The sequence below is a fragment of the Lutjanus erythropterus genome, chromosome 2 (assembly GCF_056507025.1).
Source record: "Lutjanus erythropterus isolate fLutEry1 chromosome 2, fLutEry1.hap2, whole genome shotgun sequence".
Taxonomy (NCBI): domain Eukaryota; kingdom Metazoa; phylum Chordata; class Actinopteri; order Lutjaniformes; family Lutjanidae; genus Lutjanus; species Lutjanus erythropterus.
Window position 1 is genome coordinate 34,181,169 of NC_139318.1, and position 72,089 is coordinate 34,253,257.

Consider the following 72,089-nt stretch of genomic DNA (forward strand, 5'->3'; position numbering starts at 1 on the left):
AAAATGTTTGACCAGTTACCATGTCTGTGTTTTGGAAAAAAAACACGTGTTAAGCAGGTGCATTGTGGAGTGATTAAAAACATGATAATATTCTGGTAGGATAAATATCACAGGTATGTGTGTTTTTTTTTTTTTTTTTTTTTTAACTGATTCCTCATAAAAAATATCCTCATAAAAGGACTTTTTCAGATTTAGATACTCGCCTAACAAGCTCTAGCTCAGCACACTTGCTCAGACAGGATCTCCTCTGCTGACAATAAAGGTGAAGAAAGTGAACGGGACATGTGTGTGTTTAATAGCTGACGGCTGCCAAAACAAAGACTCTGCGATGTGACACGCTGACAGGGCGACAACATGAAAGAGAGTCGCAAGGGAGACAGGGGACAGGGTGAATAACCTCCAATCAAAGCCTCAGACACGGGGAGGTGTTGCCTCCACCGTGTTCAACCGGTCATCAAAGACACTCGAAATCCACCTCCTCTTTCTCCCTCCACCAGTCTTCACCAGCACAGGAGGTACCTCCTCCTCCTCCTCCTCCTCCTCCCATTATCTACTCTCTCAGGGCCAAGCGCACAAGCTAACTGAAAGCAGTTAAAGTCAACCGCTGCAGTGAGCCACCAGGTTGACAGGTCTGGTTAAACAGGTTCTGAGGGGAGAGGCTGATACTTGTTTAACTGCTAGGTATGGCACACCGCTGCTGCTACTGCTGCTTCTCTCAACGTGTATCCTGAAACACTTACTGACCTCAATTCAGTTCAGTTTGATACAACTTGATATGTCGACCAAGTAGGCCATTTGTGTTACAGCATGTGTAAAAGCACATATAAGACATTAAAAACATACAATATAACAGGGGAACACATACCAGTTTATATAAACACATGCACAGGATGGCCACCTGTGCACAGTGAGTCATTCAAGCTCCTCTGGAACAGGCTGGGAACTGCCCACTGTAACTCCACAGGGCCTGTACTGGCATAATGAACACTAAATATTGTTAACATTACCTTGGAAAATAGCCATTATCGATGTAATATACATCACCATCAACAGGACATGAAGTTAACTGACCCTTCCGAAGTCCTGACCCTGTATGCTCTGTGCTCCAGTGACACTGGGGCATGCTCAGTACCTCGGTGAAACTCTTGGTGCGTACCATTTACATCGGAGGTCGGATGTCAGAGCTAGGAATGTCATGACTTCCTCCAACTTTCCAAGTCATTTCAGGGGGCATTCCAGTTGGAGTTTCCCACTGGGAACTTGGAAATTCCTGCTTCCCAGTTCACATGGAGCGCATCATTTCTCCTGTGCCATTACCTGCACTTAGATATGCTTGTTGTGACGTCACTATATATCACCAGGTTGTCATAAGCAACATCCTAAAACAGGGTCACTGCAGTAACATTGCTACGTCATCAATAAACGAACATCACAATCACAATGTTGCAGCAAACATACTGCGTTTGTAGGGTGGAAACATTCTGGAATGGCGAACGGCCGTTGCTTTTTAAAGCATCTGCTTGTTGAATATGTGATTTAAACTTCTTAACTGTACCAGTCGTTTCTAGAAAGGAACCCATGACGCACGAGAGTGATCATTTCAACCCAAACCACGATCCCTAATCCTAACCGAGTGCTTTCTGTCCTTAAACCTAAGCAGATTCTAAACACAGTGTTTCTCACGTTATAAGATATAATTAGTTTGCACAGTGTGCTCCATGAAGAATCAACACATACAAATCTTGTGAGAGATTCACAAATCAAGGATTCCCTTCTAGACACAACCACTGTACCCTCACCATCTTAGTGGCCACCTTTACACTGTGAGCAGGGACATTTGTCTCTTTAGCACCAAGGTTCTCATACCAGCAAATAATAGAAAATGTGATGACAGACTGTAGATCAGTGTCAGCAGTGTGGTATAAGGCTAATGCAGAACAGAGGAGAAACTTTGTTGCAATATATTATTGCAGATTACAAATAAATTCATAAATCCAGCTATGCAGCCAATGTAAATGCATTGGTGTGGCGTTACTGTGGCACAGACAAGCTCCTGAGACACATAAACAGACAGAGCACATGAATCAGCAAGGACTGGCTAGGCAAGTGATGATTAAGCAACCTTGTGCCACATGCAAATCCAATTTTGCACCACTTCTGTTTCTCACAGACATCAAAGGAAATGTCATCCGCAGCGTGAAACCTGCAGCACCACATTTCCACAGGTGAACTATGAAACTTAAAGCAGATCAACACTTCGCATGGGAGCACACCTGCTCTAAGCTGAAAAGAAGGAGGGAATATCAGCGAGCAGGAGACTCTAAAGCGAGCTAAAGCGAGAGGTTGTTAAGGGATGGGCTCTTGGGACAATCTATTCAGTATGTGTCAATAGTGTAAACATAAACAAGCCATTTGTCCGCTCTCAGCTGTGCATCTTCGGTCATCACATGATGTACTTTTGAGGTCTGTGCCTTCACTGAGCCACACAGCCTATTTGTGAAGCTAAGTGAGAGCAGATAATGATGGCTACTGTTCCCATTAGTTTGGGGACTTTTCTTTGCTGTTTATTAATAGGAAAATCTTCCAACACATGACTTAACCATCATCTGTGAAATACTGCTGAAAAAGAGGCTACGGAACAATAGTGCACAAAAACTGTGTGTGCATGTCTGAGCTTGTTTTACTATATTTGTGGGGTCCAAAAACAGCTTTGACAGCGTTTTGAGGACCAAAATGCTAGACTCTTCAAGTTTAAAGGGCTTTTTGGGACTTGGTTTTAAGATAAGGGTTAGAATTAGGCTTAGGTTAAGGTTAGGGTTAGGGTTAGGCACTTGGTTGTGAGATTAAGGTGCTAAGGAATGCATCATTTCATTGATGGGTCCCCACAAATATAATAAAATAAGGATGTCTAGGCACCATCACTGACTCACTGAATCAGGCTCCAGTCTTTCATTTTATTTTTTATTTTTTCCTGAAACTTTAAAACAGTTTTTTTTTTTAAACATATTTTCAAAAAAGTATATCATGCCCACTTCCTAACCTCTACTTGATAAAAAACTAACCCATTTATAAAAGTTTAACACATCATCATAAAAAGTGAAACCATACACCAGAGCGATACCATTATTTACACAAGCCCATTAAATTACAACATAAATTAGAAAATATTTACATCCAGGACAAGACACTGGATAAAATTCTATGTTTGGAATTTAATGTCTAATTAAAAACATTTTCAAAGAAAGAAATATGTACATTTACACACATTCTCACAACATACACACACTCTGGCAGGACTGAACTGGTTGGTAGGTTGATAGAAACTCAGGGTTTTTAAATACTAAGAGGGATGATACCTAACATGATCACAAAAGTAAGTTGCTCTCGCTGCCAGGTTTAAAAGATAGAGTAACAATGGAGACATTGCTACGCCTGTAATCCACATGAACACTGAAGAGGCTTTAAAGTCTCTGGTTTCTGACCAAACACAGACTGACAAACCGAAAAAAAAAATAGTCTTTCCTCATTCAGGCCTACATAAGATTCAAATCATCTCTCATGAACAAAGCACAATAACACTGGAGCCATTTTGAAGTGGTTGTACAAATCAAGCACACACAAAAAAACGAAGTGGATTTTCTTCTCTCTCTTTCTCATATAAAAAAATTGTCCTTTGCAAGTCCATTGAGACACAGGAAATCAGTGGATTTGCCTCCAGACAGAGCAGGAGGGGGGTGGGAGGGAGGGAGGGGAAGAGCTGAGAGGAATTCACAGCCACAGCAACTCATCTTGAAATGATGTCCTCTAGGGAGAAAAAAAACAGTATGCACTTTGTTCTTTTGTTCCTCTTGTCAACAGAGTGCAGGTCTCATGGTTGTAGCATCAGCACATTGGCAAATTTATGGAACTGCATAGTGGTTAGTGTGATATGGTGTGTATTACTGTACGCCCTCACAAGGTGGGCTCCCATTAGGACCAGTACACGGGTGATCTGCAGCCAGCTGTGACAAGTCCTTAGAAATCATCAGCTTCTCAGAAAAATAGAAATTCAACAGTGCGAGTAAACACACACACACACACATACACACACACACACACACACGCTCATGCACAAATTCAGCTCTCAAAATGACAATACTTATCAATCAATATTGATTTTTTTAAAAAAAAGTCCAAAAAGGGCAGACAGGGCAGCGGGATTAAGGGACTCAGGGGGTTTTCAAGTTCATTCTCAAGGATTCTCCGTTGAGCTCTCATTTCCTGTGCTTGTCCATTTTGTCGGTCGATTTGCTCCCACTGTCTGACGATCCCTGGGTGTCGCTACCAGAGCTCAGGTACATCTTGTCCACTTGTTTGAGCGCCTCGTTCAGGTAGTTCTGAAGTGAGGTCATGGCGGCACAGATGGCCGGAGAGCCGAATCCGTGGGTGATGAGGCTGAAGTGGGTCAGGCAGCCTTGGATTCCAGGCTCCATGATGGGGGCCGGCCGAGAGTTTCCCAGAGGTGAGCGGTCCTGAGTGAGCAGGTCAGTGAACTCTTTGCAGATTTGCCTGAAGGTAAAAAACACAGAATGATTTAGGAAGATCAGAAAATACGCAAATTACCTACATTTACTGATTCACTGTGACCTCAGAACAAAGTAGATGCAACGATTAATCCACGTCTGTCCAAAATCTAAATACTAATATGTCATCAGAATGCTTAATTCATGAGTGTCTCAGGGCCTTCTGAAAAATTTGGACTATTCACTGATCTTACTGAAAATATGTGGAAATGATTCAGAAAGACAGTAGCCAACTCGTATAAACAAACAGGTTGGCATGGTGAACAGACTGTTGAGAAATGGGTGGATAATAAAGACAATACCCGCCCTAGCAACAGCTGATGACCCTGCTGCCATCTGACAAGAGATAGAGAAGTATCTGCTGCCGTACCACCAGACTTTAGGAAAGATTTTTTCCTGAGGCTGTGAGACTGCTTATTGGATCCTATTTTGTAAGGTGCAGTTTATTTTTGTGATTCATTATTTATTCAAGGATTGAAATGGATAATAAGGGATGTCAAGGTCTAAACAATTCATCTTTTCAGTCATTTTTCAAGTAAAAATATCAAATATTTGCTGTTTCAAGCTTCTTAAATGTAAGGATTTTCTGCTTTTCATTTACAATAGTAGATTAGTTACAACCCTAAGAAACCCAAAGTCTGCAGGAAACTCAATCTACAAGATCCTCCAGTAATCAATGAATATTACAGTTTTATATATGTCAGCTTGCCCCATCCTACTTTGCCCGAGTCGTATTTCTATGCAAATTGCAACCATCATAGCAAGACACTTACTTGGCAGCGAGGAGCATGTTCTTGCGCGAGTTAACCTCGTTGCGTTCCACGTGTGGCCTGCCCAGGTATTCAGCAATAGCTTTTGCAGGGAACTCTGTCTCACACACGTAACCGAAGTCTCTTGCTAAATGAACAGCTTCACCTAAGAGAAGAAGAAGAAAACACACACTGTATGAGGGAAGAAAAAGTCACACCCTTGGCTCTTGGTCTCAAACCAAGCCTGCATGTTTATGAAAATATAAAAACGATTATTTCACTGTCTGTCCTCTGACACACAGGGCAAAGATCAAATGGTAAGCTGGCCAGCCTTACCACATTATCAATTTGAGCATTATATTAGCAGCTCCATTTAGGACTTGATACACACAAGCATCAAGGCACATGAAGTGAAGCAGTTGAACTACAGAATAATCAGTTGTGCTCAGTCTGCTAGCTCGGGGGAACAAGAGCTAGTGAGATGAATATGTTTCCGTCTTCAGGGTGGTTTTACTTGCATGGTCATAATGGGCTTATGTGGATAAATGCTAGCAGAGAGCGCCCATGGCACCAACAGCACCGCTTATTGATAGATACACGCATCACTTGAGGACACGGACGGCTATTCAGAAGCTCGAGCTTTAAGGTCAGCAGGCCCTCCTGGCGAGCCGAACACAAGATAACAAGGCTTAATTCAGCTTTGAAGGTCTCTAAATAACACAAGCCTGGAGTCATTCTCCTGCACAGAATCATCAGCCCATTTAGAAAAAATTAGGCGTGTAGGGAGCAGGAGAGGAAAAAAATATTCTACCTTAGCTCGCGGCAGGTAGATGCGATTAAAGTGATAATGTGCTCGTGGTGGAGCATCACTGCATGGCGATGGTATGACTGATGATGTTGTGTTAGTAGTCAAGGGACTGACAAGAGAAGGAAAAGGTGTCATGCTGTGTTTCCATCAAAACTCCTCGACATAAAATAACTGAAGATTTGCAGCCATGTTGCACTGCGTTGAATATTTAAAGTGTTCAGTGTGCACAGCGACTTTCAAAATGACATCAGGGGACCAACTGGGGTCCGTAAGTGGGTTCTTGGGGGCCCTCAGCAAAAGGAATAGTTGGAATAGACGGAATAATGTAGTTTAACTTTTAATCACATTTTTTGGAACAACAATAGAAGAAACCGGCTGCCATTTTGGATGATTATGATTTATAGTGATCTTAGTTTGGTCACTGATTGACTAGGGCCACTTTTGTCCAACCTAAAAATAAAAAAAAAATACTCAGAGGGGATTCTTGAAGACAGTATCCTCTCAGTGGAGGGTCTGCGATCTAATGTGCAGCTATTGTGGGGGTCCTTGACATGAAAAGGTTTGGGAACTAGGAGTGTCACAATTTTTGTTCTCAATTAGGAAATCAATCTGAAAATGGATTGAAATCCAAAGCAACATCGGATTTTTCCCAGTATTTTTTCCTCTTCACCTCCACCAATTTGCACATATCAGACACATGTCTTAAGAAAAAAACAAAAACGAAACAAAACTTCAAAGATCGCACAGCGTAGCTTACCGGTAGCCTGCAGCTACACTTTTTTTTTATCTTTTTAAAGGACAATTTGAAGATATAAATCACAGTTGTCAGGACATAAAAGCAATGATCCATTGATATTTACAAACCAGGACTCTATAGTCTAACAACTGCATAGCTGTCAGTGCTAAAAAAAAAAAAAATCAAAAATCGAATTGAATTCTGACCTTACAATAGAAAGTCAAATCAAATTGCAGGTTTGGAGTATGAGTATCACGACACTCTAACTGGGAACCCTTGGCAGTTTTTCTCCCCCATTAGAAAGGATGACACCTGAGTTTTCTGATAGCTCAAGACAACCACTTTCCATGCAAACATCAACTCAGCTGCTCTGAATTTTGGCTACATTGACAGAATCACCATGGTAACAAAAGGTTAACTACAGCACAACTTAAAGCGGGACAAATGAAACAAAGTTACGCAAGGAAGAAGACTTTACGGCATTCACATTGTCTTTATATAATGGAGTATTTCAACAATGACTGGTGTTCAGAAAATGGCTTAAGATTCTGTGCGCTACTTAAAATACACTCGCACTCTGAATGAGATTGACGTTCTAACACTCTGAAGAGCGACATTCCAGCCTTTGCAAACAGCAATTACACCCAAGAAGGTGCTATGCACTACTGACTGACATGTCCTACCTTCTACCAGTGAGGTAAGTAGAGTGACATTGGCCGCCTTTCTTCTTCCTGCAGGCAGGTTGAGTCCAATCTTATCCAGCTTTTCTCTCAGAGAGCGACCTCCATTTTTTGACTTGGCCCTGCAGAAAAAGAACAAAATATTTATTTCAAGTCTACCATTGTGAGGTAGTTTAGATAGGAAATGCAAGATTACACCCATTTTCAAACAATGTGTTAACTTTTAACCCCTTAGTAGACAGCAGCCTGAGCGTGGATTACAAACTAGTCCTGTGTAGTTGCATTGAAAGAACTTTCTTTAGAAGTCTGATGAAGACCCAAAGATTCCAAAGAAACTAAAAATGTCAGAAATTCAATATGAATTTTGGGGGAAATGCAAGTAAAATGATAAATGAGACGTCCTTTTGTAGCCATTCAGAAACATGGAGTCTTGGGTTTGGATATTTCACAAAGATAATTTAGCCTCAATTAAGTGCTGAAACAAGCAGATAAATAATAAATTGTATATATTATATAGTTAGACAATTTAGATTAACCTTAAAGCTACTTAAAGTCAAAATTAAACGACAGTAATATATCTATAAAGAGGTTAATGTGTGTTAGTCTTATCTCCTTTCCTCTGATTAGTATCTACTTTAGGACATTTAGTACATTAATGATGAGGAACAAATAGAATAGATTTGTATGATTATTGATTGCGATTGCAGATTATACTGCAGATATAATCTTTCAGAGAAGACCTTGTATTCACTCCTGCAGGAGGTCTCACTGTCCACTCTTGATAACAAATAAATCGAACAAACAGATTCTCTTGACCTAAAAACACTGTCACAATTGACTCAAAAAGCGTAGCATACAAATAACTCGTACACACGTTTGCATAAACACTTAAACTCCCCACTTGCCACGGACGATTCAGTTTTCCGCATGACTGGCAGGGCAACCTCTCCCACTCCGTGGCGAATGCATCTTTAGGGAGGCGGCATGTGTGTACAAGTGCCCCCACCCCTTCACCCCCCGCCCCCGCTAACGAACCCCCTCCTATTGCTATATGACCTACTTAAAAATGTCTGTGATTGTGCATGTGTGTGTGTGTGCATGTCAGCATTAACGCAGGCACATGGGAAGTGGCAAACGTGCACTCCAAGCACAAACCGCTCCGGTCCAGGGATGCTGCGTTCGTACTATAACCTCACTGTCCCTCAGCAGACCGCCACACTAACATATGTGCCATAAGGTCAACTGCTCTGCCACAGATAAAGCAGTCCATGCTGCCTGCAACCCCTGACGAACACAAAAACACACCCATGGAGTCTTTAGATTGGTACTAACTGTGTTGATGTAACCTATCCCCAGAGGGAAACAAGAGAACCAAAATTGCAGACCACACAAAGAATGTCACGAACCTTACGCAAAAAACTGATGAGCCAGACCAACTGAGCCAAGCTGTGCTTTTAGAAAAGCCTTTCCCATGGGCCGCTGAGCTTTAGTCTACAGATCACTAGAGCTGGAACTCCTCAGTCTGATGATTATTCACATCTAAGAACCAACCTTATCAACAGATGCAAACATATTAACAAAAAACAAGAAAACTGCGGATGACAGAGATTTTAATAAAACAAGGAAAGTGTCTATGTTTAGATAAGTTGCCCCCTAAATTTTGTGATGCGGTTAGAGACGAAACAGTGTGGAGTTTCATTTTATAGTGACCAATCATTCAATTATAGTGACCAACATTATCAGGGTTATCAGTATTATCGTGGCTTTGTTAAAATATGCTTACAGATGACAGAGATAAATAATAAAAGCCAAAGAAGTTCACTATATTTGGATAAGTTGCCCTAAATTTTGTGAATCGGTGCTACTGTTTAAGATGAAACGGTATGGAAATTTCATTTTACAGTGATTAGTTAGTATATGTTCAATATAGTGACCAAAATTATCAGGGTTATCAGTATCATCGTGATTTTGTTAAAATATGCTTGCAGATGACAGAAACATTAATAAAAACTGGAAGGAAAATGGAAATGTGGGTTAGTTGCCCTAAAATTTGTCAATCAGTGCTACTGTTGGAGATTAAACTTTATGACTTGTCAGTACGTATTCAATTACAGTGACCAAAATCATCAGTATTGTCATGGTTTTGTTAAAATGTTTTGCAAATGTTCAAAAAGTACTGATATACACACTGAAATTTTTACAAACGAAAGTGTTTTCATGGACACAGAACAAATTCATGTTTAATCTTGAAAACAGTAATCATTTCATCTCTTTCTACTCTTTTCCTGTGTTATCAGTGAGGACTTTTACAAACAACAGTAGGGAAATAGCAATAAAGCAGCGTGACTTTGAGCTCTGACCTGCGTAAAACCCCTCCCAGGAGCGATGCGTTGAGGCACTCAGGGGGTGACAGACGTCTCTGGACCTCGGCCACGGTAACCTTGTACTTGGATGTGGAGCTCAGCAAGGAAAGACGGCCCGGCACAGAGCAGAACACCTCTGTTGGGTTTGATACCATCCCCAGCAGGGACTCTTTCTGGAAAGGGAGACCCAGCGCGTTGCCTTTGGGTAGAGTAACAGGCCCTGGAGGAGGGTGAGGTGGAGAAAAAAAAAAAAACGTGGATAAGCTGAAGAGTGAAGAAATACAAAAGAAAACAAAAAACGATTCTGGTTTTGCAATAGAATTTGTTTATATATATACACTTTTCCTGTGTATGTACATAAGCTCTAATCATCATAATCCCTTCCCTTTTTGCAGCAGGGAATCTGTGTTTTCTTCTAAGTAATCACAAGAAAGAGTGTGTATGCAGCTCTGCACGGCTGAGAAAACCAGTGTCTGACTTTCGAAATACTGTGTGGCTTTCCAAACAGTAGATTCCTGATGGTTAAACAGCTAAAATGCCCTCATTCCAAACACCATCCACAAACAGGTACACACATACAGACTGCCCCTCAAATACACCTCAGGATTTTTGGTCTCAGGGGCTTTATGTATTATAGACACTGAGTTTTTTTGTGGCTCTAAAGTTAGACGAATCTTTTTTTTTTTTTTTTTTTTTGTACCCCCCACAAAAGCACTGACAGAAATCGGACAAACAAAACAACAGTACAGCACACTACAAAACATAGCTATCTTCATCCTCACCCGCAAGAATGCCCCCCTGATAATAAGTCCTCTGTAAGCGATCAAGGTTCCTGCCACCTCGCAGTCCTAATACTGAGACAGAAATCACAGAGTCACATGAGTACTTTAAGGCTCCTCTGGGGCACATGGCTGGGAATGACATGCCATTGTTTACAAGTGGAAAACCTAGATTGCCCATAGCGTGCCCTTGAGCATGGGAACAATATAATGAGCCATCACTGATTTCCGTAATAAATGGAGACTGGTTGGTTTGTTGCAAATTACTTTCTGCTTTCTGCTTGTGACTATGCATCGTAATATTGTATCAATTATGTTTTTTAAAAAAATACTGTATTCACTGTATAATATCACATAAATGGCAAAGAATTAATCACATCAGGTATGATAATGAGAAAATAAAACATGGTTTTATGTTTATATTTTAAAGTTAGTTGATAGTGGTGATCTTGTTGTTTTCTAACTTATGTGATCAAAATAATTCCCTTACCTAAAAATCAATTTAATACACAATAACATCTATCCATCTGTCTCTCTGTCTATCTATCTATTTAAAGCTGCAACTATTTTTATAATCTATTTATCATTTTTAACCATTTTTTAAAGAAAAAAATGTCCAAATTCTCTGATTCCAGCTTCTCGAATGTGAATATTTCCTCCGTTCTTCAGTCCTCTATGACAGTAAACTGAATAGCTTTGGGTTATGAACAAAACAAGACATTTGAGGACGTCACCATGGGCTTTCATCAACATTTTTGAACATTTTTGAACATTTTATGAACCAAACAACTAATCACCTTATGGAGAAAGTGACCTTCATATGACTCAATAATGGCAATAATCATTAGTTGCAGTACTGGTATGGTTTGAATAAATGTAGAGAGCTACGTAGAATACTGTTGCATAAACTGATCTTCCTCTGACTCAAAAGTCTGTTTAATGGAGCCCTGATGACAAAACAGCCGGGATAAGTTCTCCTCCAAACAGTTCAAGTCCCAACAAATTACTAAACTGTCCTTCACATGCGAGCCTAATGCCACACCCCACCAAAAAGCTGGTTCAGCAGAGCCAAACACTGCTTCAAGATCAACGCATAATTTCCTGTTAAAGTGCACAGAAAAGAGCTGCAATTGCAAGCTTAACCGGCCTAAAGGTGATCCAAAGCTTTCCTCCTCTCTCACAGTCAACGCTGACATTGTGAGATTGCTCAATTTTCATGTCTTGTCATTCAATAGCCTGTCGTTTTTTTGAAAGGGATCAGTGCTTTCCCACTGGGCATCCATTCAAGCACCTTCACCAACAGAATAGGCTAAGGATCATATCAAGCTTAGATAAGTGCATCTCATGGCTATGGAGGATTATCAGTGTATGCAGTGCAAGTACAAATACAAGACTCCTCCTTTGCTGTACTCTCGCACTGAGTGCCCTGACATGCCACTATAGAAGTAATTGTTATGACAATTCCAAGTATGAGTGAGACAGTGAAAAAAAAAATACAGCCCTTACGGTAATTTTCCAGCCCTTGCCAGTAATTACTGCATCTTTATTTGGTCGTACAAAGGCACATGTACCCCAGGCAGCATTTTCCAAAACTTTGTTTTAAAGCCCTTTTATTGTCAAATTAGCAGAAATGTGTTTCTTTGCCACTAAAGATTAGATAAGTGGAGAAAACTCACCTTTTTTGATGACTGTCTGATCTGCCATAATAATACTGTGGTCATCTACATGCTGATAAAAAAAGAACAGAAGCACCAATAAGCCATTGTTTAAAAAAAATACCACTGTTAAAGACAGCAAGCAAAATGCAAAATAAATAAAATGATATAGCTGTAATATTCTAGTATGGAAATGGCATATTTAATCAGTTCATAGTGGTGACTTTTGGTTGTTTTTTAACCTATGTGATCAAAAAAAATTCCTTTTTTAATATATAATAACCTCTGTTTAATGTATAATAATTTCTAATTTAATATATTATAAACTATATTTAATATACAGTAACCTCTATTTCAGTGGTGTTCAAACTTGGGTGTGAGATCAGGGGTTTTCGAGTATGTTGTAAGGGGAGCCCAGCAAAAGGAGGAATATAATATTTCAGATTTTATTACATTTCTTTGGAAGTTATAACAACAGGGAAGAAATAGGCTTGACCGTTTTGATGGATTGTAATTTATAGTGATCCTAGTCTGGTCATTCATTGACTATGATGACTTTATTATCTCCAAACCTACAAATAAAATAAAAATACTCAAGACAAAATCTTCTTAAATTGGGGGTCTGTGGCCTAATGTGCATCTACTGTGGGGGTCCTTGACATGAAAAAGTTTGGGAACCTCTGCAGTAAATCTATAATAACATCCATTTAATATGCAATAACATCTATTTAATATACAGTAACCTAAATAATTAACTTTAACAGTATTCTCTGCCTGAATGGTATCCTGATGTGTGACACCTTAGCTACTAAAGTGCAATTTCAAGTATTCACTCACTTGGACATCCTCCAGTCCGTGCCCCATGTCGTGCATCCCCATGTTATCACCAATAACCGACGAATCTATGCTGTGGGCGTGTGGGGGCAGCAGCTCCGGCCGGCGGAAGCCTTCCCTCCTCACCCCGGACGAGCCTCCCTCCAGGCCGAGGATCTGACTCGCCAGGCCGCTCCTCCCGTGCGCGCCGAGCCCATCTTGGCCCTGTCGGCCGGGCCACGGCTGCTGCTGGTTCGACGACGGCGACTGGTGTATGGAGTTGATGTTGAAGGGGTCGCCGAGGTGGGAGTAAGGGTCGCTGGACTGCGGGTAGGAGATGGGCTGGTAGGGAGGCGGGAAGTACGGGGGCTGGAAGTCCGAACTGGCCGAGTGTGAGAGGGAGGGAGACGGGCTGTAGAGGTGCTGACTGACCGCTGGCAGGTGGGGCAGCCGGGGGTTCCCATTGCTGTTGCCGTCGTGCCTTTCCTGAGGGACGGAAGAAACAGTGGAGCTGTGAGAGGTGACAACAGGATGGCAGGTAGAGGTGACATTTGTCCCCCCAAGGTAATCAAGTGTCTGTTCGCCAGTGACACGGTGTTCACTGAAGGTAATTGTTTAGAGAAGCGCGTGAACAAGTTTAGATTATAATTTAATATTTATTAATATATTTTATAATTCTTTATCGCGGGAAAGAAATCTACTATATTGTTTAAATTAAACTGGTTATTATAATCGCATTTTTATTCATGTCATTAAATCATTTCAAAATGCTCACGTGTTCGCATGAAGCAAATTAATAATTAAGTATCGTAATAAATTAGCCTAACTGGAATAGAAATGTTTTTAATAATTGTTATAATTATTATTATCAACACTATTACTGTTGTTGTGTTATAGAAATAGTTATTTTACATTTGTTCTGAAAATTGCGTCATACTTGTACAGTTGTACGCGATGTCTCTCAACTTTTTTTCAAATTGACTTTTGGGATTTTTTTTTGCCCTCACGCAGGCGACAACTGGCTGGCTGTTCAGAATCCCCATCTCATTTTATCTTAATCCTGAACAGCTGATAAAAATCAACCAGTTGTCACTCTCGTCGTTGAATGGCAAACTTTTGTGCGATGTTAATCTAAAGGCACTTTCCCCTCTTTTTAAGTACCTCTGTCGGAACTTACCTCGCAGTCATCCTCATATTTCACGTTGTCGGCTAATTTCCACAACATTCTGACAGAGAAAAAAATCCCTCCGTTACGAAAAAAGAATAAAAGAAAAAGAAAAAAAAAAAAGTTGTCTTCTGCGAGTTAATCCAGGTATGGAAAAAGTAAGAGCTTCCTGGTGATCATGAACCCCCCTGTGTTCTTCAGCTGCGGCGAAGATGAGGAGAAGCTGTGAAGGGTGAAGTCTGAAGGAGCGAACTGACCGACAGACTGACTATCCAACCGCAGATATGAGTTTCCACAAGCCACTATGAGAGAAAATGATCGTTGCCAAGCAATATTTCCCCCTCTCCGGTCAGTGTGCTGTGCGGCTCTGTTATGGAAGTGGGCGAAAACGGTGCATATAAGAAATGTGACTCCCTCTTATGGACGAAACAGCGATGTTCAGTCTTGTTTGCGCACACATGAACACTGTACTATATCTGCACAGCCGCCGAGAGTGGGCGGCACCCTGCCCGGTGATGTCAGCCCAAAGAGAAAAATGAAAATATTGCTGATTGGCGGGACAACGGTCCAATCAAAACTCTGTCCGCATGTACAGTGCCAGTCATATAAACTCAATGACTTTAGAGGGTTATAGCCCACTTTAAGTGGTTTACAGTGAGTAAAGTCGCTCGGAACTTTTTTAGTTTGTTTTATTGTGCTTGTTTTTATTCCTTCAAATCCGAAGACAGAGGTTTTAAATATGTAGGAGGACACATGTAGGCTCTTTTTTTAGGATTATAATCCTTATAGATCAACACTAAAATTGGTTAACGACGAAATTCAAAGGTTTCGTTTTGAAGCTATCCATCTTAAATAAGCATACAACTTATTTTCACGTCTTGCTTGGTAAAAAAAAAAAAAAGTATTTTGTATTTTTTTTCTCTTTAATTGTGAATCTGATGCAAGTGCTGTCATAACTCGCGGATTAAGCAACGTTGAAGTGACGAGTTGCTAGGTTACCGAGTACCCGAGGTTATGACGCTCAGTGAAATGCCTCTCGGCCAATCAAATTGCCTGATCGAGATGTTCTAGAATTCTGATGTTTTTTTCTTTACCACTAGTTAGAAGATGAGCGAAAAGTTCCGTTCATTAGGGCATTGTTTTCACATAACGGTGATGAGATATATATATATGTTTTTTTAGTTGGGTGATTATTATTAAGTATTATTAATGTTATATTTTGATTATTCGTGTTATTATTCTTGTTATTATTAATGTAATGTTAATAATACGTTTATGTAACACCTTTCAAGAGCGAACGTCACCAAACTACTTAACAAAAATAAAACAAAAAAATAAGTAAAGTTTAATAAAGAAAGTAAAGAAAATATAAGTAAAGCCTATTTATTTAAGGACTGATGTTAAAGTCGAAATATACCAATATAAATAATTATTTACATTATTTCCAAGTGTTTTGATGACACCTAATGACGCCAAGTATTATTTTGATTCTTGTTTATAAATAATAATATTAATATTAATTGTTGTTGTTCGCAGCGGGTGGCATCTTCTGTTAGCAGTTGAATAGTTGAATAATAGCCTATTGTATATTCTTTATTCATGTCACTTGTCATGTCTTAAATTCTCCTGTTTACCGACTCAATTACTTTTTTTTTTTTAGGTTAAATCAGCAAGATATTGCAACTCTCTGATTTGAATGTCTAAATAGAATAATAGGCATTCAAATGAACCCATGACATTTTAATGTGGGTGTTTCACAGCGGTGGTTAAGTGCTTGTTTCAAACCGCAATAAGCCCGAGGCTTTAGGAGCATCATTCTCTCCAAAAAACCTCTAAGGCTCAAAGGATCTCAACAAACAAGTCTTTCTTAACTTCATTTACATTTTTGGTGGAGCTTTGCGATGTCCAAAACAAGGCTGCTGCTTTGAAGCTTTGATATGCATCAAATCCCAACGTGAGGACAAAAGATGTTTTTGCTTCTTCTTTTTTTAATTATAACGACCTGACTATCCATAATGTTGTTAAGTTTTTTTTTTTTTTATTTCAGCTGTTAAACCTTTTAAATTCAGCTTTATTAAATATCTGCTTCCTCAACAGAAAATAGGCCTTGTATGTCCATTACTTGAAGGTAGGTTGTTTAATTAATTGGTTTTGTGTTTGAAGACTACTAAATGTCAGATTATAATTTATGAGATTATTGGACAGACCTTTGTCTCTTAAGATAACAGCCTGTGGCGTCCGTCCACCCACGCTGTGATGATCGGCTGTCCATCCATGGGAACAACAGGACGTGCTGGGCGACTGAGGATTATCTTTTTTTTTGTTTTTGCATGTTGGTCCTTGGCTTGTTGTGATGCGAAGCAGAAGTGAAATGCGCGCTGATTAAATGTTACTTTACGTTGGAGGAGACACGGAGCAGCAGACCTAAAGGAAGTTAGTCACGCTTGGCCTGATCGGTGATGTTTTTGAACAATCCTGATCCTCAGCTTGTCATTTTTAATGACAGGCCACTGCGGTGACAACCGGCTCAGCTGATGTCAGGTGTAAAGATTAAATGGATCCAATGAAGAATGACACACACGCATCAATGAAGGAGTTCAGCTTTATAATATTTCAGTTGGTTGTAATATTTCAGTTGGTTGTAATATTTCAGTTGGTTGCTATAATTGCTAATATTGTCCATATGTACTGTAATATGATACATTATATTTTAAGAATGACTTACATGGTGTTTTTCACAATAAAACCCATTGAAATCTAACAGTCACTTTTTATTTATACTGAATACCAACAAATAGCCTACGACATAGCTCCTAATAAAGGTCACTATGATATTCAGGTTATTTTTAATTAATCTATATACTGTACATCATCTACGTTATGTTATACAACTTATATTACGTTACATACGCGTATTTGTGTGTGTGTGCACTCATCAGTGGAGAGGAAAGTGATTTTAAATTCTTTTAAGACCCTCATGATTACACCTGTAACAATTAATCAATTAAGAAATTAATCGGCAACTATTTTAATATATGATTAATCGGTTTGAGTAAATTTTTAAGAAAAAACAATTCCAGCTACTTACGTGTGAATATTTTGTGGTTTCTTTATGACAGTAAACTGAATGTCTTTGAGCTGTGGGCAAACAAGACATTTGAGAATGTCATCCTGGGCTTTGGGAATCACTGATCAACATTTTTAAAATTATTTTCTGATATTTTACAGATCAAGTAACTACTGAATTACTCGAGAAAATAATCGACAGATAAATCGATAATGAAAATAATTGTCAGTTGCACCCTATTTAAGATATCCCTCTGTTGCTGCAGGACTCTGCCATAGGTTTTATTACTTATTTTTTAAAAAACAAAATATTGTGGTTATTTTGTAGAAATCAAGACAGAGGGTGGAAAAATCATTTTTAAAAACCCTTTTCGGTTTCAGTTTGTAATCTAGCAGCTTCAAACCAAATTACTTAAAGTTTTTGAGGGAATAAAGCCTTATTGGCCTTATTGACATTAATCAAGGGTTATTCCAAAGCGCACACGGCGCTGCGCAATTACAAACAGGTGATCATGGTGGAAAGTAATAAAAACAAATAGAGGTTCAGAAGCAAAGGCGATAAACCTGACGCAGGGTGGGTGAAACGAAGTCAGCAGTAAAAGAAAAACACGCGAGTGAACTCACCCTCCAGTCTATCCTCTCCAGCACAGACATCTGCAAAGCTCCAGTCACAGCAATACCACTGAGACGCAGCGAGTGAGTGAAACCATGAGAGGTTCGCTTTGCCCACCTCACCTGACGAGCGTGTAGCGCGCATGCGCGACGCGGTGTAATACACCTGAGTGAGATAAATCAAAACAATCCATCTACCGTCCACAATGAAAACCCGAGTTTATTATGCTTCACGTAGCCTAATGCGACGTGCAGAGTAAAATGGCTAAAGAAAGTGAGAAAATGAGCACACAAATGTGGTTAAAACATTAGGGCCTACATATTTTTTTTAAATAATAAAATAGTAACATACAACTCACAGGATTATACCCATAAGTCAAATGGAATTATAGTTAATCTTATAAGTATCTGCTGTTGTTGAGTAAAAAAAGAAACAGTGTCATAGAGTTGAAGAAAAAGTGGGAAAAAGACGAGGTGAGGAAATTTCAAGATGAGGTAATTCCACCCCCAAAGCCACATCGCCCCGGGCTGACCAAAAGAATCTGCTTTCAAAAGCCACTGAAGCTTTTTAAGGCCTAAAATGGCTTTGTTATCTGATCTCCCAAATACTTTAGCTTAAACTAACGAACAGATCAAAGTGTCTTCGCTATGTGGTGGAGAATGTTGCTTATAGCTTACATCTCGATGTGAGAAAATAACCTTCTTACCTGTCTGATCTGCAGCTATGTCAGCTGCCAGAAAACACAGTCTAATCAGACAATGGGATTTCAGTTCATTAGTAGACATAATGTAAACAGAAGTGCTTGTCTTGCTTTGAAAATGTAATGTTTCTGGAAAAAAAAACATTTACAGTGTCTATGAATTTATTATATCTTAATAGCAAAAGACCGACTGTAAAAACTATTTAGTGTTTCTTAAATGTTCAAAAAAAAATTAGACTATATGTAGGTTGATGATGGCCAACTTTATTTGAATTCCAAATATTTATGGTGTATTAATGTTATACAAATATTATCACAATTTATTACAATATTATAATGGGTGCAAACATTCAGATACATCTAAATAAAGATGCAGTCACCCTGTAAATCCTATAGTTTGCTCCTGCAGGACAGGCCCGTGTGCAAGTTTATCTTTAGAGACATCCACTGATGTCAGAAACTGTATCCTGGTGCTCCCAAAATTAAAGGACCACATAAATACAACACTATGCTTTGAAAAAAAGTGCTACTGAAAAATGTAAAACAAACGAATGGGCTGTTAGAAAATCCATCTATCATTGCTCCTCCGCAAACACAAAGAGCTTTTATGGTAACTAAGAGGCCAATTTTAAAAAAGGAGAAGGAAAAAAGAAAGAAAAATTACACGAGCTTCTGTGTTTCTTATTATTGATGCATTATTTCTTTGTAAACCACCTCTCCAGTGATCTGACGTGCGCAGAAAGATATAAATCAACAACATAAGAACATGTCATAGACTGCAGCTGCATGAAGACAAAGAGGACGCAGTGTTTATTTAAATCTTTAGCCACAATGATTGGATTATTTATGGTGTAACTTACATTTAATGAGAAGCAGGCTGACTCCACTTTTGAGTTCTTTTAGTTTTTTATCCTGCGACCACAGTTGGAGTCTATGAAATCAGAGGGTGATAAGGAAGCTGCTGCTTCCACCTTGTGGCTGCATCCTCATATTACCACAGAGCTCATGTTACAGCAATACTGTATAATAAGTTTTGCTTTGAGTTACTTTTAATCTTGATTCATATGGACCAGATGTTTTCAAAATGGGACGTGGCCCTCCCCTGAGGGACGCCAAAGAGTTTCAGGGGAGGCTCAGTGAATGGAAGTGAAATATGCTATTAGCTGTCAAAAGGAGATCACATGGAGTAGCTTAAATGTGTGTGATTTGATTAATGAGAAATGAGAAAGACATACAGTATCAGGGGTGAATTTCTGCTGTTGCCACTTTTCCAAAGTCAGAAACTAATAAATGCCATTGTTTTGCCCCTTGTATTTAGTATAGTCTCAAGTTATAGCAAACAGCTATATTAGGCTTGTTGAGTGTCTGTATGATGAAATAATAATAATTATCCCATAAACATATGGGAACTGAGCAAAAATAAGCAAATTAAATAAGGTCTGAGGGGAGGCCCACAGTCCCAGACTTTGAAAACCCCTGGTATATACAGTAAAATGTTCATATCAGCACATCAAGAGATGGAAGTATGTTTAGTTGAGTACTCTCCTTAAATTCAAATTAATGATTAAGATTTAATTTGTACACCATTTGAAAGAGATTTACTTTTTACTTCACTACATTTTTTGCCAGTAAATTAAATTGTTAAGCTCCAGTTTACAGGTGTAAAATGTTACACATTCATTCATAATAATAACCTAATAATATATACATATAACATAAAATAAATATAGGACAAAACACTCTGCTTTGAATGATGTGTGCCTCATATGATTTTTCCATGAAAGAGTTTGATTAGCGTTGCATCTGCTCCTTCTGTCACTGAAAAATCCAGAACCTTTAATTATACAAATATCATTTACTTCGTAAGTTTAATCACTGGATACGTTTCATCTCCCGTTTGACTGAAACGTCTGTTCTCAGTGTTTGGTGTCACGCTTCTATATCACACTTGTATAAGTAAGTTGCATAGTGGACCAGGATTGACTTTTCAACTAGTTGTGATGTCACAAAGTCCTGCCTGTTCATACACGTTAAAACTGAGATAGTTTTGGGAAAGTGTATTGTTTAAGATGGAGAAATTACATATCCCTAAAAGTAAATTGCTTTACATTGATCCACTTACTCACAACAAGCAATTAAAACTATAGCAGTTATAGCAAAAATATTTTTTTATCTTTTCTTCTGTATTCTTTTTCCTTTCATGTGGTCCATTTTGTTCGTGTTTTGTTATAAGAAATAAAGGTTAAAAATTAAACTGAGATTTTCATAGACAAATTTGTGACAGTAGCCATCTGGTACAGTTAATATTATTGCATTACCATTTTTACTCTACAAAAGATCTGACTAAGCAACCTTTGTTTGGAAGCTACCATTTTTTTGTATCATCAGAAGACATCTGAACGAGGCCACGTGCACTGCAGCAACCAAGCAACAGGACAAATTCTGTTTTAATATTTATAGTGTAAGGTGTTGCCTGCTGGGTGTCCTGATCAACACTCTGAACACCAAACCTCATAACGATGTAATTTTCACACCTCACATGTAAACACATGAAAGCTGCTGCATGCACAGTAATCAGAGTTTTTTATAGTTTGTTTTTGGTGTGAATTTTCCCTTGAAAGGCACAACAGGGAGTTGGTGCTGCTGCTATCATCACTAGTAATGAATGCTCTCCCTAAAGCATTGTGTAGCCAAGTTTTACTGTATATTACAGGCAAAATATACAAATAACCGTGTTTACTTCTAATAGGAGATGCACAATGTACAAATAAGGACTGAATAGAAATTTATTTTGACATTTGCTCTTTACATGCAAAAAAGAAAAGAAAAAATAAATGACTGTCCCATTGCAAACAGGAAGAACAGATTTTAATCTCCTTTAAAAACTGTCTCAAGAAGAGCGTGTAGAAAATATGATCATTCAACGTCACTACAAGTTGTTGTTAAACTGGAAGCCAATTTAAGCTCAAAGATATTCCAAAACAAAGAAAAACAGACAGTTCGAAAAAAATTAAAATATTGAAGATTGTGATGCTCAAGACTGGGGAAGAGCACTGAGCTAAAAAAAAAAAAAAAGTTTCATTTTGTTCTGTTACATTACAGCTACTTATTTGTCTATTTCTCTATGAGCACTTTTGTTGATTTATGAGCATCAGAAACTTCAATAAATAAGCAAGAGGCTTTAAACTGCCTTTATGTTGTTAACCTATTTTTCATCCCACTTTTCAAAAAAAAACAAACAAACAAACAAATTACTTAAAAATGCTCAGCTAAACATGGTTTAATATATTCTACAAAGAAGAAATGTGAGCTAATCCCATACCTGCTTCATTTCTTCACTGAAGAGTGACATCAAGCCTATATTTAATAGCTGCAACCAACTGCACTCTGTCCACTAGGAGACAGCAGAGTGACAGAGATAATAAAGTCACTCTAGCATCAATTCTCAAAGCACCTGTGACTGAAAATACGACATGCTGAGGAATACATGAGGGAGGAATTAGGTTACAAAACAAATAGTCTGAACAGCCTGGGGAGCTATTAACAAAATGTTCACTACATGTAAACACTGAGCTACTGGGGACTGAGGACACAAGTTGGGAATCAACACATTGGTGACTTTATTAGATATAATGTGGGTAATGTGTCTGTGTTGGAGCTGGGTATGTAGAACTAGGTTTATCAGTCTTTAATGGGTCACAATTTCTGGAGCAGTCTAAAAATGGTGATCTTTGCTCTGGGTGATGGTTACTAGAAGTGATACGGGGTGTGGGTGACCCAGTTGGATGTCTGCTCTTTAGTGCGCTTGGCAGAGCTGTGGGTGGTGAACAGGGATTTGAAGGCCTCAGACTTCTCCTCCATGTTCTGGATGGACCTCTTGGTGCCGGAGGTTGTCGAAGGCTTTGCGTCTTTAGAGGAGCTGGAGGATCCTGAGGGCCCGGCTACAGCTGGGTGGTGAGATGTCAAATGAGGGGGGGAAACAAAAAAAGAGCAGGATGAAGACGAGAATGAAGAAAAACAACACACAGAATGAGGAAAATGAATGAGAGGAATATAATATTCATTAAAGTTAAAACCAGCATTTTCCCCTGATTTTGTCTATTTGCTTCTGTTCCAATACAGTTAAATAATTCTTTTTGTTTTGTTGAATACTTATTTTTTTGTTGTATAATAAACAAATAATTTCACTGGAGTGATATATATTCACTGAACATATGACTGGAAAACTGAACAAGAGACCAACTGGGTACTTCAGTCACCCCTTTAAACTTCTAAACACTAATCCCAATTCAAAGAATCTAAACTCCCCTTTAAGGTCCTCAATGAAGACATAACTTGATGCCCAGCTGGTTGTATGAATTATTAGATTATCTGTCTTTAATTATCTGGCAAAATTTCAGATAAAGCCTGTGTATTTTAAACAGTTCTCTTTCAGAATGACTGCCTCACTGTTTGAAGGTGATAAGCATTCCCTACAGTGATACAGACATGCTACGTTCAGCACTGATGCCATTTTCAAATTTAGAGTTTATGTCTAAATTTTAGCTTTATTTGTCTATATTTATGAGACAAAAGTGGGGTTAGCTACCTGACTGGCTGCTTTCGCCACCATTTTGTAGTGAGCTCTTCTTCGCTACATCAGTTTGTGGAGATTGTGTGTCATCTGTGGGAAGAAACAGAAGTCAGACAGTTTGATTAAGACAGAGGGCCTTCATTCAATGTTTTGTTCAAATACACAGAATAAACAATTATATAAATTAAACACAAACTGACTTGAGAATGAAGCACAAAAGGTTGCACAATAGTTTTCTCATTCATTATGAACTTTGTGTGTTTGCTTGTCAATGTCCTAAATAATATATTGCTTTGAATCAACTAGAACCTATGTATCTACATGGAGATAATTTTATTGGTTTGTAATACTTGTTTGTTCTGTATACAATGAGACAAAATCTAACAAAATCCATTACTTTTACAACCTAAAATAAGCTTTACACAAGCAGGAAAAAGCTGCACTTTGACTTTTATTGTTCCCATGTAATATGAGTAAATGTCCTGTTTCTCCACCAGTACGCTGTTCAAGTGTGCGGCAAGAGTTGAGTGTTGTCCTGCCTTACTAAACAGGAAACCACACCAATGATATCTGAGGACACATAACACTGGGGGTTCCTTATGTAAGACTCATAAACACACTGCCAGACTGCAATTAACATTTTACCTGTTCCCAAAACACCATTACAGGATTTGAATTTCTTTGCATGATGCTATATCTCTCGCTTTCTCAGAAGAAAAACAAACAAAGGTACGAGGCCTGTATGAAAAGCAGACAGCAGCTGTCCTCAGAATGAACCCTGAGCTCCATCATATCTCTCGAGATATTTTTATTTTACTGTTGGTAAAAGTCCAAACCCTGCATAAAATACATTGCCAACAACATGGTTTAAAGGTGGCTTATTTTGGGCAGCGAGAGCCAGAGCCAGAGCTTGAAAGCTGCTGTCTCACGCCAAAAACAATATATAAGCATATATCATGTAATCTGTGTGCAGATTTGAGTAAGTCCAGAGTAAATCCGGAGCATGAATTATTAACTCGAGAGCGCAAATTACTAATGTGAGATTAAGGTTGAGCAATATCAAATCTCTTCAAATTTGCTGTAACAATTAGAATGTGTGCAATTATCTGTCCAATTATCCACGTATCTGTGTAAGTGAAAGGTGTATATAAACTGTGTGTATGGTTTTTCTGATTAATATTTTTATATTTTTATTCTTTTTGTCCCTACAATGACACCTCCTGGGCTCTTGGGGAGTAATACACATACTCACATTTATGGGAAACGTATAAAACAGAGGGAATACGAAAGAAACCAAACTCTACACCTAATCCAAAACAATTCCTCTCAATCTGTCACTACATGACATATATGTTGTTTTTCAAAAATGCTTCCTAAAATGTCTTAATGTCTTAAAAGTGTGACAGAATTAATACCTATGACACAGTGAGGCTATGAAATATGACCAAGCCAGGTTGGACAACATCCCTGCAGAACCATAATAAGAGGAAATCATGTAATAGTGACATTGGTCATATCTAATGATCATGAGATGAGAGATGTCAGGATGCAGATGGCTTATCTTCTACTTTTTAGAGCACAGTGTAAAAATAGCTGCATTAGGTACAGACTGGAGTTTTTTGGGGGTTTTTTTGGTATAAAAAATACAGCAGATAATGGTGCCACATTCTAATTTAACAGAAAATTGTATTTTTCTGTCTTAGTACTGAACACACAGGTATTTAATGTGAGTTTCACGTGAGTTAAATGTTTGAATAAGCCAGCTAACTCCAATATAGCATATTCAAAACATATCCAAATGAAGAAGTAAAGGTTCTGGTGGATGTTAGCTGCTTGGTTTTGTTTATGTAAATGCAAAACAGGCTTGCATTAACAAGGTGCGTCAACCAGGCTTTGCACAAACCTTTTGATTCTGATGGTGCAGACACAGTTTCAGCTGCTTTGCTCTTCTTTGGTTTCTAGAACAGGAATGGAAATGCACTGATTACAGAACTTAAAAAAATAAACTATTTAAAATTAGTCCAAGACCAGCATTTGGTTGAAAGCATTAGTTTACAAAAATTACAGATAATAACTCACTCTAAAGAATCCAGGATAATATTTTGTTTACTCAACCCCCACCACCAACTTTATCATTTCATCACTGTAAACTGCCTGTAATTCTGTTTAATTTAAACCCACCTTAGTTTTGGCTTTGGTCCGCCTCTCTTCCATCTTCTCCCTCAGCTTCTCCACCTCCTCCTTAGACCCATTGAGCACAACAATATCCTCATCTTTAAACGGGTCCCCACACTAAAGCACAAACATGACAGACCAGATAAGAGATATTAAATGACTCACAAAGAAAAACATTTCAAATATATGTTAAGACAGTTTGCATATTTTTTTAAGACTTCATGGATTAGGGTTAGCTTGCAATGATTTAAAAACTGTTTCCCAGAATTTGTGTCATTACTGGCAGACAATCATAAAAGTGAAATTTTGTACTGTAGTGATGTGATCAGAATGTTGTTATTTATTTATTTTTACTCTGCTGTCAAAATAAATCAGTGTGAGCAAACTGTAAGCAAAACAAGTAAAAAAAAAAAAAAGAGTTAAGATCTGTGTTACATACAGGCTCTGTTTTGTCTGAAGTAATGCACAAACAGTGGAACAAACGAGACTGAGGTAAACATTAATGTAATGATTTTACCTATGGTTATGTTTGTTTGTAATAATCTACACTGAGCTTTGAGAGCCTTTGGTGGACCATATTATAATGTTTTTAAGCAGCCCTGTGGGGAATCCTACTGAGTTACTTACTTGCAGTAGAAAAAAAGAGAAGAACGTTTATGGTGCTATTTTACAACTGGCGCACAGCAGATGACATGGGTGATGCAAGCGGTATTGCCATCTTACACCAGCGCAGCTGCCATTTTCCCCACATTTACAAGTCAGCAAATAAACTTGCACAGCAACAGCAATAAAGCATCTCTACAATTATTTCCCTGTGAAGATTCTCAGTCATCCAGGTCATGGATTGTATTGTAAATGCAGACTTAAGATCACTTCCCTGGCAGCTGGATACCAACCTACACTCAAGGCAGGGACCTTAATGACTCTCATTCACAGTTCAGACAACGGAAGGGCAGGCTCATGAGTCACATGCCCCTCTAGGTGTTAACGACAACACATAGGTTTAATACCTGAACTCCCAACCAGTCAGTCAGAACTGAAGAAGCTTCTTGGATGAGAGGTGAAACGTCTTCAAGACCTCTATCAAGTCTAGTTGCCTGTGACAACCCTTGCTCTACAACTATTTTCAATAATCATGAGTAAGTAATTATTCATATAATTATAAAGCCTAACAGACCCGCAAAGTACGCCCAGGAAGGGATCACAGCTGTCAGATCTTCTTTAACAAATCAGTCAGCATGACAGCTGGCAACTAGCCTGCAACTGAAGCGTTTGTGTGTTTACTGGGATCCGGAAAAACAAGGATCAAACAGTTATGATCTATAACATACAAGATGAACAAGATGTGTTACTTAACCACAAGAACGGCCCGACCTGGGGAGAAAAAGTTATGTGTACTTCTGTCAGAGTCTGATGCTGGTTGGATATACCTGTTGGAAAGCCACTCAAAATTGCTCATAACTTCCCTCAAACCTCAAAAACACTTTCCGATTCTCTCTCTTCCACCCACAGTAGTATTAGAGGGAATCCCAGCCAATAGCCACGTCCGTGTAATCAGTGTTTTCATCTTGTTTTCCTGCCAATGCTCGCACTCCCCCAGCACACCTGCTTCTTAAAGGTGAAGCGAGCTGACTTTCTGATTGGTTCACTGCATGTTATGCCCGAAACACATGCATAAGTTAACCAAGGCACTTGGAGCAAGAGGGTAAAGGTGGATCTGCACAAACCAAGATAGGACTCCTGAATTTCCTGTCCTCTACCTTGAAACATACCATTCACAAAAATACATTTGTGGATATTTCTTAGAAAAAGCTAACCAAATTAAACCTGTCAAACCTGCAACTCGAAGTCTTCTCTTCACAGTTGAAACTGTGACTTGTTTACGACAACCACTATTAAGCTGTGCTTGAAGCTGTTGTTCTGTGAGCCGCCCATCACACAAGCTGTTGACTCTCAGAAACTTGTCTTGTGACTCTGTTGTGGCTTTGAACTCTTCCTGTCAGTTTCTCCCCGTTTCTGAGTGCCTTTTGATAGTGAAAGAAACTGTACTCATTGACACCTTGACTTTCTTCACTATTTCTCTGTAGGAAAGACCTACATTTTTAAGTGCTATGATGGTCTGTCTGTCTTCCATTGTTTATTGCCTTTTTCTCGCCGTTTTTATAGCAACACACTACTTTCTGCAGTACAATACTCTTCAAATAATGCTCATGAGGGTATGGTACCACAGTGTGTTCCAACACTACTTTTCTGCAGACAGAGGGGGTTGTAAGGAATCAAAAAAAGTTGGGACACCTGTAGGAACTGGTAGCACCGACTTTCAAGGCTTGATCAACCTCCATTGCTGCAGAACACCTTTAAGTTGTTAACCCATTTCTTGTTCCCTGAAAAAGGCCTTTTTGTATAATTCTGAAATGTACATTATTTTTCAGTTTTGGGTAGCCTTACCATTTTTTTCACCTCTGTCAGTTCACCACTTACCTTTGTACCATTTCAAGCTATTCATTGGACTGCTTGAATTTCAATAAAAAACTAGAAAAATTGGAGTGCTCTTAAACTTTTGACCGGTAGCGTAGCTCAGTGAGATTTTTTGATATGTGAGCAAGGTGAGTGACTCTTGAAGCTGCTGTGCTCTTGATAACTTCAATAGGATCCCAAAAGGCAGGTCCTTCAAACTGTGGCCTCAGGTACTGTATATCTGATATAGTCCTATCAGTGATATTTTCTGAACTATTGTTATAAAAAGTTTTGATTGTTTCATAAATAATTAATTAAGTCTTTATATTTTTGTGAAAAGCATGTTTCACATCGAACACTTAGAAGTCTAAAGTAATTGCCTAACACTGTGGTATGCTGAATGCTGGCAAATACAGTATCTTGAAGGGTGAAGGGTGTGATAATACAATGTACATTTTGAAATCTATATTATTCCCATATGGTGGTGAAGAAAACATAGCATTCATTTTGATTTGGCATGCTGTGGAGAAGGCAGGCAGCTGCAGTTCTCTACCCCTGTTTCAGGTGCTCAGGTGTAAGGAGATGTACTCCTACTTTGACTTGCAAAGCAATGTTTTGTACATCCGGTTTTACAAAATTCTTTAAAATTGTTTGTGACGTATCTACACGACAGGAATCAAATACCTGTCATTGCAAATAGTAAAATAAGTCAAGCTATTTTCACATGTAACAATGCTTCTGTTTTGACAAATAGCAATGTGTACAAAGTACTGAACATTTTTCTGAGAAAAATTTGGAATGATCAACATCCAAATCATCTCCCTGCCACATAGGTTTCCTTTTCTGTTTATTTGCATGCAAGCATTTGCTTTACTCTGAGATGAAAATCCAACTCAACACTCAGTGAAGGAGATGGAAACAGGCAAATTCAATCAGTCAGACAAAGATTGACTAATGGTATACAGGCATGCAGAAATTATTTTCTCTCTACCTGCCAAACATCCAGCCGAGATCACAACGTCTGTTCCACTGACTACTAATAAAGTTGATATGGCTTAGTTTATTGACCAGTATAGTAACAGGTATCTTACTAACCGAATGTCTGGTTGAATTAATGTACAGATTAGAGATGCACGGATCACAATTTTCTTGGCTGATTCCCTTTTCTGACTTTTCAAGGGTCTGACCTGCTGATTCCACTTTTGGCTGATTCCGATTTTCAGTCTTACAACTATAATTGACAGAATACACAAACATTTTTGTAACTTTTCTTAAATGTAACATTCAATTGGATGTTCATAATAAAACACTGACTATTAAATAACATTTACATTTCCTTCAAAACTGCTACAGGTTACAGCCAGCCCTAAATATATTATTATTCTAAGATTATGTACCAGAGGGAGCACAATCACACAAGATCTCATAGGGAACATCATTTAACATGGAAGATGATGCAAACAAACCACAGACTGCTGGGATGTAACAGTTTGCAGCAGTAAGGTTTAACAGACAAAACAGAAGCAGAAGTTAAGCAAGTCTGAACCAGTAAATGATTAAGGAGACGCATCAACACAGGTTGTTTAGTCTTCAGCCAGAACTAGTGGTGAAATTTTAACTGTCTTTCTGTGAACAGTAGTGTGCTGCTGGACAACATTTGCCTGAAGAACTAGAAAGTTTACCGTTGTTTTTTTTTTTTTTTTTTTTTTTAGGTTATTTTTTGGGCATTTTTTGCCTTTATTGACAGTGACAGCTGAAGGTATGACAGGAAAGGGGGGTGAAGAGACAGGGGATGACACGCAGCAAATGAGCCACAGGCGGGATTCGAACCGGCAGCTGCTGCAGAGGACTAACAGCCTCAACACATGGTGCGCACGCCCTACCGACTGAGCTATAGGGGCGCCCCAAGTTAAACGTTGTTTGACACCAACTTTAGCTGCTCAACTGCTCCATCTCCTTGTAGACTGTCTTTTCCTTATCCTGTTATTGGAATCTATTGCTAACTCTGACTTCATGCGAGGACGTGTCTGAGTGTGTGTGTGGCTGCAACAAGCGCTGTTGTGGCTGTGACATTACTGTCTGTGTTGCTGTGCACACGATGTGACCATCGTGCGGTGAATTTGTGTGAATTTGATGGGTAGAGTATCAGATGTGACACTAACAGTGCATCCCTACTACAATATGCAATATCTATAAATATTCAAGTTCAATATCCAAATCACAGAAGCTGCAATTTTTGATAAAGGAAAAATATGTTACAAACTGTAAAGCTATGCGTACTGACACAGCTGCAAACTGTGATGCAGAATGATCATTCCCACTAATTGTAAACTGTTGCAATGACAGTATCTCTCAAATAATCACAATATGATTTAGACCTATTTTTAATTACTCTTTTAAACTTCTTCAACAGGAATTTCCCTTATAAACAGAAACCAGTAATGGACCATATTCACAAACAGTGCGTACGCACAGATTTGTGCTTAAACCATACTTGCGAACTTTTAGACACAAATTTGGGATTCATCAATGTCTTCTTACCTGACTTTGTTCATACTCTGCGTACAAATTTAGAACTGCCTCAGACCATTCATACACACAAAAGATGGCAGCCTGGCTGTCTTAGAAAATGTTGAAACACACTTTTTAACTAAATGTAAAGCATATCAAAACCACACAAAAAGCTTTAATAGAGGTCTTGGAAGTGTTTTTATGGTTGATTTATTTTATATTATTTTAGTTTCCTTGTTTTTAGGATTTTATGATGAATGTCATGATTATCTGTTTTTATGTTTGGCATTTTTGTTACATTTAATGAATGTATTGTGCTAGATTATTTAGCTATTTATTATCATCATCATCATCATCATCATCATCATCATCATCATCATCGGGTTAGTCTTTGCTGCATGTCGTCACTTTTACATTCCATTTTTGATCCCACTTAGATATTTCCGGTAACTGCAGTGAGTCTCTCATCTTGGGCTGACAGATCAGGTGCACCTTGTTCTCCTTGTTCTTGTCCTTGTTGTAGTCCATTTTTTCTTTTTTATGCATCAACTTCAATGTCAAACCATCAAACCATGCTAGTTAAAACCTAGTAAATCAGATATGAATAGAATATTATTTCCTGATTGTTTCACAGTGGTTAACCTCTTAGCACAAATATACACCGCATTGCACTGCAACAACACCTATATCCGGCTGAATGTGAACTTGTAACAACTTCACCGCTTTCTCTAGGATGTTTGTCTATGCAAACATATTTCCTTGGAAATAAGAGGGCATGTCAGTATGCAGACTGCAGACAGCCGTACAAACCTGTTTAGAATGATTATGATTCATAAACATATGCACAGTTGTAAGACCAAACTTGGCTGGTGTGCATGTTTCATGAATCAGACGGTGACTTTGCATTATTTTGTGCACACAGTGAGACATTTCTATACACAAGAAACCAAAAAATATGCAAAATAAACCTTTTGCAAACAAGAGAATACTTTGCTCCACTAAATCAAAAGAGAACAAGTTCGTTGCAGAACTGAATTGTGATGGGTCATTCACATGAACTGAAGTGGTCAAGAGTTGATTTATGAATAATGGTTTACTAACTGTTTACAAAAGAGAACACAGCAGTGGGTCAAGGCACCTCATCATTAAACTTTTGCTTCCTGGACAGGCTAACCTCAAAATTAACAGCCAAAATTCTCTACATAATAATCTTGTTTATTAACCAAAAATTAGACTCACATGACCAGCATGCCTACTTCAAAGAAAGGGGAAAACACACTCATTCCCAAACACATATATTAAACCCCTGAGTAACCAGCAGGGGATCCATTGTGTTGCCGTAATGCAGGCTCAGTGGGTGTGAACTGTGGCCATGTGCTCTGTTCAACACAAGAGGGATAAGCTCAGGAGCTGACCAAGCAGCAAACAAATTCTGTGGCTGCTGCTCTGAAGTCAATCACTCTGCTGTTGCTATTACCGCAATTGACACAGGCTGCTGGTGGGCTGAGCATCTTATCAAGTCAGGAAGAACTTTGCTTTAGCAATACACCAGCTCTTTCACAAGACAACAGGAAGGTGAACAAGACAGAGACAGCACTCAGTCGAGAGACTGTGGATAATTCAATATGTGCACATCTAACTGGGCAGATGAAGTGGATTTAAAACCCATTTGAGAGGAGAAAAGAAGAAAGGACCCCGTGGTAAAGCAGTTTTACAGAAAAATAATGGCAAGCAAGCGGACAAAAAAAGAAAGATGCAACGCACCAGTGAGTAACAAACTGTATGAGGGAGGAGAGTGGAAAAAACCTTAGGGAGTGGGAGTGTGTGCGTGAGTGTGTGTGTGTGTCAGAGACTGAGATGTGAGTGTGTTAGTGAGAATCAGGTGTGTGCGTGGGTGTTACTGTTGGTAACCAGGCAGGGATAGGCCTTCTCTCATGGGGATGTGGGGGGAGTGACTTAATCAGTGATGAATACAACTAGAGGAAAAAAAAAAACATATAAGCAAAGCCCTCTGTCTCACTCTGACAGGGTCTCAAGCTCAGAGAGCACAGCCTCCCAGGTCACTCGCTGCCAAAAACAACGAAGCGATCCTGACGACCAAATTTAGTTCAAACATATAACTGCCCCTGCTGCTGTTGTTCCTGTTGTTGCTGATGATGGCGCCAATGGAAAAGACTTGTGCTCTTCGCTGGACTCTGGATGAACTGTAGTAATGAGCTCTCAGCAGTCATTGAGATAACAATGATCAGAACAGGCGCTGAGGTCCAATTTTCTGCTTCTTCACCATAACAACTACAGACTGAACTGCCTCAAAGGTAACTAACTCACCTTGCATTGTCTTTACACACTTTATCTGTGTTTGTCTTCATACTTTGTTTTGCATTGATATAAGCTTTAGATGTCTGATCTAGACAGCAAACATAGACATAAAAGATAAGATATAATCCAACATGAATGTTTGAAATGTGAAATGATTACTGCCTCAGCAACAGACCAAAAATTTTCTGACAGAGAAAAAAAACACCCCTAAATAAAAACACTAGTAACAATCAAGCAGCAAGCTATTTATTATTTAGGCGCTCAGTCATAGTGGTTTTCCCTGCCGGGAAATCTTGACTAATTAGGAAGATGAGAAGCAATTCCATAGAAGCCTCCGCGGATATCTGTATATATGGTGCTGGTCTCAACAAAAACACAGCTTTAACAGGAGGACTCGAGTGAGGAGGCTTCACTGACATGGGATTAAGAAATGACCTCAGGGATATCCTTTTCTGTCCTGAAGAGGGTACCTGGTGTAGAGCTGGCGTGATTCATTTTTTCTCTAATTCTCTCTAATGTGCTCATTAAAGACTTATCTGCATTGACATGAGACCACCAACTCACTGGTTCACCTGATATTAACTTGTTGTATCCTGCATTGTGTTTCATTTAACTGTTTAAAGCTGCGTAATATTGAGTAAAATTAGGACTAGGGCTGCAAATTTTCTGGTTGAATATGTTAACACTCAATAATCAATAATCATTCATATTTAATCAGATACAAAACACATATTTTTTAAGTTTAAATGCTAATTTAACAATCCTAGCACACATTAGTTATGTAAACTATTACTTTTTGAAGCACAAACAATTTAAACAAACAGAATAATATAACAATAAGGCTCTCGCTCGAAACAGCTGCTCTTGCCCACCTGCCCTCGATCAACAATGGATAAAAATAGGGATGTTAATCATTAATTGCAAAAACACAGGCAATAAATCCAGTAACACTGTCACTATTACCATTACCCATATCAGTTCATTTAATAACTGGTCTGTTCTGGTCTTCATGGGTGGAAACTGCCAGAAATTACTGGCTACAGTGCCCACAGAATGTATTACATTAAGAAAATGATCATAAATAGGCCTGATTTATGTGGGGTATTTGTTTATGGACGTCAATATCATAAGTACCCAACATAGCCTAAACCGTCATCCAAAGTGTTAGTCTTTTCAATACAAAAAAATACCTTTATATCGACCGTGTCAGTCGATTTGAAGGACACAAACAGAAACAGCAGACACAGATGTCCACATGAGCTCAGCCTATTTTGTTTTACACAATATGCAAATTAACTAAGTTTCATAAATAATCACATAATTTGTAATTTTCTTCATACCAACTTGTGAGAAAAAATAAGTTAAGGTTTTGCTATGATACCAAACGGTAATTTATTTTTGGAGTCCCTAGGGACCCCAGTTAGCACTACCTGTATGTTTATTATGTTGGGAGGATGAGGACAAAGGCTGTGCAAATAATTGCAATTGCAATAGAATCGTAATATGCCCAAGGGCAATATCCAAGACACAGAACCAGAACAAAATCTCAGGTTTTTGAAAAAGGCAAAATGTGTGAGACAACAGTATTATAACAAGGTACTGTAGTGCTGCACAGATGACCTGGCCTAAAAGTCTTGCTCTCCAGATGAATGAAAACACATCTGTTTGGTACAGACCTCAGCAAATATCAAATCATCATGCTTTTAATTGTTTTTATTTTTCAGTGAACATGAAAACCATGATAGAATAAATATCTTCCCTAGTAACAGTGAATCAAATTCTGCCAAAATGTATCTCTCAAAATACTTTTTTTTCCACCATATTGTGCACTCTCCAGCCAGTCTGAAACCTTTTGGGTATCCTCATATCTAATGTTGTTTTTTACTTCAGGTTATCTGTTGCACCGTGTACTTAGAGCTCCTGAAGAATTCCTGAGTTTTCAGATGATCCGCCAAGACATGATCAGTGAGTCTCTACAGCATGTTTCAATTAAAGCTGCTATTGCTTTCTTTACTGCTAATAATCTTTTGTAATAATGATTGTTTTTCAGTGAATATACATTCATGAAAAGAAGTGCTTAATCTATGAAACAATCAGACATAGCCATTCACAATTATCCACAGTTTTATCTCAAGCCGTTCTTATTTTGTCTGCAAAATGCAATGGCTAATTTCCTAATAATATTAGACATAAGACAGCAAAGTATAACCATCAATTTTTGGTTATTTTTATGTGATAACTGATTTGTTATCAAAATTATAACTAATACATTTTCTTTTGATCCACTACTTGATCAACTAGCTGATCAAAATAGCACTAGTTTTAATTCATGATCCCAGCAGAAATTTAAATATTTTGGACAAAAATTTCCATGCTTCCACTGCATTTAAAAGGTTTATTTAAGTACTCTATAATTTTACTCTACCTTTTCTACAGTTTCTTTTTATTGGTTTTGTTTAGTATCAAAAATCAGACTGAGTAAAGTTAAAATTTATACACTTCAGAAATACTACTTTTAAATATTGTTGCAGAAAAATGCTAAATGAAAGATGCTCTACCAGTTATACATCACATCTCAGACAACATGAATAGACTAAATTCAGTACACTAAACTACATTTCTTGAGCTAAAAACTGGCTTCATCAATTAGCGCTAACCTACATATTTAACCCTATTTAATATCCCTCAGAGGCTCAGGACCCTACTGCAAATAACCAATCTGGATGTCTTTATTACAGGAATTTCATCTGTGGTGGTGCTGTCTGGATAGAGTGAAGCAGGGCTATTATGTGCCAGCTTGAAGGGACAAAATGCAGCTTCCTGTTGTGCCTGGGGATGAGTATTATCATCTGTTCATTCATTTACCTGAGGGCCAAGATGCCAACTGAGCCAAAGCCCCTAGAGTCTAAAAGTTGCAGGCCCTTTTCCACTGAATGTAAAGCTTTTCTTCCCGGCATGGAGGAGGGAATAAAGAGGTACCATCGTCGCGACTGTCAGGTATGTTGGAAAGGTTTTCGTTTTGCTTTGTTTTTTATATTTATACACATTTTTTACTGAATTTCTAAAATCTAACTTGCAAACAGTGCAGTGGAGCGAGACTCACCACTTGGGAGGATACAATTTTAAAATAATGATCTCCATAGATCTACTGAATAAAAACCAGTCATATATCTGGTCATTATGTCTGAAAACGGAGGATCACATGAAAAAAATTAGTGGTAGCAACATGCTAAAAACAAACGTGAAATAGTCCATAGGGATGTAACAATATATTGAATATTGCAATATAAAAATGTCTCAATACCATACTGAACTGTGACAATATTTACCGGGATACTACATGGTTAAATAGAAGAGTGCACTCCAAAAATATGTTCAGTGACGTCACCGTGACCAAGACCTTGACCACCAAAATCTGATCAGTTCATCCCTGAATACAAGTAGACACTTGAACGAAATTTGAAGAATTCCCATCCAAGCATTCCTTCACAAAAACAGGACAGACATGAGGTTGTGGTCACCTTATGGAGAAGCTAAAGATCCATTGATTATACACTCATGCAAACGTTCTCATCATCCCCTCCAGGCTTACAGCTAGCGGGGACAATGAAGTACAATGAAGTGACGTCACCGTGACCAAGACCTTGACCACCAAAATCTGATCAGTTCATCCCTGAATACAAGTAGACGCTTGAACCAAATTTGAAGAATTCCCATCCAAGCATTCCTTCACAAAAACAGGACAGACATGAGGTTGTGGTCACCTTATGGAGAAGCTAAAGATCCATTGATTATACACTCATGCAAGCGTTCTCATCATCCCCTCCAAGCTTACAGCTAGCGGGGACAATGAAGTACTCTATTGGTATGAATATGACTTAAAAGGTACTGGTGCTGTAATTTTTTTAAATTATACCCAGCACAAAGTGTTAATATATCATATTTTCTGTCTACAGGTGGAAAACTATATTTTGAACAGTCGCCTGCAGTGTTCCAATTTGACCAGGGACCTACACTTCATCACAAGACCTCTGAGCCCTGAGGAGGAGGACTACCCTTTAGCGTTTATTGTGACTGTTCACAAGGAGCTGGAGCTTTTTGTGCGCCTCTTTCGGGCCATTTACATGCCACAAAATGTCTACTGCATCCATGTAGACGCTAAGGCTCCACAGGAGTACCATGTAGCTGTACAGAAGTTAGTCAGCTGCTTTACAAACACATTTCTCACGAGCCACAGCGAAACAGTGACCTACGCTGGGTTTTCCCGCCTGCAAGCAGATCTGAACTGCATGAAGGATCTAGCAAAGTCCAACATAGGCTGGAGGAAGGTGGTGAATCTCTGTGGACAAGATTTCCCCATCAAGAGCAACCTGGAACTGGTGCAGTACTTGCAAAGTAAAGAGTGGAAGGACAGGAACATGACGCCTGGAATCAAGCAGCCAGTGTATATGAGGCACAGAACAGAGCTCCAGTACAGAGAGATCACTGGGTCACATGTAGCTCTAAAAGGAAAGGGACTAAAGAAAGGTCCTCCTCCACACAATCTGCAACTTTATTTTGGAACAGCCTACTATGCTCTCACAAGGAATTTTGTAAACTTTGTTCTGAAAAGTCGAATAGCCCACGACCTCTTGGAGTGGTCCAAAGACACGTTCAGTCCGGATGAGCACTACTGGGTGACACTCAACCACATCAAAGGTAAAATTCCTGCTTTAAACCCACTGGACACCCAAACCCACAATAGCCTTCTAATGTTATTCAGGGTCTTTCTTGTGCACCTACTAGTAAGCATTTAAAAAGTATTAGAAATTAGTTTAATTGAAATTAGAAATTTTATCATTTAAGTTTTTGTACACTTTCCAGATATTGGGTTTGAATTGAGCATGCTTATACTCAGACATTTATTACAATTAATTCTTCAAACCAATCCTATAAACAAAACCTCTTAATCTCTCACTTAATCTGCCTCTTTGGCTCTGAGTGAAACTCAACAACTGCCAACTAAAGCTGCAATAATGATGTTTAAACAAAAGGGGATGTAAGATTCAGGAACACAATTGATGCAACACGGCCAAATAGCACAAAATATCCTTTACTAACTGTTTAAGATAAGATGTTCCTTTATTTGTCCCACAACGGGGAAGTTTATGGTGTCACAGAAGCAAAGTGGACAGTAAAAATGTAAACAAGCGTCAATAAAAAAATAATTTAAAAAAAAGGAACACTATAAACAGGCAAAATATAAAAATAGAAACACTATAAACAGGCGAAATATAAAAACAGAAACAATGTAAACAGGAGAAATATAAAAAGAGGAACAGTGTATACAATGTAAGGAGACTCAGCGGTTGAACAGAGGGAATATTCATACTGTACATAGAATGATGATAATACACCTGATTATCTCACACTGAAATTAGGAATTCACCTGAGTGTAATACTGATATTGCACACTGAATGATAATACACCTGATAAAAGTATTGAATATTGTACATTGAAATTAAGAATCAAAAATTCACCTGTGTGAATTATTGCACAGTATGAGGTGACAGTACACCTGAAAATAAGTACTAATATTGCACAACTGGTGTACATGGTAGTCCAGACCAATTGTCAGTTTTGGTGAGTATGTGATCTACTGGGAGTGGTGCTGGTTGTACAGACTGACAGCTGCAGGAAGGAAGGACCTGTGATAGCACTCCTTCACACACTTGGGGTGACTCACTGACTCTTAGACTGTGCGTTTAGGGCACAGGTCAGGATGTCAAGCTGTGTGATCTAAAGCAACGTGATGGTAAGGAGGAAGACGTGTTTAATTCCCTTTTCAAGAGGAAAAATGGCAAATTTCTGCATGAGACAAATTTTTCTGACAAAGTTACTGATCGTTCACCAAGTTACATGCTTAAACTGACCTTAAAGTGAGCCACAGCATGGCTGAAAATATCACATTATAGCACGGGCACATTAGGAAAATGCCAAATGTGACAGCATTTAAATACTGCAGAAATTGCAAAAAATGTTTTTATGTAATACTACATACTTGAAAAGATGGCATTCTTGTTTGCTTTAGGTAATGCATTTTCCTTTTTTATCACATACCGTACACAGGAAACACATATATTGCTCATAATGTTGAGGATTCATAGCTATACTGATCATGAGTAATATTATAACAGGAGGCCCCTGCTCTTCCCCTCCACTCCCAACAAATTTACACTGCCTTGGTTTTGTAAAGTGCAATTTCTCATACTTGAGTCACGCTTGACTCAAGTCTCAAGAGGTCAAATGTGGCAAATTGAATGGACGGTTTTCTTCGCACACCAAATAACAAACCTGTCAGCTATTAGGAAATCCTGCCATTGATCTATACCAAGGAACTGACCTATAAAGTGAAATTAGTCCCCAAGTGCTCCTAAAGGTGGTGGTTAAAATGCAGTGGGCCTTTTCCCCTAAGGCAAATCAATAAAGTGTAACAAACTATGTTTTTCTGGCAACATATCTGTCCTCAGGTGGCAATAAGGCCTGCCCTTAATCTACACCTTATGGCTTTTGTATTAAATACTCACAGACTTTAACTGATATCAATAGTGATATTGATCATTTTGCCAAGACATAATCAATTCCTTAACAATCCTTGTAATTTCTCCTTTATATAGGATTTCAGGTGTGAAAGACTAAAATAAATATACTTCAGGGGACAGTTCTGTTTTCTCTTTCTTTAACCTTGTATTTACATTTGCTGTATTTACAGTAAACTTGTATCTGTTGTAATAAATACTAGATTTAATTTGGAAGGCTTTCATAGAAAGACTTAGGGGCATGGCTGTGCACTGCTCTTAATTGGAGGTGGGACTGTTAGAAAGCGCCACACTTGAAAAATTACTTGGACAAGCTGCACAAAAATGATATTTCTGCTTTATTGGTTTTAGTTTAAGAACAAATAACAAAGGTCAATAGGATGAGGCATTTACGGCTGGTTTGCCAAATGCGTCTGCTAAACTCACCCACATCTGATAAAGAGCGGCACACACCTGCTTCGCTACGCTTTTCTATGGAAAACATCCGGGACAGTCTCCCACACAGGATATGACAGTTCCAGGGCTGAGTAAATCCTTATAATTCAGTTAGGTAGCAGAATCATAATTCATTTTGTCTGGTTATGTGTTTGAAGGAGCTCCAGGCAGCCACATAGATGGAGGTTGGGCAGGAGCTATCCGAGCAATCAAGTGGAGGGATCAAGAAGGAGGGCAACACAACGGCTGTAAAGGTACAGTAGAGACGTACATGCAAAATAATGAGCTACTATTTTATGTAATAGAATTTCTTCACCACATAGATTATGTGATTAAACTAGTCCTGTTCAACTTGTTGTATTGTTCATTCTTGATACTACAGAAATGTCATTGCAGCATTTAGAATCAGTCATGTATTTCACAAACAAATTGTTGCTGCCAAGTAGATTTTTGCCAGCACACTACTACATACACAAATGAGTACTAATCAGTACTTTTCTGTTGACATTTATTATACCTTATACCTTATATCAGTACTATGAAATTAAAATATCCTGTTCCTTACTTTTTGTCTTCAGTTTGCCTCTGTGGCTCCAGAAGGGATTTCAGAGGCAATTACTGCCTAGGGCAACTCAAGATTTACTCAACAAAAGATGATAAGAGAGCTGATATGAGGATTTACCTGACATCATGTACTCTCAAAGAGGTTTAGTCTGTCTGTGTTTCATATGACCTTTTACAGGTTAAAGATAAGATTTCTTTATGTAACAATAAAATGCACTCATTTAACTATCTAGCATCACTGGAGGAGTACATAAAACACAACAGGCCTAACATCTAATACTCATGTAATGGACAAGACCAAAGTTGTTTTTTTGTTCTTTTTCCAGGGCGTTACGTGCGAGATATCTGCATCTATGGAGTGAAAGACCTGCCATGGATCACCAAGAAGAACAGTATGTTTGCCAATAAGTTCGAGAGTAAAACCTTTCCAGAGGCACTAGACTGCCTGGAGCAGTGGCACAGGAACAAGGTGTTGAACCAGGCAACTGTTCCCATAGAGCCGTCATGGCTGCTGGCCACACACGGCAACTCAAGTAGCAGCTATTTCAACAGCAGTGCTGGAGCATGATATCTTTGTTGGTATCATCAACAACAGTTGGACTACATGCAGTTCAGATTTTTTGCACTTGTTCAGTGTCTGAATGTCAGAAATGACCTGAGAGCGGCAGGATGATGCACTGTGCACTTCCAGACTCTGTAGCGCGTCTTCTGTTCAAAGATGTGTTTGTCTATTTATGAAACTGTAAGATGGCTGTTCTTTTTGACAATCAGAGGACAGTGTATATGCCAGATGACTAAAATATCTTTACAGTAAACCAGTGCAGTTAAAGCAAAAGTACAATCCTATCCTATTTAAAAAAAACAAAGATTTGAAAAAACTGCCCCACATAAAGTATTAAATAAACTATTGAATATGCATTTAATATCGCTTAATTTAATTACATATTTTAATTTATTTAAATGTTTAATATTGTTCTATGTGGTCAATTTAATTTTGTTTATAAAACTACTGTCTGTGCTTTTGTGTTTAAGGAATTATTGGGAAGTAGCAGGCCTAAACAAATAAAGTCAGTGATGAAAAACGTTTCCCTACCATTTTCCCTTTTTAAGACAAGATCAAGAGTCTATATCCAGATGGTGAACACTGATATGCTAACATGCTCAAAATTTGTATTTTCCACAGCACTTTTATTGGCAGATCAATTTTATAAATGTCCAAGAACTGCTTATTCTAATCAGTTTAGGTAAACTTCAGACCTCTTACACACATAATCAAGGCATAGAAACCTGCAGGATTCTCATGGGACTCTTGCAGGATGGCAGTGAATTTTGCTATTCATCATGGGAGTGGCTGGCTGGCTGCAGCCGCCTAACCAGTGGATGATGTGTGTGGACTGTGGACTGATTGGAACTGGATGGGACGGTGTCATTCTTCTAGGATTGGGATGGAACAGGAGTATTTTTGTGGGAGTGGGACAGGATCAAAGTGAAAATCCACTCCTGTGTCACAAGGATGAATTAAAAACCAGGACGTCCGCTGTGAAGGGTTACTAAATACATTAATGGAAAAAAGCTGAATTCACCTTTGAAAAGAACAGGAAGAGAGACAGACAGATGCCCTATCTCAATGTCAGGCCTATCACCTAGGCTCTGAGCTTATCAGAGTATTCAAGCCTAGGCCTGTCCAGCAGTTTACAATTACAAGTGTCATTTCATATTACAGATTACTAAGACAGATGCAAAGGTGTCCCTCTAAATGCAATGAAAGATAAAAACTACAATTGTTTACACTTTTTAGAGCACTGGTACAAAAAAAAATCTTATGACTCACATTCACTGAATGTACCAACAACTGTCTACATTATGCCAGCCAAAAGTGAGATTTAATAAGAAGCAGGGAAAGTCATGAACTTATAGACTGCCAAATAAGCATATCTTAGCAAACATCTCTGCACAGTGAGTCAGTTTCCCACAAGAAGCACTGTAACATTTCTAATGGTCTCCGTCCCTATTTCTGGCAAAGTCAAACAACTGAACTTTGCCAAGATGCTTTTACTTCCACAGAAACAATAGCAGTGACTGGACATTATCTGCTTCCTGCTACCTTATAATAGACTGCTCATGAGAATTCATGGTCAGTAGTTTTAAAGGTACTTAAAAATAACAGGTCAGGACCCAAAGAGGCCTTCTGCTTCTGCAAGATTCCCATGTGGCTGCATTTGGATCACTGTCAGAAACAGCTCCAAGAGGGGAACAGTAAAGTCTACAGATGGCTATAGACACTTGGTGAAAAACAGTCAAAACTGTAATGTCTTCAGGTTAGCTGGGTCTGTTTCCATTTTAAATGACAATGAAATAAAACCAAACTATACCTACTAACAAAAGGGGCACTGGAAAATGTATGTATAAACAATTTCCCAAACATTTGCCAAAAATATAAAATAATCACACATCAAAACAGGGTCAAACTGGAGTGGGTTGCATGCTTCTTTCTCAGTCGTAAAGGACTTTGCAGGCATGTGCAGACTGTAGTGGCTCTATTGACTCAATTAGTCCTTATCCTTCTGGACCAAATAAACAAAAAGTAAAATGTTAAGTAAATGTTTGGTCAACACAATGTCCCAGTAAAATAAATTAATAACTTAACAATCTCTATTGTACAGTATTTTATGTTGTATTGGGTTCCCCATACACACTTAGAAGGGGAGAATGAAACAAAGTGTTTCCAGTCTGCAAGTTCACCACTAGATGCCACTAAATGCTACACACTGGAACCTTAACAGCATGCCTTAGATTGTTAACACACATTATTATCCACAGACTGTGCATTTATCGACCCTGATAACAAGGCTGCACATTTACAATGCATTAGCAGTGATAGAACTCTGCATGTGAATGAAATAAGCAGACTCTCTGCTAAACACTAAGAGGTCTGCAATTGAGAGCAGGTTAATTTAAGGAAATATTAAGATTTAAGTCTTTTAAGGAAATGAAAAAAATGTTGGAATAAAGGGACTGCAAAAATAATATGAAACATTGCTGACCTTGTGGCAGATTTCTGTCTTGACCTCCTTCATGGCCCGATCAGAAAACACACAGCCGCAGGTCTGCAGGTAACAGAACCTGAAAATACAAACATTGGACTGAATCTTTTTTCCTTTAACCTTTTGAGCTCTTTATTGTACAAAGTGAACTGTTAGTACCTCTATAGCATATGAGGTAGGGTTAAAAAAAATTATCTATTAAAATAGATTTTCCCTTGCCTGGTCTGATAACAATCCATAAAGTCCCAAAATCAATCTTTTGATATAGATCTTTTATCCTGCAGATGTGTGGTACTGCCTGCAGATTTAAACCTGTTAGCAAGCTGTCATAGCACAAGATCTTTTGGTGCAAGATTTCACTAATTTTAGTCTGTTGGTCAGGTCATGTTTAATGAAAAGTACACGATTATTGTAGCTACTTTGGGGTCAATTCTTAATGTAAACATTCATATTCTTAATAATGCACCAGGTTAGAGGGTTCCTAGTACAATTTACAGCAAAGGTTCTCTGAAAATATCTTTCATATCGAAGCAAAATTGGTATTGTAACTGAAATATCTCTTACCAAATTGAAATCAAATTGAACTGAATCATGAATCAAATTAAATCGGCACTTTTCTGAATCTAATCGATTTGGGAAAACTGAATCGATACCCAGCCCTAATATGAGGTGCATTTTTCTAACCTTGTTTAATCTAAGTACTATGATGACATGTAATATTGGTATAGAGAACAGTTTTGTATATTTTTGCAACATTATTCATATATTGAACACATCTTGAATTTTAATAACATAATGGGATCAACACTGAGTCTGCCAAAACTCTAGTGAGTCTTGAATCTTACCTGATAGATAAGTACTAAACTACAGTAAACTGGATGCACCAAGTTGATCCCTAAATCAAATCAGTAAGTTTTCTTCATTATACTTGATTTACTATACTTGACACAGTGAAGAACCAGCCTCTTTATAATTTACAGTATTGGTGTTGGTTGTGGACCCTTTACTTGTTGTTTGTTACCTGTGCTTGCCATTCATCTCCAACCCAACAACAGGACAAATGAACATGCCGCAGTGGATGTCCTCGTATCTGTCTCCTTTAGCATTTCTTCTCTCTCCCTCCCATTCAGGGTTATCAGTCAAGTTCAGTTCCTTTATATCCTGCACAGGGAGTACATGAATAAAACACTTTTAGACTTAGACTTTTTAAATAAGCAATATTTTTCACCTCATTTTTAAAAGCTGGGGAAATATACATTTTTATCAAGAGTAGAAAACTTCGGTGTTAACATACCTTGATCCCACGGATGTGAACTACAGCCTCAGTGTTGGGTCTCTCAGCAGACTTATCCAGGAGGTATTCAATGATAGCATCTTTGTTATAAAGCCTGAAGCACAACATGGACCACACCACTTACTGAGCTGTATTAAGTAAATGTTTAAAATTTGATGGACTGACTGAGTATGACATGCTCAACAGTTTATGAGTTACTGCACTATTAAACACAAGTCTGTGACTCAATACAACATGTTTATTCAGTGTCACATTATCAAGCCACCCAGTCTTCATAATTGTGCCTAAGCTATTTTTCTCTGCTTGACAATGAACAAACAGAAAACTCTCACCTTCCCAGTTCACAGGCAACAATGGGGCGTTTCAGTTTCTCCTGGCTCAAGGCACAGTATTTCCATTTGGCAGCCAACTCTGCATTTTTATCAACCTGGAAACATGAGCAAATATGTAAGAGCGAACCATAGACATAATAAAGAAGTAAATCATATCTATCAGCTTTAGTCTCTGATGACTGATGGGTCCTCATCCTCCCAATATAATGAACATATAAGAACTACCAACAATAAATAAATCACCATCATAGCAAAATGTTAAATTATTTCTTCTCACTTCAGTAGTTCTAACAACAATAAGATTACTTTAATAGTAAGAAAAGTATAAATTACGTAATTATTTGAGGAAAGTTTTTGTTAATTTGCATATTGTATAAAGCAAAAATAGACAGAGACAGAGTCTGTCTCCTTCCAAATGATTGACCCCCTAGCCCCCTGACAGAGTGACACTCCGCCCCTGCAAAAAGCACTAGGCTAATTGAGGCAGAAAACATTTATATGAAGTCATTGGGGAACAAAATGATTTAAAAAGGCGTAAAACAATAGTAATCGTAATGATGGAATAAACGTATACCTGTGAGGTATGCGGAGACCCCAGTCGTTAAGATGAAGACGTAGAATTAACGTTTATTTATGTAGCTAGGCTAATTCCTCAAAGCTAACATTAGCTAACTAGCTAGCTAGCTATGGAGTAGTTAACCAAATTACCCTACGTATACAAAATACGACACAAGTACGACTTTTATAAGTAAATAACACAACTAAAAATGAATGTAGTTATTTGACACTTTATAGCTTTCAAGACATACGATATAAGCCACGAGCTAATAACACTGTGCACGTCTACTAGCCTAGCTGGCTGACGCTTAGCAGCCTACTGTCAGCTTTAGCAATCGTTGCTAGTAGATAAAATTTGAAACGGAGAAGAAAAAAGACGTAATTTTAACGCACCTTCTCGACTTTTTTAGGACCTTTCACCAGCTCGTGTCTTTTGGGAATCGTGCCTCCATCACATCCCATCTTGAAACCTCACTTGTAACGTTTAATTACCCAGTTAGCTTACTGTGGACAAAGCTGCTAGCAGGCAGGAAGTTATCAAGTTGTAAACAAACAACGAGAGCTCGGCAGAGGGGTCGTGTCTAGATGGGACCTCCAGACCCGTGAAAGATCTCGCGAGAATAGTTATTTTAACCCAAACCGCGATCTTTCTCTAACCCTAACCAATTTTTTTCGTCCATAAACCTAAATATATCTTAACCACAGCGCCTAAACATTATAAAACACAATAATTTGGTACAACGTATAAAGACAACGCTTACAAATCTCGCGAGAGATTAGCAACTGTAGGGTTCTCATCAAGACAGGACCCTGTAAAACTCGCGGGATGAGCGAATCATTTGATTGCGCCCCCAAGTGGCTGAACAAGCAAAGTTTTAAACTCGACTTATGTATTTTGTAGCCTCCGCCACAACGTGGAAGCATCACTCCAAATATCAGTGTACTAGTTTCTGCTCCGCATTCCAAGAGGAATTTAAAGCACACGCACATATCCACTGGCTCTCCTACATTAGCGTTACTTATTTAATACTATTGACTTTGTCTATACTACAACAATATATTAATTATATAAATATAATATCTAGTGCTTCTCTTATTTGTGATCATTTAATTTAAAAATTTTCTTAAAATGCTTTCTACATAGTTATTGCTTGTCATGTCAAAAGAATTTTATTGCTCAGACTGACCCTGTGCATTTGACAAATAAAGCCTTGAAGCTAGTAAACAAGTGGGTATTCACCATTTACAAATAAAAAAAATACCCCAAAAAATATTTTAACAGAGGGAAGTGGAAAGATGAGCTTAATAAATGAACAAAGCAACTAACTACTAGGAGGAACTTTTGGTAATTACGTTTTTAATCCAACTTTCTCTAAAGCACCTTAACCATGTATGTAAACATGAAAAAACATGACACATATGACTTCACTCTTTTACTGCCCATCCATCTATTAAACAACATTTTCAGTCAGCCATTAAACCCAGAACTAGTAAGTGACATTAGTCTGGCTTTCAGGCTTGTTGTCAGAGTGGTCTAAAGATGAAAGTTTCCTTGGAAGATAGTTCAATGAGTGCTAATGAGATCTGTTTCCTGTGCCTTGCAGGCAGCAGATTAGTTTACTATCGACGGTGCTGTCCAAGAGCGACCATTAGTTTGGGGAATACCTCAGCGGAGACATCTCTGGCGGCATGACGAATAATGTGTGTGGAAAAGAAGACTGAATAAAAACATAGCATCAGACTTCATTTTGGCTGAGAAAATAGATTTCAAACTCTTTATGCTCACCACACATACTCAACTGCTACTGTGGTTCCCAAAATGTAGCAAAATTAACATATATAAACACAAAAACATTTCTCCATTTCGCCTGTTGGTTCGATTGGTTCTTCCTGTAATTTATAAATTGTGTTATGTGTCTTATTGAATTTCCCCCCTTTCTCACACAGAGCTAAATGTTTAGTATGGATTTTCATTAGAGGCAATGGAGTGAAAGCTCTGTTAGCAAACTATCTTTGAGAGAGTGGAGCACCCCAGGCCAATAGTGCAAACCAACACCTCAAGAACACACAATGCACAATGGTCACCGAACAAAAAGAGACAGAACAATGGTCCTCTGTCCCTGTCTTGCATGTTTTGCTGTTTTTCGAAACCACAGAGTCAGATAGTTGTTTTCCATGATTATGTTGTGCGTTCATGCTGGCTTGTACCTAATGCACCTAATCATAAAAACACATCACAAAGATCTTTTTAGTGTTCATATTTTAAAGGTTTAAGTCATCTATAAACACCGAATTGAGAATAGCACTCAAGTATATCAACTAAAAGTGCACATTTCTACAAAGAATCCTCTCGCAGTATTTTGGCATGCAAAAGGTAATCCAAACATGCCTGTCTTAAAACTTTGAGTCACTTGAACTGGATGGATACAAGCTGCGGAGTTAGTTGTTTGTATCCAGATATCACAGCTTGTAACAGCATGTAACAGAGAGACCTGTGTTGTTGACACAGCTCAGTCATCGCAGAGGTACCGTGAAATTAGAACTTCAGAAGGAGGATGGTGAAAGTCTACTTTTTTTATGTGTTGCAAAAATTTTATTTCACATTGCAGACTACATGAATGAATGGATGTTCAAATTCCTTGACACTTAGAAGAGAAGGTGTCAGGGTAAAGAAAAGAGTTTGATGGAAATTAATTTGATGAGATTTAAAGGTGCAATATGTAAGATTTAGCCACCTCTTGAATTCATACTCCAAACAAATAGGGGGCAGCACACCACCAGAATAGCTGCTAACTGCATCTAACTGTAGCTGCTGTTAGTTAGTTTACTTAGCTGTGCAGGTAATGGCCTGGAGTACCAGAGAAGTGTTTAAGCCGCTAGCTCAGGAGCTCTAGACCGCTGTGGAAAAGGAGCTTTTCAGGGGGACCCAGTGGGAAATGCTGGTGGTGTGTGGTGACTGAAAGGGCAACAGAGCTAGAGCTGTAACTGGGCTCAGCAGCCTGCCAGTGAACACGGCTGCACCAGAATCGAATACAGCCTCCAAGACTGACCGGCCATTTTGACAACAGGGATTACAGCACCAAGGTGATTTACAGCAGCTTCAACCTGGACTCTAACTCCAGGGGTGACAAAGACACTGCAGGTTCAAGAAGGGATAGAGGCAAGTCAAGTCAAGAGTCAAGAGTTGGTCATTTTGTCCTCATTTTATTTTTTTCTATTTTTTTTTTCTTCTTTTCATATTTTAAGTTTAAGTTTCCTTATTCAACATAAGGCTATGCCAGGCAAAACAATGTGAAATGGGGTATAATTACTGCTGTTGCTAAACTATTGATTAAGTATCGATTAATATATATTTTAATTGACAATTAAATAAACAATCAAAATATTTTTAATGTAAATAAAATGCTTTTGTTCTTTTTGTGGAGAAATTGTCTCAGAAACGCTGTATGTCAGACGTGGTTTTAATGAGTAAATAGAGTATAAGTTATTATGAAAAAAGTTTCAGAAATTTAAAATTGCCATATTTTAAAGATGTGGTCAAAAAGGTAATCAAATAAACCATGACAAAGCAACTATAATCTAATTACATATTTTTCAAATATAATCTGTGCTGATTACTTATTTTTGTAACGTGAACATGTACTCTGTTACTACTAAACCCTGCTCACTATCAACTTTTGAGTTACAAAGTAGTATTGCAAAGCTAGCTGGTTAGCCTGGTAACATCTGTATCTCTACAATAAAACACATTGACATCTTTGACATAACGTCAAAACAGTTATTTCTTTACATTCTTTCAATAATTTCAGTTAATTTTTGATTGTTTCAAATTAGAATTCTTACATATTGTAACTTAAAACATTTTAAAATAGCAGTAGGCAGATTTAAAAAAAAGTAATCTAATTCAACATGTAATTTAACATCTGACGTGACTGGAATCCAGAGCCAGACTCTGTGTCACATCCAGTTCCTATTGATCCCCACTGTTTTGATCACCATCTTCCCCAGTTTTTCAGTTGAATCTGAAGAGTTTGCACAGCTGAAGTGCAGCTTCCTTCCTCTTCCCCAAATCTCCCCCTCTGATTGACCTCCCTACCACACATATCTTCCTGGCCTGCTGTGGTGCTACCCAGCACGGCTGACCCAAAGAAAACCCCAACCACCGAGCGCCCATCCAACCTCATGTTTATGCTTCCATGATGAGTCCAACCTGCCCAATCAGACTTCCACTGACTGGCCTTGAACTGAAACTGTATACATCTTAACCATCCCAGCCATCCGAAGCAGCCAGTGGAGACCAAGGCTGCATTAATTGCATGGACCAGCCCTGGTGGTGCACCGAGTCCAATGCATTTAGCGTTTCTAATTGGGAAGGAATTGCTGTGTTTACATTGGCGCTAGTTGATAGAGTTGGACCCTTAGCCCTCCAGCCAACCGAGCTAAAGCCCTCTGAAGGAGAAAAACCAAACTGCCTAGTCCCTGAAATCTCTCTGGACAGAGCTGGAAGGAAATTATTTGGAACACAGTACAGGGATATTTACTCAGATTTATCAAGGGGGATACTGAGGAGGAGAATCTTTTTTTCATTAGATTTTACCTTGAATCTATACGGCACTAATTTGATTAGTGTGAATTATAGTGATGCCATACTGTGAAGGAATATAATACTGTTTTCTCCCAAAGGCCTATTTTGCTTCTAAATGACTAATCTAAAAACACTGGGGAGAAAATTTTTAATGTACTGGAGAAAAAACATCATTTCAACCAGGTCTGCAGATAATACATTTTTCCATTGTCAGTTACAATCTGTTGATTTTTATTTATCTATTTATTTATTTAATCAAAGGAACAGCCTGTAAGATTAAGTGGTATCTGGCCGTGAGTTTGCAGATTGCAAACGTCTTGCCTAACCCTCCCCTTCCAAACAGGTAGGAGAAACTACGGTGGCCACAAAATTAACAATAAATGCTAAATGTTCTACCTAGAACCAGTGTTTGATATGTCCGTTATTGGATATTGTAGAGGTATGGCAGTGCAACATGGCGGTAACTACTGAAGAGGATCCACTCCCTCTGTAAACAGGCCATTCCTAATCTCAGTTCACAATTCCATTTATTATTCTTATTTTCAGATTATTCTATTTGAATGCAGTATTAATGTAAATCCCACCCACCGGAGCTTTGAATCATTCATCTTTGAGTACATAAAATGTCAAAAAATAGAGACAAATGTCCATCAGTGTCCCAGAACCCCATGTAGTTAAATTGCTGGGGTTTTTTTCTAACAAGCAATTTGTTTGTTTGTTTTTTAATTGCCACTGACACATCTTGGCTCTGATAGTGGTGGTTGGCTGCACCAGTCCCACTGGTGGAGTCCCTCCTTGATGCATTATTTTGCATGGAGAAAAAATATTGGCTATATTTTTTTTTTATTTTATATTTTGAATTATTAGTTTGTTGCGCACTTCCAGATTCATGTATTTATTTTGGTATTTAGTACTTGAGTCTGAAGTTAAGTAATCCATTTTAATTTGATTTATTTATTTGTTTGTTGCTTGTTTATTACTTGTCTAGTTCAAATTTCTAATTTTTAGTAAAGTCAAAGAATGTTCATCACACCAGTGTCAAATTTTAACGTCTTTCATCTGCTACAAACTATTGTTATTATGTCGCCCCCTAAAAATCCTCACTTGGTTGACCTCGATAATTATCCATGGTCAAGTCAACTAATCGACTAACCTTTTCAACCATAATATTGACCTCCACATTGCATATGCATAAATTTTAATTTATTAAGTATCATGAATCAATTAATAAAAAGTATTACACTGTTAGAATTGTTCAAGCCCTGGAGCACACAAATCCCATGATCCAACGACAGATCATATAATATAAGGGCTGTTGTTAAGGCCTTTCATAATTTCCTGTAACAACTACAGTGGATGAAGTGACACCATACCATGTGCAAGTAGTCCCACCATGTCAAGAATTTAACGGCAAATTCTACCGCCACCACAACATTTCCCCTCAATAAAACGCCTGCTATATGAACGAATATTTTATTTGTGATTTTAAGTCAAATAGAGGGTACTCAGTCCGCTCTAACACCATGTATTGAGCCATATGCAAGTTCATGTACCTAACATATAATGAGAAATCCAAAACCCTGGAAAAAGCACACCACATCCAACATGAAGACTGCAACGGGTTACCACACACACCAGCCGACCACAATTATTTTCTCATTCCTTTTTCTGTTTATGTTGAAACTCGCATAGCTAAAATTATGTCAGTTGGAAACATTGCCCATAACTAATTTTTCTATCCACTTGGTCGGAGCAGTATGAGTGTGATGAACCCACTAGAGCTTTTACCACATACTGATACAGATTCTGATAGCTCGTACAGTAAAACATCTCATTTAATCTGGCTTTAAATCATAAACAAGCAATTATAACTTTTATAAGTTTTATTTTTATTGTCATTGTTTATACCATGATCAGGATAAAATTCCAAATTTTAAAGGATTAGGGTTTATTATTTTAGGTGATTCCAATTAGATTTGGAAATGCTACAGATGAGTCAGCAGCGAGGATAACAGGTTTTGTCTCTATCTCTCAGCTTCCAGGGAACGACTGTTGAAGAAAAACATGCCCGATGTTGCCATGATTCCTCCAGCAGATGATTGCGGACCATTTTTCCTTGTTGCACCAGCCTGCTGTGTGACAGTTTTAATCCATCGGCTGCACAGAAGTGTACAGCTCAACATTTTATTTACCGCAAACTTCACGAAGCACTGGGACTAAGCTGGGACACAAGCCCATGCACCAGCACACACACACACGCACACACACACACACACACACACACAGTCCACCTGAATACATTTTTACCATCAGCCAGTTTGTGATTATCTTTTCCACTGTGGGAAACCAGTCCTGAACACCCGCAGGCACAAACCCACTAACAGATAAATGGAGGCACACATGCATTCAGTCTGTATGACACACACACATCCTGAGTCCCTCCTTGATGGCTGTGACCGGGGAAGGAAAGTCTCCATACATCAGTGGAGGCTATATGAGTGGAACAATCGCTTCTGCAACTGGCAGCACAGACACAGTCACATCTCATTAACTTGACGGGATGCCCAAAAGGTTCTGACAGCCTCCTGGCTGTGATTGGTGTGGCCCAGGGTGATGGGGACATACCTGTGGCTGCCTTGTGTACTCTGCGGGCACGTGGTGAAGACTAAGCACACGTAGCAGCAGCAGCTGAGGCCTGGCAGCGACGGTAGCTAAGGTTCTGGGTGTCCACGCCAGCCGCCGCCTCACCATACACGTCTTCAGCAATAATAAAACTCACACTCACTTTTTTTTTTCTTACTCTCACTTTCACCGTCTCATGCCCCCTCTCACTCCCTCCTGCCCACACACACTCACATTACACAGACATGAGGGGAAACAGTGGGTGATTCTGTGTACCGCTGTGCCACGATGAGCTCAGTGCTAACTTTGAATGCTAACCAACAAAACCATTTAGAGTGGAGTTATTATTGTGAGTTTATTAACCTGAGTTCTTAGTTTTTAAAGGAATACTTCAACGGTTTACTTCAACAGTGGAAATTGCTTTGGTTGCTTTCTTGCCCAGAGTTACATGAGAAGGTTAATACCACTCTTTTTTCTGACTGGTGAGTTGGAACCAAGTCATTGTTGTGCAAATCATAAGAAAGTCTCAGGTCTTTGCACTCAAGTTCCAAGTCAAGTCACGAGTTTCCAGCCCAAATGACATTTTACAGTTATTTAGCTGCTTAAGCTAAGGTTAGCTAAGCAAATTAATCTGAATGAATATTCATAATATTCTTTGTGCAACTTCAAATGTAGAAAAAAGTTCACTGCCTGTATTTTTCCTCCCACACATTTTTCATACTGCATTTATTTTTTTTGTTGATCACCTTGTGGTTTTTTGTGCACAAACAAAATTATCTTTGGTATCATTTTTTCCAACTGGAGCTCAGTAATGTAGCATTAGTTCTTAATTTTTCTTTCCTGCAATATGATTGGATGCATCATACTTACGAATCAAGTCTGTCCAAGTCATATGACTCGAGTCTCTACCTCTGTTGACTACAACCAGGCAACCACTTAGCTTAGCGTAAAGACTGTGAACAGGCAGCTAGCCTGGGGGTTAAGTGCTCAGTATTTTTGATGAAGAGCAGTAACTTCCTGAAATCTTGTCATCACCATGAAGTTGCTTGGCAACCAGCAAGATATCAGGAAGTCATTGCTCCTGGCCAAGACACAGCCCAGCACATAATGCCCCATTAAAACAACTTGTCGTTTTTACTCTTTGTTTTTTGTATGAATTAAAGGAGCGAAATAATAATGAATAATGTGTTCATTATTGACTTTTAGATGTGCTTGTAGGTGGATTTTATTACCATCGAAACAGAGCCAGGTGTTTCCCTTGTTTCCAGTGTTTTTGCTAAGCTGACCTGCTGTATCCAGTTTCGTATATGAGAACTCTCTCTATAATTGAATAAGGGTAATTCTCAAAATGTTAAACTATTCCTTTAATATTAAAAGACAGTGTCCTGAGCTGCATCTCTCTTTTTTATGAGCTCTAATGTTTTTATACTCTAAAAAATGTAGGATGTGTCATTTTTGGCATGTCCATGTGTCCAGTTTAGGACAGCACAAATTTCTCCAATGATATGCTGAAAATGAGCTCTCAGTCTGCAGCGTTTTTATTCCGTCTCTCTGAGGGGTCTTTGGAAGAACACATGTTTTTAATAAGGGTCTTTACGTCTGGCCTTGCATAAATGTTTAGCAGCGTTCCTTCTGGGAACTGGGGCCTGTCTTTACAGTGGAGGCTAATCAGCTGTAAATTCTGTTTTAAAAAGGAAAAGGAAGGCATGGAAGGAGTTAATCTCCAAGGCCCGTTACACTCTCTGTCTCACCCTTTATTCTCTCTCTCTCTCCATCTCTATCTCTCTCTCACACACACACGCACATACAGTACATACACACCACTCCTTCCAGAAAGTGAAAGGAGGGGATGATGAAAAAAGAAAAGGGAGAGAAGAAAAGCTTGAGGCTTTGACAAATGATCTAATAAACGGGTAGAGAGATTACAGGCTAGGTGCCCGCTGGGAGAGGAAGTGGGGCAGTAAATATTTTTTAAAAGCTGTCAATAAATTTGTAGTGTTGAGTTGAGAGAAGTATCCATGGCCAGAGAGCCAAGGAGATTGGGCTCCTGTGCTGGGTGGGTGCTGCTTGTCTGTGAGAGCTATTGGTTAATAGTCTATAGGCTGAAGGCCAAAATACTGTTTAGAAGAAACGGCCAAAATTTATACCAGATTCAAAATCACCTTGTTTGACAAGTGAGCCACAATAAGATCAAATAAAATCCTCATGGTGCACTGACAGACATGCAGTCAGCGCACAATGTCAAAAAATGTTATTTATGATTAATTGATGAAATTAACATCATATGCTGCTGTCTGTGCTTGATTAACTGTATTTACTGCCTTGCACTTAGCAAATTTTTCTATGTAATAATGCATAAGGCAAGGATCAAAAATTTACTTATTATGAATAATTCTATTCTTAATGTCTGGGGCAATTCATTAAAGGAAGAGAAAATAGTAGAACTATTTGGAATGGGAGTTAGAAATTGATAATGTCCTCGCAGAGTTATTGGGACCAGGCATAAGGGCATGAAATGAGAGGAGGAATATTTATTTTAATTTTGCATTTTGAGAATAAAGTCAAAATGTTGAGAATAATGTTGAAGTGTTGAGAATAGCATTGAAATATTGAGAATAATGTTGAAATATCAAGAATAATTCTAAAATGTTAAGAATGAAGTGGAAATGTTAAGAATGAAGTTGAAAAGTTGACAACACTGAAATATCAAGAATAATGTGAAAAAGAACAAAGTCAAAATTTCGAGAATAAAGTTGAAATACCATTTCAAAAATAAGGACAAAATGTTGAGAATTAAGTTTAAATGTTGAGGTTAACTCAAAATGTTGAGAATAATTTAAAACTTTTGAGAATTTAGTTGAAATACCATTTCAAGAGAAAAGAGAAAGTAATGAGAATAAAGTCAAAATGTTGAGACTAAAGTTAAAATACCATTTCAATAATAAAGTAAAAATGCCTTTAAAAGTTAAAGTGGTATTTTGACTTTATTCTCTAACTGCAAAAAAGCTCCTCTGATTTATGCTTTCTTATGCCTGGGACCATTGAAAGTTTGTCTTTATTGTTAAAATTTCAACTTTATTCTCAGCATGTCAACTTTATTCTCAAAACGTAGCATAATTTTTCCTTCTCAATTAGGCCCTGATACTTGACAGTATTTGTTTAGTTTCTTGAAGGACAAGTTAACGAATGATGATAGAGACTATTATCACTAGCTCAGCCTCCGCAGTTGGCGGGGAGTCTGTCAGAGCCCCATAAAGTTCTCCGACACCAGTCTCACTTTCCCACACCTTTCAACCACGCTTGTTACTCAGCAGCCAAATTAAAGCTGATTTAAGGGTTCACCTGTGTGCCTATTGGCGAATGCTCCCCTCAGGGCGGTGCCTGCGTGTGATTGATGGGTTGATGAGATAATGACAGACAGCCACAGGTCTCACCTGAGGTTGCCTGTTTTAGTGCTCAAACACTGATTGGCTAATTATCTGGATAATGAAGATCTTCCAGAAACCTGTAGAAGAAAAGGTCGACTTGACAGTAAGATTACAGTGAGGACGGTAATGAAACTTTTACATGGCTTTATTATCTCATGTTGCAATAAGAAGACTTTTGTTCTTGTGGTGTGTTTTGCTGACATTGTTACCTTTTGACTCAGTGTTATAATAATCACTGTCATTACTCTTGGCAGGTCTAATTCCCCTCTATTAGCATATTGAATGTCAAGTTGTCTTTACATTTTCAGTGGATTTATATTTGAAAGTGCTGGATGGGACGCACTGTAAAAATTGCAGTTTTAATTTTAAAAAGTTAATGTCCACACTGTCTTAAAAATTTTAAGTTGACTGAATTTGAAAAGATGGATTGAGATAATTTTGTAATGACTCAAAATATTTCTTTTGTCAAATAAACTTGATGAGCTTAAGATATGAAGTTGAACCAACAACTGTTCAGCCACACTGACAGACATTACAAACTTATACATTTTCCCAGTTTGAGTTTCCCAGTTTCCCAGAGTCAGTTCTTGATCATATACGTTTTCTTCAAGCTATAAAAATATTCCCTCAGGATCTCAGGAGACTCTACAACAATGCATGCTGGGAAGTCTCCTGATAATTTTTTAGAAATTTAATTTAATGAGCAGAGTTGGGATGGTTACTTTAAAAATGTATTCCAATACAGCTACTAATTACCTGTTAAGAAACTGAGTCAGTAACCTTATCCAAATATCACAATATTAAAGTAATGGAACTTGATTACTTTCTGCTACTTTTGGATTACTTCAGTACCAATATGTTGAATTTCCTTAGCCTCATATAAAGTTGTATGTTCATTGTAGGTTTATTAATCGTTATCCAGCTATTCTGTCCTTTGTTATGCATGAATGTATGTTTAGAAGAATAAAAACATACTTCTGTGTAGCTAATATTAGTGGTTGGTCTGTGTAACATTAATGGCACTGTACATGGTAGTGCATTCTTCTTTAATTTAAATATATTTTGCAACTGTAATCCTCCTAATAATCCCAATTTTCAACTAACATAACTCATGTTGATTAAACAACTCATGCAACTCATCATTTCAAGTTAAGAGACTTTAAGTCAGAGGAACTCAAGTTCTTAAGTGTTTGGAAAATAAATGATATAAAACTTAACTGTAATTAATTTTAATACATAAAACTTAATGTTAAGTTAATGAGAAAATATTATTTGATTCCACTAAATTCCTGTATGACTTTTTTTTTTTTTTTTACAGTTTTAATGGAATACATCTGGGTGGAAAATCAAACAGTAACTGTACTGAGTGTTGAACTCATTGCTGCCTATTTCTCTTGTTAATAACAATAGGAAATTTAATTTTTCAGACCTCCCAGTCATCAGACATAACAATAAAAACATAGATTTACTTCCCCTTCATTTTCTCCCCCACTGGTGTGTTAACTTGGCAAAAGATTACCATTAGTGGTCATACTGTAAAAATAAAAGCTAGCTCTTTTTTGTCCTGGCTATGACGGGCGGTGTGAAATATTTTTCTAAGACCAGGAAATCCCTCCTTCTTGTACACGCACACCCACAAACACAACAGAAGGCCCTGACGATACGGGAGAAGTTCCAGGGTATTGATACTTTCTTTAACACCTTCCTCATCACCCGTGGAACGGATCCTCTTGAGTTTCTGTTTGGTAAGCAGAGAGAACATCCTCGAGTCGCTTCTGTTTTCTGCTCCCCAGCTGGTTTCCTGTCCACTGGATAAAGTTTCATTGATCCCCTGACACACTGCGCTGCTCCTGCTGCCAAGGTGTGACGCTGTCACAGGTTCAAAACCAATGGTTCTACTTACGGCCTTTTGCATTTAGTGAGTTTTGCGCACTGTAGGTTCTCCTGCACCGGGGGTGTCAAACTCATTTTAGTTCTTGGGTCACATACAGCCCAATTTAATCCCAAGTAGGCAGAACCAGTAAAACCAGTGCATAATAACTTATATATAACAACAACTCCAAAATTATTCCCTTTCTTAGTGTAAAGATGTAAAAGTACATTCTGGAAATACTGACCATCAATGAACCATCCATTTACAAAACAGATGATGAACAGCCTGAGAAGTCTTGAGAAAAAATAGGTACAATGTCCGCAATGTCTCTCTTTTTCCACATTCAGTCTACTGTCATTACAACAAATGCAACAAACAAATCAAAAGTTTTGGCAGTACCTTTGCAATTGGTTTCCACCTATATTAATTTAAGATGTAAGTCTGATACAGATTATTTGCACTGAGGCTGCTGATTGATAATATTTTGCACAATATTCAGTGTCTTTAAATATGACCACAATGTGTATTCTTTCCTTCTTTTTTTTTTTTTTTTTTTACCAGAGAATTATATTCTGTTCTGAAAATTAATGACTGCTTTACAATTTTTACATTCTTTGCAAAGTCATGCAGTACGCTGGATTGAACTTTCTCAGGCCACTCTTGTAGACACTCTTGGAAGGGGAGGGTGAGGTGAATAGATAGATAGAGGCCACTAAATCGTACACACTGCTCCATTAAGTTTATGCTCAAGCAAAGTGATAATATTTTAGATCATCTGGCAGGCAAATCTGCAATGTATTTGAAATATCAACAGAATTAATGCATTTTCAAAGTCTTTTATTCAAATAGATGAGGAAATTTGCAATAACACCCTTTCAATTTTTAAATTCAGTTAATATTGTAGTTTTGAAAAAGTACTTCAGGCCACTTTGTCAGAATTTAAAAGAAATGTTGAATGAGTTTCATCCCATCCCAGCCAGTCCATCTTGATCTAATGCACTGTTAAAGTAGCAGTCTTACCTTGTTGCCCTGAAGACAGCATTGCCTAATAAACGCCACTCTTAATCATTCTTTGATCCCTCACACGCTTTTCGGTTTAAGCCTGCCTAACGGTGCCAGAGACCAAGGTTCAAACCCCTCTGACATTTATGCAGCTGCCCTTGAAGCAGAAGCAGCAGCTACCAAACAGACATCACTTCCAATCATCATCACAACCTCAGAGCCCTCAGAGAACAACCAGCCTGACTCCAGGTCTCCAGTTTCACCTCCGAAACTCTTCAGAACCCCACCAGCCTGCACCAGTATTCCCTCGTATTCCTGTTCCCTCTGACCTGCAGTGTTCCAAATGCATGTCTTCTCACCCTAACGATAATTGAAAATCAGGATTTTTTTCAAGCCATTATCTTTTTTTGATGGGCAATTGACTTTGGGAACAGGGCTTTATGGCGAGGGAGGAGGGGGTTCGTCTGTGGAGTTCGTTTGTGCTTGCCAGTAAGAGCTCCAGGGCCTCCTGCCCTGTTCTGCTGTGATGCCTGCGTGCTGAGTTTGGCTTGGCTTGAGTCTCTGCACTTGATGGTTTATTCATATTCAGCGGTGCAGGACGCTGTGCCATGAGGTTCCTCTCACACTCAATATGTCTGCGAAGGAGTAACAGAAAGGAGGTCTGAGTCCCAGTTTCGCTGTATGGGCGTTTGAAATGTTTTGCTCTCGTCTTGAGATTGGAACAACGATCCTTTTTCAAAGTCGACCAACACCACAGATATTCTCGATTTCTCTCCAGAAAGACAGATGTTTTGGAGTCATTAAAACAAGGGTTTTTAGTATAATTCTATTGTGTTTTACTCTAATCTTGTCTTTCCTTTTTTGTTTTTTCCCTCCTTTTTGTTTTTGTTTTACTCAGTGCCCAAACCCTACTCTCCTGGGTAGAGGTCCTGTGCATATTTTTTTTGTTCCTTTTTGTTTTTTCCCCTCATTTGTTTTATTCCCTTCAGCTCTGTTCTTTCCTCTTCCTCTATAGTGTTAGTATGGTTTAGTTTCAAGCACATCCTCATACCTAGTACAATAATACTAGGTCAACTGTCAGTCACTCCCAAAGAGACATACATGGAGAGTACTAGCAGCAATGGGCTTAATTATGTTATTTAAGTCTACAAGTTACACGTGGTTTAAGTTGTAAGACAGTTACAGCTTGGTTCAGTTTAGGCACAGAAACTACTTGGATGGGTTTAGGCAATAAAACTACTTGGGTTAGGGTTAGGAAAAGATTGTGGTTCGGGTTAAAATAACTATGTTAGGTACGTCACATAATGGAAGAGAGTCACCTGTGCGGCAACATAACTCACTTGACATTACACACGTCATTTATGTTGTAAAATGGTTGCCATTTCATTCGGCACAAAACCTACTTGGCTAGGTTTGGGAAAAATATTATACTTTGGGTGAAAGTAACTATGTTACCTGTGTCACATGACAGAAGTGACACAATGAACATTTTAAGTTACTCAAAACTCCTAGGTCCCCCAGGTGAAAGTTAAAATAATAAGTTGAAGTTAAAATAACTTCAAAGTTAAAAGTGACAACTTAAAAGTTAAAATATGTTAAAATAACTATGTTTCATATGTGACGCCACTCATGCAACAGAAGTGATACAACAGATGTCAAATCATAATGAAATTTTAAGTTACTCAAAACTTGAAATAACTCTATGTTCACTTTTTGTTTTACACAGAACTCAAACTTTGTTCTCCTGGGTGAACATCCTGTTTGATTGAGCAGTCCCTCGACCCCAACTCCTCCGAATGCAAACTTTCTCACTCCTTATACTTCTCCTGTCATACTTACTACGTCCACTAGGGGCCACTGCCTAACAATGTCAGAATAAGCTGCTTGCACTAGCAGCCCACATGCACATTTTTCAAGTGAGGACAGACTTTAGTTTCTATTCTTCATTACACTCTCAAAATTCCATTGTTTTTTTGAGTTTCCAGGAGACTGGAAAAAAGAATTGTTAACAAATATAGCTCATATCCTTGCATCAAAGAGCCAAGACTGGAGAAAGGTTTGGCATTTTGAGGAAAAATTTATGCTTTGTATATATTCCATCCTCCCCCGCAGTCATCACAGATTCCCAAAAATACATAGTGTACTTGTTTGCATAAACTGCACATATATACACATATCTATAAACACAACATCTACCAAAATGCCTAATCTCTGCCCAGTCATTGTGTCCATGGCTCGTGCTTGTCAATTAACAAGCCACTTGCTATTCAAAAACAAACAACATCAACTTCCCCCTGAAAAGCCCAGTCAAAACAAGCGGCAAAGGCTGGCTTGTCCACACTGCCCCTCTTAATCAAAGCCAGATGTCTCCTCAAAAACTATTTCTCTCTTTTCCTCACTGCACCCCTTTCTCCAATCGCTCATTCTCCCCTTCTCTTCCCCCCACATTCCCTTTCCTGTCTGAGGTTGTGTAGACGGCTGGTCCTCAGCAGTCGTGATTTGGCACTTCTCTTGTCGGCCCTCTGTCTGTCTTTCTGTCTTTTCTCTTGCGCGCTTTCCTCCCTTTCCCTTCTTTTCTGTCTCTAGAATCAGCATCTTGTCAAGCAGCCGTGGACCTATTTTGACCCTCCATAGCATTCACAATCATTCAAGGTGAAAAATTAGACCCACATGTCAAATGCCGCCAAAGGAGCAGTGCTTCTCGCAGAATAACTTCCAGTTGATCTGTCTGCCCATTTGATGTGATGGCAATTTTGAAATACATGCCACAGCCTGCCTGTCTTACTGAGAGCTCTAGACTTCTTTCTGTTTACTTTAGCACAAGCCATGTCCCTTTAGTTCTCCCTCTTTGAAGGGAGCAGTCTTGTGGCTGTCGACACACCATTCTCAGCAGCCACGCACAGAGTGAACGCTAATTTACTTTTCCACCTCAGTGCAGAGAGAAAACACCCTTTCCCGGAGATGCTAAACAATACAGGCAGTCCTTTTCTGCTAACTGCTCTTCAGGGGGGAAACCTCTGGAGCTCGTCTTCCTACTGCCGCTGCTTTCAGTCGGCTATCTTACTCAACCCCTTTAATCTGAGAAGCAAATAGCCCCCAGTGTTGTCCTTAGAGCTCAGGCACAACTCTGGACGGCTCAATCGGTCCTTGGAGAGTAGCAACAAAAGCACAAGTCGGTGTGTTTGAAGTCTGCCTTTTGATTGGCACTAATTTACTGGCTCTTTACCCCCTTTGTACCTTTCCACTACATTATGTTGTAATGCATTAAAGAATTAGCTGTGATTTTTTTCTTCTCTGGAAAAACAGGAACTCCTTTGTCAAAAGTGTCAAATGTTCTCTGCTTAGTTGAACTCCTAAGAGTCATTCATTATGGAAACCACATAGGCTAGGGGATCCAACAAAATCTGAAATTTGCAAATTTTCTGCCCTCTTCTCTTTGCGGTAGCCAATCATAACAATGATCTAAAGTGCTAATTTAGTTAGGGCCCTAATTTTAGAAACATATGCGAGGATTTAATACAGATTCGTTACCAGAGGTGGGGCCAAGTCTTTTTTTTTTATTGGCAAATCACAAGTAAGTCTCAAGTCTTTCCAGTCAAGTTGCAGGTCAAGTCCCAAGTCAAATTCCAAGTCAAGACTTGACAGATCAAGTCGCAAGTCCTAAATGTTGAGTTTCCAGTCCTGAAAAAGTCATCATGTAACAGAGTGAGTTTTCAGACTTGTTGGTTTACAAAGGTACTTGGCTGTTAAACTAATGTTAGCTAAGCAATTAGCTCACTCACTGTGTTAATATTACCACTCTTTGTGCAACTTCAAATGTCATCATGTTTTGATCTGCATGTTTTACATACTGAATTTAACAGCAGAAAATTGCGCATCATCCTGGTTTTCATTCTTTAAGACATTCTTGAAGTCTAGCTAACTTATTAGTTTCCTCTGGCTTGATTAACACATATAATTGTGTGTCTTCTGCATAACAATGAAAGTGGAGTGTTTCCTAATAATATTGCCTAAATGAAGAATAAGTGAATAGAACTGGCCCAAGCACAGACTTTGTGAAGATTTGCTGTGCATAAAGGATTCATTGTTAACATGCACAAACTGAGCTTGATCCAATAAAAAGGGCTTAAAGCGTCTGGAAACCCAGATCCACAATAGTCTTCTAACCATGTAATTTAGGGTGTCGTACAAAATAGTAAGCATATAAAACATATAAGAAATCAGATTTAATCCAAATTTGAGATATTGTTATAAGTTTTTGTCTCTGAGATTTATTATGAAAATTTAGTAATTAATTCCTAAACAAATCATAAGAAATCCATATCAGTTGCTGTGTCGATGCAACAAAACTTCTCTGCTCTCGTCGCTGTAACTGCTCTCTAAGTCTGAGCCAATGAAACAACAGTTAGCTGAAGCTGTTATATCTCTCCTTTAACATAAACAGTGATTTTTCCTGCCTGAAATCAATATCGGTTTAAGTGTGCACTATATGTAGAACATTTTACTCACTTTACTCTGCTGTGAGACAGACTTTACTGATGGGGAACTGAAGCTACCGTCTGTGCTCTCTTCACAGCCACAAAACTACACTGAACAAAAAAAAAACAGTAATCTTCCCTTGTAGGATACGGGAGTTGCTGGTCTACCGCTGCCTCAAACCGCAGCGAGTAACATTAGTTCAGACCCAAACAAACATGTTAAAACACCAAAGTCACACAATGACGCAAACAAACTAACAGACTGAGGCAGTGGTAGTCCTGCAACTCCCATGTAATGCGAGGTAAAATGCAGTCTGGCGGCAGTGAAGAGAGGACGAAGAGTGGCTTCAGTTCCCTATTGGAAAACGCTGTCTGATGACAAAGTGAAGTGGCGAACATGTTCTAAATATAATGTTCACTTCAACAGATACTGATTTTGTTTGGTGGTCCTTTTTTAAAGGTAGCTAAAACATGTTTTGCTGTTGCCTGCATACAGCGGTCCAACAGCAGTACATTAATTAACTTCCATGCTGGGACTCCTGAGGGAGATGTCAATCAAACGTCAATCTGCCACACCCACATAGTCTTGAGAAATGGTCTGAACAGCAAAATGTGTTGTTTTTTGAACTAGGTTTTCTAAAAGTTATGAAACTTTATTTTCACTCAGATATTTGCTTAATGAAAAAGTAAACATTAATATCATATATGCACTAAAACCATGTTTCCAGGGACTTTAAACCAGTTTAAACCAATAGAAATAAGGGGCTTGGTCCAAGTGAAGTCATGTTGATGTCTAAGTTGAGTTTCCAGTCTTGCTTGATTTTGTCAGTTTGAGTTTAGAGTAATCAAATTTGTAACTTGTGTCTGACTTGAGTCCAGGTCATGTGACTTGAATCCACATCTCTTTTCATTACCAGGCCATTACCCCAGTTTAGTTTTGTGCAACAGGCATAATCATGAATAATAGGTTCATAAAAATAATAGCTTCATTTTACACTAATTTAGCTTTATTAAGTAGCAGATCTCCACAGGTCACATGTGCCCTTCAGATATTTTTATTCACCATTAAAATGAATGTTGAACACAGTGTATTACTAGTGTTGGCCTTGGAAAAGGAAACAGGCTGATGGGGGCCATTTAAAATACAAGCAGATTGGCTTCCTCCAGCCTGTTTCTCTATCATTCCCAGACATTGTTTTTCTGTGCATAGCCGAACAATCATAACAGTTTCAGAAACCCCGCCATTCTGTGTAAAACTGTATGAAAACTGTCAAGAAAAATATTACTCTAAATTTTCAATTTGAAATACTTGGTATTTGAATCCAAAGTTCAACTGAATTTAATAAATTTGTTTATAAAAACTCAAAATGAGTTTACTGATGAAGATTACTTCCCTTATAATTAATCCTGGCTCTCGTGGGCTAGGCTGCATGCCTGACTTGTTGGCTGTGGATGGTGCTTCACTGCTTCACTGGGATTGAAGGGATGGAGGAAGGGGCAGCAGATTCTTGAAGGGGACACTTGTGGGAAGGAAAAGGGTCTCATTGCGAGAGATCAGCTTGTGTAAACATTCAGGTTAATGAAGCTCAGTGGGCCTAATCCCCAGCCCTCTTTCTCACTCTCCCTCACCCCGGCCTCAAACCCCTTCACCCCTCCCCAGGACCTCCACCCCCCATTCTCCACCATAATCCCTTGCAGGAGCGGGCACTGTCAATCAAAGGGACCCTGGGGAAGGGAGGCAGGGGAAGACATGTGTGTGCACGTGTGTGTGTGTGTGTGTGTGTGTGTGTGTGTGCAGGTATATGTGTGTATGTTTACATATACAGTACCTGTGTGCATGGGTTAACATTTGGGATTGGCTATGCGTTTGCGTTCACGTACCTGTGCACACACATGTGGGTGTAGGGTGTTTTAAGGTGGGAGTCGGTTGGGGGATTTCCAGAGGTGGAGCCGGCTGCTTCAAACCATATGAGCGGAGAAGGTGGAAGCTCTGGGTCCAGACCTGGACTTGGGGGTAATCAGCAACACATGAACTGTTATGAGGAAGGGGAAAAGGGGATGAAGGAGCAAAGAGGGGGAGGACGGAAAGGCAGGTTTCCAGTCTAAGCTCTCCAAACGCTTACATCACACGTTGTGGTCAGGCTATCAGACGAAACACACAGAGCTTGAGGATATGTTTTTATACCCTGAAACAACACCACATGATCATAATGTATTGAGCCTGTGGAGAAATATGTGTTGCACTAATGTGAACTGATAGCTGCTCCTTCATCTGAAAATAACATTTAGGCTACAGGTTAACAAGTTTGATAAACAATAAACTTTGGAAGGGATTGTTATATTACACACAGCTGCAGTATGATTTGATGAATCATGCAAAATTGACCGTTCAAACAATCGTCAACCAACAATCATCTAGCAACATTAAGACACAGCAGGTCTCAGATCTGACGAGCTTTGGATTTGTCCATGTGTGATTTGTATTTAAAAGATTGAATGGGCCTTTCCAAAACACAATAGCAAAATTGTGAGGAATTGATTCAACAGTGTGTTAGTCTGTCCTCTCTTAAGATGCAGTCATTAGCATGTCCAACTAACTAGCTTACTGTCGACCAGGGAGAGAGCAGGGATGAAAGTATAAGTTGTTTGTATTTCCCTCTTTGCACAGAGGTGCATTCATTTAGAGTGACCATGCAGTATTGTAAATAAGATACACATGTGCTCTACCAAATACCAACCATTTTTTTAAAACTTTGGATAAATGAGTCAGACTGAAATTTGATGTTGCAGATTGTAACTTTTAATCATCTCTGTTGGGACGAAAGTAATATAGATGCTGGATGAAAGTAATGATTGGACAAATCGACCGTGAAACAAGAAAGTACTTTATATTTCTTGCATATAACACTCATGAATGCTTCAGTTAGTCCTCAAAACAACTGACCTTGTTACTCAATAATCAATTCATCATGTTAAATGTCAAAATTGTATGAAAATCATCAAATACCTTTACTGTCCCTCACATAAGACAGCCTGCTCTACATCTGGATCATCCTGACAATGGAGATTTCCAGCAAATATCACTGATATGATATACTTAGCTTACAGATAGGTCTAACAGATGACATACATTTGCAAGCCTCAACAAATAAACATTAGCATAAAAACAAAACACTATTATTTTCCTTCTTTTAACTTGCAGGTGAAAATCACTTTTTCTACTGTAACTCTGGCAAAACTGTTCCAGTCAGGCAAATTTTCTGCCATGGACTCAATGACAGGGTGTACTTTCTGCAGAATTCGCGGCATGTTCCTGACTTATGTGTTATATGACTTATATGAAGGTTTTGCAAACTTCATATTCATAATACTAATATAGAGTTATATAGATCTCGACTATACAAGAACAGTGCTGCTCCTTTATATCTTCTGCATGGACCATCAGTTGGTGAAGATGCTGACTTTTTGCCTGAGGCATTTAGCTTTAGCCTCTTTTAGCACAGTATCATGTAGGATTACTGTATGTAGTAGACTCAGGTCTGGAGAAAGATCTGGCTCCACACATGATCATTCTGAGACAGGGGAAACCCACTCTAGCTGGTTTGTATTTCTGTAAACCAATTACAATCATCTAGGGTGCGCTAAGCCCAGGATGCAGCGATGGTGCCCCTGCATATTAATGTTGGGGTGGGTATTGGTGGAACAATCGCCCATTGGAAGGTGAGTACTGTTCTCAATCCCTGCAACTGAAAAGGTAGCAGCTGCTTGCTTGTGTATGTTAGCACTGGCAGTGACTCAGTTGCTAATTTGCCATTTTCAGCATGCAGGATTTTAGCTCAGCGTTTTTGGTTGTTTCTTGTTTTGATGGGGGGACTTACAAAACTCAGATAACAGATGCTGCCTCACCACCTAAAACAAGCAAACGATGGCAGGCTTCCAGTGAGACCAGGTACGTGGCCATGAAGAGCATATTCAAGACACCTATTATATGGTTCTCATTTTAATACAAATGAGTTGGAAACATTTAAAAAAGTCAGCTGAAATCAGGATTTTTCAACTCACAGAGCCAATGTCGCTAGTTACAGTTGATAAAATATGCCATCAACAGTTTTTGTTTTAGTAGCAAAATCAGTGGTTGCATGTTAGAAATTATTGATTCACTCCATTAAATCATTGGTAACACTGTTCAAAATGGTACACAAACATGTGAGTAGTTACTAAAAATTTTAACTGTTAAATTTTCCATGTCTTTGTAAACTAAAGCTAAAACAGAATGCTTGACAGGCATAGCAACAGTAACCAAGGGGGTGGAGCTCAGCAAGGAGTCAGTTACCTTTAAAGATTCAACCTAAATTACCTGTGAAGTGTCACTGAGAGTTTCCTTCTGCATAAGAAATCATGTGTCTTTCTCGGTCACAGCATTTGCCCTGAGGAACTGTAAACAGAGTTAACAAACTAACACCCTCACCCTGGCCCAACCCCTTCTAAGTTGTTACAAACCAGCTGGGCAGTGGCCACTACATCATGAAACAGATACCTGAGAACATCGTGTATGTTTTGGTGTGTTGGTTTATCCAGTATGGTCTATAGTTTGTGTGTGGATGGATGTTATTTTCACTTCCTCCTTGGCCGACTCCCTGTACTGTCTTCACAACAACACAAGCACAGCCCAAGGACAGAGCCTGAACTGGCCATTCAACTCCACCGCTGCCACATCAGTTCCAGTTCGACAGGAAGGGGATGAGTAAATAGTGAGCTTACAGCATGTTTATTCTATTTTTCTTTTTCATAGCTTGAAAATGTGCTTCAAATTTAGAGCAGCTTTGCTTGTCTCGAACCTGAAAAACCTTCACCTAATTCACCTGAACACCAGTGAGACGTTGAATGGAACAATAAAAAAAAAAAAAAATCTGGAATGCCCCAATATTGATAAAACTTCCATCTGATACCTCATAATCTTGGTTTGGTTCAACATTACATAACAGGATTAATGGATTTTTAAAAAATAAATAAATTAAAGCCTAACTTTTGTACTCACTTTGGCTGCTGTTTATCTGTCTCAGTCTGCCAAACCATCCACCCTGTTCTAAGCCTTGAATATTCAAGCTGAAAATAAATCCAAATGTTCCCACTTTGAGCTCACAATGTTCTGGTTAACCCCTCTGTTATAAGACTTTTGGTACATTTGAGTAGGTAGTTGTAGTTTGTAGTGTACAAGAGGAATGGGCTGATATTACATCCACATACTGTGCTTTTGTTAGTGAGGAGAGAAAGAGCGACATGTTAGAAACAATACTCACAGTCAGTGTAACCCGATTCTGGCTATAACCTCAGCAACATTTTTACAAGCCAACTTTGACAAGGAAAGTTGTTAGCAATAATAAATAACTTTAGTCTTTGAAACTGGGGGCAGTATATGCTAAAATCCAATTTGGCATTCTAGTGATACACCAAATAACTTCACATTAAAAAAAAATGTCAGTTTACGTGGTATAAAGAATGAGAATGTCTGTGTATGGAGGAGGTAGGATGGTAGGAACTTTTACCTTGGAGGCTGGGGCTCATGTCTCCTGTGAAACCAAAAGTCATCATTATTTAAGTTACATAACATTATATGCATTGTGTAACATGTCATGACTCACTTCACTTACATCACATTTAGTGACAAACATACTTATTTCAACTTAAACCATGATCTTTTCCTTAAACCATTTTGGTGCCCAAACCTAACCAAGCTGCAATGGCAATAAAGGTCACCTGACTATGGATGCCAACAAAGGTCACTATGGATCTGCTCTCCACAGACGTTAATGTGGGAAGTGTAAGGTCACATTATTGCAATGCAGATTCAAGAAACGTGGTTGGTTTTTGGTTACCTGGTGAGAGTTTTGCTCTCTCACTCACCTGAATGAAATATCTGACTGTTTACCTTCTAAATGTTTTAGTATGTACACCAGTCAAAAATTTTGGCAGTTGGTCTGAAAACCAAAAAAAATGAGCTGAAAGCTGATTATCTACATGTTTCATATACAAATAATAATTTGACCCATTTTTGTTGAATATTTTTGTTGTAGCTTTAAAGTGTGAATTAGGAAGTGTTCTGTTTTCACAAATAATAAATGGCAAAATATTAGAAAATATATGTAGTGTAAAGGACGAGTGTGTAGGACTTCAAGAGACTTGTGTAGGAGTCTCTTGACCTAGAGAGGACACAAAACACACAAAACTACACAACATGTCGACAGCCACATGGAAAGAGAACCACGAAAGAGGACCAACACTGTATAAACAGCTAACTCAACCAAGCTAACAGTGTCATTAGTTTCTGCCTGACTGCAATGTAAATGCTCACATTTGTTTGTTGACAGCAGTCATGACAGCGTTACCATCCGTTAAGATCAGTTGAAATGATAATTCCATCAACAGTAGATTGATGTTATCGTCTGACACATTCAGTGTTTTGATTGGCTGTTGCTGAAACTAGTTTCACAAAGGGAGTTTTCCAACTAGTTTCAAGCATGTTGCAGAGGACTTTACACCATGCAACTCAACTGTAACTTAGTTTCAATTAAGTTTAATCAGTTATTGTTGTGTGAAAATTTCACACAACAGTAAAGCCAACTTCAGGTAACAAAATAAACAACTGTTTTAATTTTCAGGTGATTTCACGCCAATGAAATCATACATGTGAATATTATATTCCATTTCTGACATATTCTATCAATAAATCCCTGTAAATATTACACACTGGACCTTTAATTTTGATTAAATACATTTTTTAAAAAACTGCACAACTCTAGTAGAAAGGTGGTGTGTAGGGTATGCTGGGTAATTTCTAAAGGCCATCACCAGCATGACTAATCATGGCCGCATTAGTTTACCAGCCATATCTGGTCTTTTGGTCTCTTTCCTTTTTCTCACAGTTCTCATTTTTCTGTCGTCTTTTACGGATTTCCCTTCTGCCTCCACCAAAGGTTTGGCTGCTGTTTTATGATGCAGTAGTTATTGTGATGATGATGATTTATGTTCTAATACGCTTCTCCCTCATTTATTCCTGCTCCCAGGGTTCCCATAAATCAGTGCAGATATGGAGGCAAACTTGGCTGCATGCCACTCATGCCACAGCAAATACTCCTCCAGGGACATGCAGGGGCTCAAAAACACGAGGGCATAAAAGACAAATCAAACGTCTTGTCATTTCCGTTTACATTTAATTCGATGACAATTTCTGATGATCTAAGACTTTTTGTACTCTTCACTCATAAAGAAAGAATAAGAATTCTGCAGCTATTTATTACCTGCCACTAACTATTTATTGGCAGAGCTGTTACTGAGGTTTTTGCAGTGAGATTTGGGGGAGTAAAACGAGTCCCTTTAGCACCACATGGACCGGTACGACTGAGCTGTCTGAGGGCTTCTGTCAGAGCTCTGTTCACTGGAGCCAGATGGCCGAAACGGAGAAGGAGGCAGAGAGAGACAGATGACAGAAATGGTGAAAAAAAAAAGTAAGGTAGGAAAAGGACAGGATGAAAAACTGGGTGGTTTGGGGTTCCCCTGGCATTCTGCATCAATCTAGGAACACAAACACGCACACAAACCACACATACACACACAAATAAACCCACACATAAATGCTGAAGTATTCAGTCCAGACTGCTGGCCCTGAACCAACATTAACATACTGCAGTCCATACCCACGTGTGGCACCGGGCACCCAGAGAAATAAAGGTGCTAACTAGAACTGTAAAGGGTTCCACGGCTTGTCCTCAGAGGAGAACCCTTTTTGGTTTCTGGTAGAACCTTTTATAAAGGTATTCACGTAGAACCTTTTATAAAGGTATTCACGTAGAACCTTTTATAAAGGTTCTACGTGAAACTCTTTGAGAGAGTTCTTCCTAGAACCCAACATAAAGGGTTATACGTAGAACTAGTCCCAGGGGTTCTATCAAGAATCCTTTAATATTGCAAAGGTTCCATTTAGAACCTACCCAAGGTATTCTACCAAGACCCACTTAATATTTCAAAGGTTTTATTGAGAACCCACCCAGGGGGTTCTAATAAGAACGTTTTTAATTTCAAAAGTTTTATCCAGAAACCTTTGGAATATTGAAGGGTTCTACCAAGATCCCTTCAATATTCCAAAGGTTTTATTCAGAACCCACCCACGATGTTCTACTGAGAACACTTTGATAATCCAAGGATTTTATTTAGAACCCACCAAAGGGGTTCCACCAAGAACCCTTCAATATTCCAAAGGTTTTATCTAGAACTCATCCAGGGGTTCTACAAAGAACCCTTTTATATTATAGTGCAAAGAACTCTTAACGAACAAACTCTTGATGAAAAAGTTAGTTTTTTAAGAACACTTTCTTTCAGAAAGGGTTTTTGGATGAAAAGGGTTTTTAATGGAACCATCAGTCTTACAAAGATCCCTTGACAAACCCTTTACTTGACAAAACTTTCTTCGGCAAAATGCAAATGGTTCTTCCCCTCAGGAAGAACCTTTATGGAAACCCTTTTTTCCAAGCGTGTGGAGTGAGACTCGGTCATCCTGCCAACTTTCTTCTTCTG

General features: G+C 38.6%; 3 protein-coding genes across 7 annotated transcripts; 1 reads left to right on the forward strand and 2 right to left on the reverse strand.

Moving 5' to 3' along the window:
• Positions 1 to 2,934: 2,934 nt before the first annotated feature.
• Positions 2,935 to 18,155, reverse strand: tfap2c (transcription factor AP-2 gamma (activating enhancer binding protein 2 gamma)). Of its 4 annotated transcripts, none has more exons than XM_084737833.1 (8): positions 18,001 to 18,142; positions 13,170 to 13,631; positions 12,354 to 12,405; positions 10,681 to 10,752; positions 9,896 to 10,118; positions 7,539 to 7,657; positions 5,336 to 5,477; positions 2,935 to 4,548 (listed from the first exon to the last, which is right to left on the reverse strand). In XM_084737833.1, exons 1-8 carry the CDS (start codon positions 18,028 to 18,030, stop codon positions 4,254 to 4,256), a joined length of 1,395 nt encoding a protein of 464 aa, XP_084593959.1. In that variant the 5' UTR covers positions 18,031 to 18,142; the 3' UTR covers positions 2,935 to 4,253. The 4 variants fall into 4 exon arrangements, with proteins under 4 accessions (XP_084593959.1, XP_084593935.1, XP_084593953.1 ...); XM_084737809.1 differs by lacking the exon at positions 18,001 to 18,142 and adding an exon at positions 14,323 to 14,778; XM_084737827.1 differs by lacking the exon at positions 10,681 to 10,752 and having other exon boundaries at positions 18,001 to 18,155.
• A 4,130-nt stretch (positions 18,156 to 22,285) lies between these two features.
• rtf2 (replication termination factor 2) lies at positions 22,286 to 46,087 on the reverse strand. Its single transcript, XM_084737865.1, has 9 exons — positions 45,924 to 46,087; positions 44,973 to 45,067; positions 44,641 to 44,734; positions 44,368 to 44,507; positions 43,347 to 43,425; positions 25,444 to 25,554; positions 25,166 to 25,220; positions 23,278 to 23,352; positions 22,286 to 22,636 (listed from the first exon to the last, which is right to left on the reverse strand). Exons 1-9 carry the CDS (start codon positions 45,990 to 45,992, stop codon positions 22,440 to 22,442), a joined length of 915 nt encoding a protein of 304 aa, XP_084593991.1. The 5' UTR covers positions 45,993 to 46,087; the 3' UTR covers positions 22,286 to 22,439.
• gcnt7 (glucosaminyl (N-acetyl) transferase family member 7) lies at positions 31,562 to 41,162 on the forward strand. 2 transcript variants are annotated; one of them, XM_084737846.1, is made up of 7 exons: positions 31,562 to 32,171; positions 32,434 to 32,720; positions 34,615 to 34,689; positions 35,463 to 35,721; positions 36,681 to 37,422; positions 39,897 to 39,992; positions 40,629 to 41,162. In XM_084737846.1, the coding sequence occupies exons 4-7, from the start codon at positions 35,512 to 35,514 to the stop codon at positions 40,868 to 40,870; spliced, it is 1,290 nt and encodes a 429-aa protein (XP_084593972.1). In that variant the 5' UTR covers positions 31,562 to 32,171; positions 32,434 to 32,720; positions 34,615 to 34,689; positions 35,463 to 35,511; the 3' UTR covers positions 40,871 to 41,162. The 2 variants fall into 2 exon arrangements, with proteins under 2 accessions (XP_084593972.1, XP_084593982.1); XM_084737856.1 differs by having other exon boundaries at positions 31,562 to 32,720.
• Positions 46,088 to 72,089: the final 26,002 nt, after the last annotated feature.

What these genes read in the sequence shown, in the direction of transcription:
- tfap2c (XM_084737809.1), bottom strand. Translation starts at nt 14,370, where the DNA reads ATGTTGTGGAAATTAGCCGACAACGTGAAATATGAGGATGACTGCGAG. An exon ending in TCAGGGGGGCATTCTTGCGG is followed by an intron (nt 10,119 to 10,680) that starts GTGAGGATGAAG and finishes ACCCTCCTCCAG; the next exon opens with GGCCTGTTACTCTACCCAAA. An exon ending in AACATGCTCCTCGCTGCCAA is followed by an intron (nt 4,549 to 5,335) that starts GTAAGTGTCTTG and finishes TTTTACCTTCAG; the next exon opens with GCAAATCTGCAAAGAGTTCA.
- gcnt7 (XM_084737856.1), top strand. Translation starts at nt 35,512, where the DNA reads ATGTGCCAGCTTGAAGGGACAAAATGCAGCTTCCTGTTGTGCCTGGGG. An exon ending in GACACTCAACCACATCAAAG is followed by an intron (nt 37,423 to 39,896) that starts GTAAAATTCCTG and finishes ATGTGTTTGAAG; the next exon opens with GAGCTCCAGGCAGCCACATA. An exon ending in GCAACACAACGGCTGTAAAG is followed by an intron (nt 39,993 to 40,628) that starts GTACAGTAGAGA and finishes TTCTTTTTCCAG; the next exon opens with GGCGTTACGTGCGAGATATC.
- rtf2 (XM_084737865.1), bottom strand. Translation starts at nt 45,992, where the DNA reads ATGGGATGTGATGGAGGCACGATTCCCAAAAGACACGAGCTGGTGAAA. An exon ending in GAGATGAATGGCAAGCACAG is followed by an intron (nt 43,426 to 44,367) that starts GTAACAAACAAC and finishes TTGTATTTTCAG; the next exon opens with GTTCTGTTACCTGCAGACCT. An exon ending in AGACAGAAATCTGCCACAAG is followed by an intron (nt 25,555 to 43,346) that starts GTCAGCAATGTT and finishes TTTGTGCTTTAG; the next exon opens with TGTGGGGACCCGTTTAAAGA.